This window comes from Oncorhynchus keta, chromosome 30 (genome assembly GCF_023373465.1).
Source record: "Oncorhynchus keta strain PuntledgeMale-10-30-2019 chromosome 30, Oket_V2, whole genome shotgun sequence".
Taxonomy (NCBI): domain Eukaryota; kingdom Metazoa; phylum Chordata; class Actinopteri; order Salmoniformes; family Salmonidae; genus Oncorhynchus; species Oncorhynchus keta.
The window spans coordinates 22829830-22901009 of NC_068450.1; the positions used below are offsets into that span (position 1 = coordinate 22829830).

At 43.4% G+C, this 71180-nt stretch overlaps 4 protein-coding genes across 12 annotated transcripts; 3 read left to right on the forward strand and 1 right to left on the reverse strand.

Annotated features, from left to right (window-relative positions):
• The first annotated feature begins 7077 nt into the window (after positions 1-7077).
• On the forward strand, positions 7078-10773 carry tmem129 (transmembrane protein 129, E3 ubiquitin protein ligase). 2 transcript variants are annotated; one of them, XM_035744035.2, is made up of 5 exons: positions 7078-7622; positions 7830-7919; positions 8174-8648; positions 8870-9029; positions 9623-10773. In XM_035744035.2, exons 1-5 carry the CDS (start codon positions 7607-7609, stop codon positions 9869-9871), a joined length of 990 nt encoding a protein of 329 aa, XP_035599928.1. In that variant the 5' UTR covers positions 7078-7606; the 3' UTR covers positions 9872-10773. The 2 variants fall into 2 exon arrangements, with proteins under 2 accessions (XP_035599928.1, XP_035599927.1); XM_035744034.1 differs by lacking the exon at positions 7078-7622 and having other exon boundaries at positions 7629-7919.
• A 1484-nt stretch (positions 10774-12257) lies between these two features.
• On the forward strand, positions 12258-15817 carry slbp (stem-loop binding protein). Of its 2 annotated transcripts, none has more exons than XM_035744037.1 (8): positions 12258-12532; positions 13315-13443; positions 13897-14001; positions 14091-14147; positions 14357-14491; positions 14581-14730; positions 15025-15136; positions 15307-15817. In XM_035744037.1, exons 1-8 carry the CDS (start codon positions 12474-12476, stop codon positions 15373-15375), a joined length of 816 nt encoding a protein of 271 aa, XP_035599930.1. In that variant the 5' UTR covers positions 12258-12473; the 3' UTR covers positions 15376-15817. The 2 variants fall into 2 exon arrangements, with proteins under 2 accessions (XP_035599930.1, XP_035599929.1); XM_035744036.1 differs by having other exon boundaries at positions 12260-12532; positions 14085-14147.
• Positions 15818-15961: 144 nt separating this feature from the next.
• On the forward strand, positions 15962-43567 carry ccdc142 (coiled-coil domain containing 142). 4 transcript variants are annotated; one of them, XR_008087371.1, is made up of 15 exons: positions 15962-16452; positions 16920-17057; positions 17190-17251; positions 17362-17416; positions 17548-19146; positions 19226-19312; positions 19464-19628; positions 19832-19995; positions 20277-20393; positions 20518-20632; positions 20780-20957; positions 21265-21476; positions 21654-21911; positions 41487-41628; positions 43422-43567. XR_008087371.1 is itself a non-coding variant. In XM_052488037.1 (14 exons), exons 2-13 carry the CDS (start codon positions 16970-16972, stop codon positions 21902-21904), a joined length of 3093 nt encoding a protein of 1030 aa, XP_052343997.1. In that variant the 5' UTR covers positions 15962-16452; positions 16920-16969; the 3' UTR covers positions 21905-21911; positions 41487-43567. The 4 variants fall into 4 exon arrangements, 3 of the variants coding, with proteins under 3 accessions (XP_052343997.1, XP_052343998.1, XP_035599924.1); XM_052488037.1 differs by having other exon boundaries at positions 41487-43567; XM_052488038.1 differs by lacking the exon at positions 41487-41628.
• On the reverse strand, positions 22144-29630 carry LOC118363315 (aldehyde dehydrogenase, dimeric NADP-preferring-like). 4 transcript variants are annotated; one of them, XM_052488044.1, is made up of 10 exons: positions 29564-29630; positions 26048-26237; positions 24979-25210; positions 24564-24649; positions 24252-24460; positions 24036-24153; positions 23530-23671; positions 23162-23328; positions 22966-23065; positions 22144-22842 (listed from the first exon to the last, which is right to left on the reverse strand). In XM_052488044.1, the coding sequence occupies exons 2-10, from the start codon at positions 26201-26203 to the stop codon at positions 22568-22570; spliced, it is 1485 nt and encodes a 494-aa protein (XP_052344004.1). In that variant the 5' UTR covers positions 26204-26237; positions 29564-29630; the 3' UTR covers positions 22144-22567. The 4 variants fall into 4 exon arrangements, with proteins under 4 accessions (XP_052344004.1, XP_052344002.1, XP_052344003.1 ...); XM_052488042.1 differs by lacking the exon at positions 29564-29630 and adding an exon at positions 27606-27767; XM_052488043.1 differs by lacking the exon at positions 29564-29630 and adding an exon at positions 27282-27528.
• Positions 43568-71180: the final 27613 nt, after the last annotated feature.

Below are 71180 nucleotides of genomic sequence, written 5' to 3' on the forward strand. Positions count from 1 at the left end.
CTGTGGTCTTTAGGCGTGCCGGTGTCCTGTCTGACCTTTCGATAGTTTGTTGGTTTGTATGTCAAAGCTGGGCAACAATGTTGCTACTAATTCATGCGATCCATAACCGGCACGGTCCCAAACGATAACAACCACGACCTAGAACTGTCACACCGATGATTGAGTTAAATACTTTATAAACTACACACGGTGAAAATAAACCAAATTTCTGCAGCATAGCACACACAATCAAACTGTAGCGCCAACCAAGAGCTCCTCCCCAAAGAGCTGAAAAAGCTGTCTTTATTTCCTCCTTCCTTACTGCTGATGCTCTCTTAAAGTTGCAGCGCACGGTGAAGGCTCCGTGCAGGATTTCGCCACACTCCTCCCCCCATGAAAAAACAAAGCCTGTAGAAACAGAGAGGATGTAGGCTTTGTTCATGTTCCTGCTACACAAATCCAGGGAAGTCCTCATCATTAGAGTCATCCACGAAGAGGTCCTGCAGGTGTTGCTTTTGCCTGCGATCCAGCTCTTCTGCCGTAGGGTAGCTTTAGGTCAACAACATGCACTGTCCTGACATCTTCCCCAATGTCCTCCAAACAGACCAAGTAATTCACTGGTCCCAACTGCTGCACTACACGGTATGGACCTTTCCATCTCAAAGCTAGCTTGGCAGTAAACTTCTTAGACACCTTTGACAGATGATGTGACATGTGGCATCAAACGCTGGGCAGTCAAGTGAAACATTCAAACTTTGCAAGACTCTGTCCTGACCTTTTAGTGGTCTTCCCAGGTGGAGTTCGGCGGGAGTGACCCCAGAAGTCTCCTGCACGGCAGAGTTCAGTGCAAAGCGAAATTCCGGAAGATGCTGATCCCACCTTGTGTGCTGATCCCCCACGAATAAAGCAATCATCACGTTCAGGGTTCGGTTTACCCTCTCGGTCAGGTTGGTCTGAGGATGGTAGGCTGTGGTCAGCTTGGCAATTACACCCCAGTAGGTACAGAGCTCTTTGTAGATTCCTGATATGAACTGCGGACCTCGGTCAGAGAGGATTTGGTCTGGAATCCCGAATCTGGTAAAGGCCTCCCTTCGCAGAATTAGAGCAATGGCTGGTGCAGTGACTTTGCGGAGGGGAAACCACTCCACCCAGTGTGTGTTGTAGTCCACTACCACCAATAAAAATTAATTCTGGGTCCCCTGGCTGGGAGGAAAAGGTCCCATAAGGTCAATTCCCAACATTTAATTTGGATGGTTCACCACGGTCTTCTGCATTTTCCCGGCAGGTCTGCCATTGTCTGGTTTGTATTTCTGGCAGACTTCACACTGCTGTACAAACTTCCGGGTATCAACCCACATGCCTGGCCAGTAAACCACCTCTTGTATTCTTCGATAACTCTTAAAAACTCCAAGATGGCCACTCATGGGATTAGCATGATAAACTTGGATTATCTGGTCACTCAATGTAGAGGGAATGAAGACACGATAATGGGTGCTGCGTATTCCATCTCCTCTTGGAGTTTTTTGATACACTTTATCCTGAATTATGCTATACTTATCATTGAAGCAACTCTTGGAGTCTTCTTCAGACAGACTCTTGTGAATCGCCATGATGGCAGCATCCTTCTGCTGTGCTCTCTGTACACTCTCATCATCCAGAGGAAAGGAATCATCCAGACATTTAGCGGTAGTATAAGTACTGCACAAGGGAGGACAAACATTGGCAGTCTCTGTAATCCGAGAAAGGGCATCTGGTACAACGTTCAGTTTTCCTTTGCGATACTCAATGATGAAGTCAAACTTCTGCAGTCTGATAGATCAGCGAATAACACGGCTGTTGGTCTTGCCTGATGCCAGAACCCACTGCAGAGCAGCGTGGTCTGTGACAACGGTGAAGATCTTCACCTCCAAGTAGTAGCTCCATTTCTCCAAAGCCCAGACCACAGCGAGGCACTCCCTTTCATTCGTTGAATAATTCCTCTCGGCTGAATTAAGGGTGCGACTTGCATAAGATAGACCTTCTTCTGTTCCAAGTCCTGTTTGTTTAGCCAAGACTGCTCCAAGTCCTGTTTGACTTGCATCCGTGTACACAATGAAATGAACATTCAGGTTAGGATGTCCAAGCACTGGAGAAGTAATAAGACTGTTTTTGAGTGCTTCAAATGTACAGGGGTCCATTGGAATTTCACAACTTTCTTCTTAAGGTGGTTGAGGGGTTCGGCGACCTTTGAGAAGTCAGGCACAAACCTGTGGTACCATCCAGCCATACCCAGAAACCGCTGAAGGGATGTGGGAATTGGGAATTCCTGCACGGCTGCAACTTAATACCTTAAGCATTAACCACATGACCAAGGAACTTCAGTTCTGGCAGACAGAAACAACACTTCAAGTTCAAGGTCAAACCTGCAGCCTTTAGTCTGTCGAAGACGGACTGTATGTCTTGCAGATGATCCGCGACAGAGGAGGAGTAGATTATGATGTCATCCAGATACACAAGACCATTTCTACCCCTCAAATCTCCCAGGACAGTCTCCATCAACCTTTGGAAGGTTGCTGGAGCATTATTCAAACCAAAAGGCATGACTTTGAAGGAGTACAAACCAGCAGGGGTGACAAAGGCAGTCTTGTCCTGACTAGCGGGATCCATTGACAGCTGCCAATAGCCACTGTTCAGATCCAGATTACTAAAGATGGATGCTCCTGCCAGAGATTCCAGTATGTCATTTATTTTTGGTAGAGGGGAAGCATTGCTTTCTGTTATGGCATTCGGCTTCCTGTAGTCCACACAGAATCGATATCCACCATCTTTCTTAGGAATCAGGACAACCGGAGAAGCCCATCCGGAAAAAGAAGGTTCCACAATTCCATTCTCCAACATGCTTTTGAGCTGTTCATTGAAAATTGCCAGTTTGGTAGGGGACAGCCTGTAGGGACGCTGCTTAATGGGGACCTCATGCCGGGTATAGATTTTGTTTGAATACGGTTGTACGGCCGAGTGTAAGAGTACAGACCTCACTGTTCATGTCCAACATCTGGGAGAGCTAACACCTTTCATCATCCGACAGACATGCCTGTTCCACCGCTTGTTTGATGTAGAAATCAGCATCAGGTTTGCTTTTGCTCTAGGATAGAAGGGAGGGTACGGCGGTAATCAGGGTGATAGTTGGGTTCTCGGACTTCACTGGTGGAACATGTTTTTGTCTTTGTCTCTTTATATTTTCTCTGTCTCTGACTTGAACTTGTCCGGACTCTGCATAATGTAACAGGCTCCAGCCTGAAATCAGTGCATTACCAGGTTGAAATGGGAATAGTCCGAGTGCAGCCGATAGGAGGGTTTGGACATAGAGATGGTCAGTCCATTGAAGAACAGGAAATATAGTCCAAGGACTACAGCAAATGCAAGGCTTGAATCTGCAAGAATAGTCACAGGAAGGTTAATAGTCTCACCATGCAGTTTTATTATTATACCAATCCAGCCCATGGGGGTGGTAGGTTCTCCATTGGCCAAGTACAATGGTCCCTCCTCCCATGTTCGTAGCTCCTCATGAGGTAATGCCATGTTCTGCCACAGGGCCTCTTGCATCAGGGTGTAAGATGCCCCTGTGTCGATTATGACCTCTCCAGTTCCTAACAGTCAGAGGAACCAATAGTTGTTGCAGAATAGGAATAAGACCGCTAGTTGTGCTGTCTAAAGGCTTCATGGTGGGCATTAAAGCTGACCCAATTGTATGCAAGCCACCATGCCTGTCTAGACTTTCAGTCTTCTGTCCTTTCTGAGCTTTTCCTGAATCCTGATGCTAGACATAGAGGGGGCAAGAATCTGGAGGATGTTGGACTTTACACCTCCAACATATAACTGGACTTTTGTCCTGGATCTTGGGTACAAATATCTGAGATGGTTTAGCCCCAGGAGAGTTATAGGTATACTGGGATGAGGGAAGGTGGTTCTTCCAGTCCTTCTCAAACTGAGTCCCAAGACGCACCAGATCATCCACGTTCTGCACACATTCTCGAAGTTGACTAGCAAGGCGGGGAACCATGTTCTTAAGAAGGAGTTTTACCATCTCCTGCTCAGTAATGTCAGCCTTCCATCTCCTACATAGAACTTGATAGGAGAAGGCAAAGTCCCGTATTGGCTCTGCTTCACCCTGGACTCTGTTACGAACACGTTCTGCCAGTTCATCCCCATAGTCCTCTGAGAGGAAGGATAAGAGGAATATTTTTTTAAACTCCTCCCAGGTTAACACATGTTTACGGGCTATCTCCCACCAGTCTCTTGCTGTACCATAGAGAACACTGCGGAGGGTGGCAAGAACCTCCAAGTCAGTAAGGGGCCGGATAGAAAGAAAATCATTACACTTAGATAAGAAAAACAGTGGATCAACATCATCTTCTGGGCTGCCAAAAGTGGGGAAAATAAGTTTTATAGGGAGGGAGCGCTCTAGAGGAGACATGACAGTGGCAGCGGGAGTTCTATTGTTTAACAGTATCTTCAGAGGGGCTTTTGTAGTGCTACCTGTTTCTATTCCCTTACTGGCCAAGCCAGTGTCAGAGGTAAAACCTAAGGGAGGTGCAGAAGATTTGTCCAGAAGGGAAAGTACTGTATTACCTCCTGGTGCAGCTCTTCCATTTGAAGGTCTGTGGCCTTCTGTGCTTTCCCCATCTCATTAACGGTGTCCTTTTGACTCTGTTCAATCAAAAATCGTAGTTCCCCTGTGAGAGAGTTCTTCATGTCCTCCATAACTTCCTTCAGATAAGAACATACTCCCTTCACAACAGAGGCTGACTCCTCTGCTCTCTGTGTTTGTTCCTCCTCAAGAAAGATCATGACTTGATGATGATTAGTTTCCATTTGTGTTTTGAACCGGTGCAGTTTTCCTTGAATATCCTGCTTCAGAGAATCTTGTAAATATTTCTGTCTCTGAACAATTTGTTTTCCTCCATTTGACAGGGAAGGTAGAGGGTAAGCATCCAACCTCCACTGCACATCTGTTTGATGAGCCTCCGCACATTCACTAAATTTGCGAATGGCATTCTCCTGCATTGTCAAACTATGATTGGTGTGTGTCCATTGATGTTCCATTTGTCCAGTGATCACAGAGACACCTCTCCCATTCTCTCTGGACAGGGTAACAGGAAGGGTTTGAGGGGAGGGTTAAGGTGGAGATGTTATAGGTGAGCCGGAAGCCTGGGAATTAGGGTCAGTGCTATCCAACTCCATTAGTCCATCGAGTCCTTCCACAATGAAAGAATCCTGACCATGATTACATCAGGTGTATCGGTGTCCTGTCTGACCGTTCGATGGTTTGTATGTCAAAGCTTCGCAACAATGTTGCTACTAATCCATGCGATCCATAACCGGCGCAGTCCCAAACGATAACAACCACGACCTAGAACTGTCACACCGATGATTGAGTTAAATACTTTATAAACTACATACGCTGAAAATAAACCAAATTTCTGCAGCATAGCACACACAATCAAACTGTCGCGCCAACCAAGAGCTCCTCCCCAAAGAGCTGAAAAAGCTGTCTTTATTTCCTCATTCCTTACTGCTGATGCTCTCTTAAAGTGGCAGCGCACGGTGAAGGCTCCGTGCAGGATTTCGCCACAACGTGGTTGGGAAATTGACTTGAGAACAAACTATTCAAAAAGCAGCTGATTGGATTACAAATTCGAAAGAATCCATTTGATATATCCAAACTGGTGGAGAGAGTGCTGAGTAAAGTGAAGGCTGTGAGGATCACGAGAGGCGGGCTTGTTTAGATTTTTTTGTTCTTCTGCGGATCAGAGGGAGCGTGTTGCCTCTCACCCGGTTTGATGTGTCCTGTGTGCCTCTTCGGAACAGGGCATCCCTCAAGGGGGTAATATCTTGCAGTCATGAAAAATATTCCTGGAATGAATGATGCTCGTCGGATGAATCATGTGGTTGATGAAGAAAAAGTGTAGACTATCTGTTCTTGTGGTTTTTTAATATGGAGTCTCTCCTTACTCAAGTGCATTTGGGATATATAAACTACCAAGCCAGAACATGTTCCAAGACCATCATTGTAAAGCTTTTGGATATGTTTCAAGTGTTTGCAGAATGGAGAAACCGAGATGTTCAAGTTTAGGAAAAGATCATATCATGTGTTTTAAAAGTGATGAAAATGTGACATGTTGCAATTGTGGTGGTAACCATGAAGCCATGTCTTTGGAATGCCCAACAAGGGTGAAAGAGAATGAGGTTTCCAAAGTCAGGGCTGTTCAGAGCATTTCATATGCAGCTCCTGTTAAAAGGGTTGAGGATTCAAATGGTTCTCCTGAAGAGTCCATGGTGGTGGATAGGCCTTCACTGAAGGCTGCAGGGGTTGCACTTCAACAGCAGGACCCAGATATGTTCAAGGTTAAGCAGGTGGACTTTGTGGTATTTATAGCTATGTTGATTAATGGCACTCCCAAGGTGGAGAGACAGTCCAGGAAAATAGATATTGTGGATGTGGCGGAACGGTTCCTGGCTCTAAAAGAGTTTTCAGCGGAGGAGTTGCATGGAGTATTGTCAAAAGCCGTACCACCCTCTCAGGTCATAGAGCCCGAGAAGAAAGATATGGAGATTTGAAGGAAGGAAGAAGTAGGGGTTTTTGTGTTGTCAATTTGTTTTTTTGTTTTATTTTGGGTTGATTAAGTTAGGTTTCCCTATCACATATGTGATATATATATTTTTTTTAACCCAGTACAGCTTTTTGGTTTGTAGTGTGCCATAAAAAGCACAGAAGAAGTTTGTTGCGAAACCCAGGCTGCCGTCCAAACTCATGGTTGTCAGCGCTAAACCCTCAGCCCTTGAATAATGTTTTACATCATCACGTTTGAGTGTACCTTAAATGTCCCTTGCCCAAGCAATTAAAAAAAATGAAACATTTATTTAACTAGGTAAGTCAGTTAAGGACAAATTCTTATTTACAATGACAGCCTACCCCGGGCCAATTGTGCGCTGCCCTATGGGACTCCCAATCACAGCCGGATGTGATGCAGCCTGGATTCAAACCAGGGACTGCAGCGACGCCTCTTGCACTGAGATGCAGTGCCTTAGACCACTGCACCACTGTGGAGCCCTTAGAGCAAGGGAGAGTGATGATCAGAGAGGCAAAGTCCTTGGTGGAAATCTTGGAAGTTGAGCTTAAAAACAACCAACTTAAAGCTATGAATGTACCTAGCAAGCTAACGAAGCTAGCTTGCACTCGTGTCAGACAACTAGCTACAGTTACCCATAGCTGGCTAGATAGTTTTTTTAGTTTGGTCGTTTATTCCAATACATTTTAGTATTCCTAAAAGCTAGTTACGTTGATTAAATGTGACACTTCGCGGCCACTGGAGTATGACGCTTAACTACCGTTTGCATTGAATTGTGGGTCATTGATTTGATTTGATATCAACCATAAGTAGTCTACATTCGTCACTCGCTCCCTTGATCTAAATCGAGGGCAGAGGGGGCAAAGTAGTGAATTGGACCTTCATTTTAGATGGAAATCAAACTGCATCCGGTTTCAACGGGGATTCCCATAAATTAAAGGGAAGAAATAACTTGTTTGGACTGCAGCACCCGACTTTTATTTTGAAAATGCAGGGGATAGCGAAAGTCGTGGCACAGGATGTTGTCATTTTTTGGTCTGTTTTTTTCCTATTCAGTTCTAGCTAGCTAATGTGTTAATAAAATTAGCTAGACAGTTAGCTTAACTAGATACGAATACATTGTTAACATGGATCGGCCAGAAGTAACGTTTTCTTTAGCCTACATAGTATTAGCGTTTTGCTTTGTATTCACACCAAATGAATTTCGATCAGCTGGTTTCACCGTGCAAAATCTGTTTTCAGGATGGCTTGGAAGTGAAGATATTGGTTTCATCCAGTATCATGTGAGGAGAACGAGCGTCACTTTACTAGTTCATTCAACTTTGCCACTTGGTAAGTCACTTAGCTAGCAGCTAACTAGCTGCCAGGGGCCTAGTGAAAAATAGCTATTGACATGCAATACCCACATTGATCACTGTCCTGTCAAGTGATCATTCATACTAACTGATTGTATTGTTGTTGTTTTTTACTATAGTATAGCTAGTCTCTATTATCTGTGATAATTCTGCCTAGCTAGTAGCTAGCCACATCATTCAAACGTCAAGTTTATAGACATTTGAGCAAACTTTCTGTTCCGTATCCAACAGGGTACTACATGGGAATGTGCATAGCTGCCCCAGAAAAGTATCTGGCCTATGTTCACTTAATAAGTGATGGCTGGAGGGCTTTCTTCACATTGTCACTGGCTCTTCAGCTCTTTAGCTGGGTGCTCGTCATCTACTGGTCTCTGCACAAATGGGGAAATCATCCAATATCGCAGAACCTTAAAGCCCATGCATTGCCCCAGTCTGGCTGGGGGGCAGTTGCCTCCTCTGTCAACACAGAATTTCGCCGCATTGACAAGTTTGCAACGGGTGCCCCTGGTGCAAGGGTTCTCATCACTGACACCTGGATCATGAAGGTCACTACCTATTATGTACATATTGCACTGCAGCAAGACACTCACTTGACAGTCACAGACTCAAGGCAACACCAGCTCTCCCCTGACTCAGCCACTCCTGTTCAGATCCTGACACTCCGGGTCGCTAGCATCAACCCCAGCGTCAAGCCCTTTGACATAAGGTACAGTAGCTAACACGAGCTATAGGCTAAGCTTGCTGTTGTCTTGTCAGCTCATTTGAGAAGTAAACCGTAAATACCAACCCCTTTCAAAACCTTAAATAGAACTACCATATTTATTTCCCATTGTAACACCTGTTTAATGCAAATATAGTTTTTCTGATGCATAATGCTGTTGTACTATGTATGTGAAATATTCAGTTCTGAATTATGCACCTGCGTAGGCTCAATTCAACAGAATATGCAGAACTGCGAGAGAAGCTGCATGCACCAATCAGGAACGCTGCCAACGTGGTCATTCACCAGACTATGAGTGACCTCTTCTTGGAAACATTCAAATCCCAGGTGGAAATGAATCAAGTCTACCAGCTGACAAGCGGACAGGTGCCCCCATGTTATATTGTCTATGGGTGAACCATTTAATGTATTCAACATTAAAGGTAGACTCAGCGATATGATGCAGAAAGTAAACGACACAGCGTGAAGTGAACCTGTGCACATACTGTGTGTGGTAGCCTAGTGTTTAGGGCGCTGGGCCAGTTACCGAAATGTTGCTAGATCGTATCCCCGAGCTGACATGGTAAACATCTGTTGTTCTGCTCTTGAGCAAGGCAGTTAACCCACTGTTCCTTGGGCGTCGAAGACGTGGATGTCGATTAAGGCAGCCCCCCACACCTCTCTGATTCAGAGGTTGGGTTAAATGTGGAAGACACATTTCAGTTGAAGGCATTGTTGTACAACTGACTTGGTATCCCCCTTTGACTGTGAGCGCAAAGCGCTCACCTCAATCTCCAGTGTTAATAATAATAATAATAATAATAATAATAGTGTTGCTCGTGACAACATAATTTTGCTGAGTCTACCTTTAAATTAATTCTCCCAACATGCTTGATAAATGGTCATGAAAAAATGTGTTCTGCTCAGTGTAGTAGAAACTAGAAATATCATGCCCAATATTTCTCTGCCTCTGTTCTTAGGAGCTGGAGTCCTGCATTGGTTGCATGCAGGTGCCCGCCAACACCAAACTGTTACGGCTATGCCAGGAGGAGGGTGAAGGAGAGTGCCAGCAGTGCTACTGTAGACCCATGTGGTGTCTCACCTGTATGGGCAAATGGTTTGCCAGCCGCCAGGACCAGCAGAAACCTGAGACCTGGTTGGGCAACAGAGTGCCTTGCCCCACTTGTAGGGCCAAGTTCTGCATCCTGGATGTCTGCGTTGTCCCCTGATCACTCAATACAGTTTTCCTCTCAGTCAATTCTAAAGATATGCATAGGAATCTGCTGGTGGTTTGGTGCATCAGATAGCCCTTGTGATTACTTTTCTAATTGTGCCTTGTCTCTATTGCATCATTAGTGCCATTACTCTGCTATGGGAAACCTTGGCATATTCTAGTTTTTTTCTAACTTTGCTCTTCATGATTTTGATTTGATCAAATATTTTTCCCTGCACAATATGGCTACAACATCAACTTTAAAGCTGGGGAGATTGCTAAGTAGAGGTTAAATTTAGTCTCAGCAAAATGATGTTTCCATGAGCAGCACCGAAGATATTGCGATGAGCGAGATGCAAGACTCGCACAGTATCTGTGCATGTGCACGTGTTCGTGTCACACTGTTAGAGTGGTAGGTACGAACCAAAACAGCTGAGAAGTTTAGCCTCTTGAGTCAATGCCTGTAGTTGTTGTTGAAATCAACCCACTACGCTGTTTACTTTGTGCACCTACGTCATATCGCTGAGTCACTTACGCCTAAACGTTTGTCTGCCCCTTGAATTACCTTGTGTGGTTTTCAACATCTTCCAGTTGAACGTTCTGATGAGACTCAAATGGGGCAAAATGTAGTAGGCTCTGGACAGTGTTGCACAACATATCTTTACTCTGTTTTACTGTCTCTTTTTCAAGGGTGCTGTAATGGAAACATTTTGTTCATCTCTGTGTGAAAGAGTGATAACTCTTTCATCGGTCTGTTATGCAATTACGGAACTTTGTCAAGTAAGGCTATGAAAATATAATTAATGAAGTAGTCAGTTGATGACATGGGGAAAACTGATGTGGTACATGGTTTTTAAAATTGCCATATACTTAATTTCACAATTATGTTACCTTTATTAAAATATAGCTACCCTCTAATTTGTTTTGTTTGTTGCTGAATGTCCACTGCTTGATACCACATTTCGATGAGGATTTGTCAACAGAAAATGAACTAACCTGACCTGGGAACAAAAAGGTTAAGAATTGTTGTGAGAATTGCCACATAACATGTTTTTAACAATACCGAGAATGGATGAGGAAATTACTGAACTTCATTGATCAATGGGCCTAGTGATCCACCATGACTGTCTTGGGCGCCTCTTTGTGGCAATCAACAGTAGTGGCGCATTCACTGGGAACTTGGGGACAAATCATGACGTCAGGGATATTCAAGTCAGAAAGACGGAGTACTAGAAAGATGCCGGAGTTTCCGATTTGGATGAATATTCTAAATAATTTTCTCAGTTGTTGCTCGTTTTTTTTTTTTAGTTTCTAGTTGTCTTGAACGCACTGAAGTTGGAAGTGACAGATTTCCGTAATCCCAGTTGTTTTGAACGCGGCAACATTCGTTGCAACAAACGAGCTCAAACTGGGAAAATTATTTTTAACCAAGAGAATGATAGAGCCCTCTAGCGGACAAAATGCTGTTATCAGCATGGGCAGCGCCATTGGGGCTTCCACAATTTTAATGTAGTCAACAGGGCGAGACGTCCAACTTCATTGGCTGATCTTTCCTGGTGACCCTGCTGGAGTCATGTCCAATCGGGTCATCAGGAGGGATCAGCCAATCGTACAGAACACTTGTTTCTACTCATTGGCGCTGCCCATGCTGTCCCAGATGCAAAGATGATTCCGCATTCACGTGGTAGTCGGATCTAGAAAACTGAAATGTATGCATAAGTATCTAATTACCAATTAAGTGGGAGTTTCATGTCTAAAACTCTGGCATTTCTGTAGACCTCTAACTTTCTGACCATAAGGTCACTGACATGATTTGACCCCATTTTTTCAGAGGTCCCAGTTGTCTTGAATGCATCAGACAGTTGGGCCGATGCGGTTTCTGCATTATGATGTATTAACGACACTTCAACATTCTTAGACATGTTATGCCGCGACATTTCCGACTTGCTGATTTGTTGAACGCAGCACGTATAAAACTACTACCAGTTAAAAATTTGGAAATGGAGTTTCCTAGTATAGCACATTGACGTGGCGTTAGCTGCACATTTTAACAGAACATGGGGAATATATTATAAAATTTGTAAAAATGCTATAAAACGGATTGTCTAGAATGAGCATTATGACGCAGTTACATGACACTACAACATTCTATGGCAGCCATGTTAGCTCACCATTACACGAGGAATATTTAAACAATGCTATGTAACAGAATGTATAGGGCGCCTCTTTGTATGTTTGTATAATATTCTAAAAGTTTGCCTAGCTCCCTAAATATATGCCTCTATAACTAAACCACCACTGTTCCATCTGTGGTTTTGTAAACAAGCGCGTCAAATCCCTCCCCTTCTGTCACGTGACAACAACGGGCATGTTCGTTTGTACATGGCACGGTGCCCCGGAACAGCAGAGGTTGTGAAATTAGACAATTCCATTGGTCCTTAACCGATATCTCTACACTCCTGGGGCACCGGGCCATGCGAAATGAATTCTTCAATTGTTGACTGACGTCAGGGAAGCGCCATTCCTTAGCTTTGGCGCGTTCACATCAAAATCAAAAGAGCTCTGCTTTAAGGGAAGTAGCTTACAAGCCCTTCGTTCCTCTGTAAATTTAGAAAAAAATGTCTTTTCGCCACAAATCCAGACGCACCAATGCTGAATATAACGGAGATGAAAATAGGTGAGTTGTCATGAGTTTGTAAGTAATTTAGCGACAAAAATCTATTTAAAAATATATTTTCGCTTTCTCTCGCGCTAGTCTTCTCCCGCGAAATCCGGAATTGTTGCTGGTCTGGTTAGCTAGCTGGCTAATTGTTTCTAGGTACGCTTTTCCAGCTAAATGTATGTTTCATATCGTGTTATAAGTATGTGAGCATTTATTGCATTGCTGGCTTATGCATTCTTGACTAGTTTTGCTACCAACAGTAACGTAGCGTTTGCTAGACACCTAACTTTTATCTTGATCAGGTGTTAGCTAGCTAAGTTTACTGCTGGATAGCTAATCAGCTAACAATAGCGTGCTAACTTGCCTTAACTAGTTACAGTAGCTAAATAGAAAGTGCAAATAATTTGTTTATCTAACGTTAGCTAGCCAGCCAACTTTATAACAACCAATTTACCTTAAAATGTAGCTAGCTAAAATGCAACATCTAACTAGCTACTAACGTTAGCTTGCTTGCGAGCTAGCTATAGTAACGTTGGTTGACTAGCAAAACATTTCGCGCTCATGCATCCTATGGCGCCGAAGCAGCTATTGTACTGTGCTTGAAATATCTCATAAATAGTCAACTAGTGTACCTACTAGTGTCTCCACTGAGTCTGTAGTGATTGACAATAATCAACTAAATCAAAGGGAACAAGGCATTTTTAGTACTGTTTTAATGTTAAGTTATTCGGAAAAATGATGTTCCTGACAATGGCATGATCTTTCAGTATTGTTGATCCATATATCATTGTTTCTAGGAATAGGGGCCCTTCAAGGTGGTCCAACTGCCGGAAACGGGGAGCTGATGGCAGTATGAGATCAAATGGGGACTTGGACTCAACCGGTACCAGTGATCTGAAGATGAATGCTAACCATAGACCTGTTAGGTAAGATACGATTCAGACTGCTCACTTGGGAGTTATCAAACCAATATTTTAGGTAGATTTTCTGTTGAGCCCTTTTTTGTGTCCCAAATGGCACCCAATTCCCTACATTGTGCACTACTTTGACCAGAGCCCTATGGTTTCTTTATAGTGCACTTTATAGGGACAAGCAATTTGGGATGTAGACCTTGACAACCATAAATTAAGTGGACTGCCCTGTGACACGTAAATGAGGGAAGCGTTTGAGAACAATGGCTTGGTTGACAGATGGTTGCTAAATGCAAATGTGCCCCATGTATGTCACCCTGAATAATGCTGTTAAAAATAAACAATTAAAATGTATGGTGTTTCATGTTTTTTTCACACCATCAGCCATCTCCAACTTAAGGTGTTTTGAGACATCTTCTGGAGAGGAATCTCATAATAACTGAACTGTACATTTCATTGCTCTTTCAGTTTTACCACTCCTGAAAGTGAAGGTCCAGTTCCAAGATGCGCGGATTGGGGGAGTGAAGTGGAGACTGACGAAAGGCGCTCAAGTGTTCGTCGGGATATGCAGCGGTCAGCAGTCACTGCAGAGTTTCCCCTTTTAGTTAAATGTGCTTGTAAAAGCTTTCAATTGATTATGGTATTGTTTCTTTTAGTTACAGGCGAAGGATACTAACATCAGATTTTGGTCCAAGGGAACGAAAGAACTCTTCTGGGAGGTATGTTTGAAAATGAATGTCTCATACTGTGTTTTGCATGAGAGCCTGGTCCCAGATTTTTGTGCTCTTGCCAACTCCATTGCTCGCTCATTGTCAAGCCAAACAAACAATGTGCGTGACAAGGAGTTGGCATGATGGCACAAACAGACTGGCACTCAGGGTACATCCATTCATTGCATTTCATTCATTAATCTGTTTCCTGTCTTCAGCTCAGAGTCCAGAGACTCTCCTGTCCCCGGTGAGGTCATGGAGGAGGACGAGGAAGTCCTGATGAGGAGGCAGAAACAGATCACCTACGGGAAGAACACACTCGCCTATGATCGATACATCAAGGAAGTACCCAAGTGAGTAAAATAGTGTTGGTTTTCATTCAGCTACCACCCTAATAGATCAAAGTTAATATTAACCCATTTGTTTTCCATTGTTTTGCCAGGCACTTGAGGCAGCCGGGAGTTCATCCTAAGACTCCCAACAAGTTTAAGAAGTACAGCCGGCGCTCATGGGACCAGCAGATTAAGCTGTGGAAGGTGAAGATTCACGCGTGGGATCCCCCAGCCCTGGAAGGCAGTGAGCTGCAGGCCATGTAAGCCCCTCAAATATCCTGGCATTTAAAACCATCAAGCAAAGAAAATGTATGTATGTATGTGTTTTTATGACATTGAACTTTATACTCCCTTTGATATAGTCCTTCAATTGTAAGCAGAAGTTGTTCTCCTGAAATTGGATTTGGGAAATATGTTAAAGCCATCCTGTAGAAAAAATGTATCTACCTAGTCTCAGGGAAAATCCTTCATGAGAGGACACCTTTGTGCCAGATGGCTTACTCAAACCAAGTTTGTTTGTAATACAGTTGTTCTTTGTTTCATGTATCATTTAGAGAGGAGGTTGACTTGGATGATGTCATGGATATTGAGCTGGACTTCCCTGAGCTGGATTCAGACTTGAGCGCACAGCCTCTTAAAGTCAGCAATGCCTCTTCATCTCAACCGGTATGTTCTTTAACCAGTCTTGGCATGTTTGAAGACAACTATTGGTCCATGTTCAAAAGCCATTTTGGGAAGCACTGTTGGACTCTTACCAAACACAATTGGAGTGACTTTGTGCTGCATTTTTTCAGTATAAAACTAATCTGATTTTTTTTTTTTTTTTAATGTTCTAGGACTCCTGCCAAGGGACTCCCAGCAAGATGATGAAAATAGATGCATCAGTTGATCTTGACATGGCCTAACTGTTGTGCATTGAAAGACAATCCATGGCGATCACCCTAGCTGGAAAAAAATTATTGAATGCTTAATTAAAATTCCAGGATAAATTCATGATTAAATTCAAGTCAGTGACCTGAGTTGTATATAGTTAAAATTTTCTTATGTTGTGCTGTGGATGCTTGCATTTTATAATTGTTAATGACTTTATGTTAAGAAAATAAATGTATTGTGAGTAGTTGGGAGTGTAAATTTGACTGTTTAGACAGGCAGTCAAAAAAGACAGGCTCTGAAAAAGATCTGATGTGGTAGGTAAAAATGACCAATTGGAAAGAAATATCAGAATCTGGAAGGCCTGTGTAAATTGTTTTGAAATACAATGTTGTACTATATTTTGAAGGGTTATGTTGGCATTGAGATTTTTATAGGCAGTTTTTAAAAAATAAATGAAGTTATGCGTCAAGGTTATTTTACTCTATGATCAGTTTTCTGTATATGCATTCTCAGCGTTCTGCCTAGCTGTAGCTGCGAAATGTATATGTTCTTAGCTAGTTTTTCATAGTACATTAATGCTTATGACTTAGTGATTATCGGAAGCATGGATGAGCAATAGATCTATGTGAACGAGCGCCATAGCTCCGCCCCGTATTAACCAAGGACGCTCTCTTTTCATTGGCTGTTTGTATCTCATGATGGTTAGCTAGTTTTGAGCTAGCAATGCTATTCGTGGATCAAACCCGCTACTTTCGTGAGCACTAGGATTAAAACTCAAAATAGGATTGGCTAAATTGCTAACAGTTGACTGCTGTAATCCTCACAGCAAGTGTTGATGTGAAACACGGAAGTATTCAAGTACAAATGTGATGTTTGTTTTATTACCTTTAACGGTAGCTAGCAACAATGGATGCTAATTTCTTCAATTTGGCCATCGCTTGCTAACTAGAAAATATTTGCTAGCAAGAGTGGCAAGCAACGTGGAGTAAAAAGCAATGTTGACAAATGAACTTGCCAACGCTAGGTGTCAAGAAGAGGAAGCATAGACTTACTAGCCAGCTAAATGGGGTTCTCTTACTGGGCCTTTACCTCGGATACTGATTTCACAGGTATTGTGTTATTGCGGTTTTATTATGGCAGTAAGTAGCCTATACTTTTCAGATTGCCAACGCGTAGCTACCATGTTAGGGAGTGTGTCACTGTGATAGAGTTGTTATGAATCTCACTATAGAGTTTGGCAATGACAAGCAAGTGTGAAATCGTTTTCAAATAGACACCTGTATTAGTTATGTGAACGGTGGCTATCGTTGCCTTTCTATACGATAGTCCACTATCAGCGATCGCACAGATGGAGTATTTGGTGGCGACAGCTTGTCAAGGAATACTATCAGAAAACATCAGCAGGCGAGCTTGACCTAATCGCTAAAGTTTTAGAGCTAGACGTAACCTGAATACGAAATGTAAAGAGGGTGATCATGTTACCTTGAGTAACGTTAAAGCTCAGTGCTGTTTCCTGGAAATGTGTTCATTTATTCTGACTATGAGGGCATTTAATTAATAACGTTGTTTCCAACAGCAATGTGAGCCATTTTGGGAAAGACCCCTGAATGCTGCGTCCTGTTTGATATGGCTCAGATTTTATGCACCTACCAGGTGACCCAGAATGGGACCGCTCTGGAAATAGAGGGGCAGGGAGGTTGGGACAAGGCAGGAGGTAACCACCTCTGTTCCCTAACGTCTACACTGACATTGTTATTGTGAATACGTAGTTTATTGTTACTTCGTGTTCTGTTTCAGAATAGGAACACTGTTGCGTGGTGTGATACTACTCTTTGTCTTCATCCAGATAAAACAGAGACATCCCCTGTGAATGAGAACCCAGAACCCTTTTCTTCTGAAGAGGAACAGGTAAGTGACTGACATTCTCAATGAAATATTTTGTGGTATGCTTACGTCAATGTAAAAAACATTAAGTTATGGTTTTATTATTGACCATTCTCTGAACCATCTTATTTCAGAAGAGACTAAATGCTTTGTCAGATGATGACTTTCTTTCAAAGGACAAGCTTGATGGTATGGGCAACACCTTCTTTGTTACTGTTTTGATAGTTAACACCTGAGCTATGTAAATAGAAACAAATTAATAAGAGGACAATGCTGTTTGTGTGGCATTACAGTGGCACTATACTCCTTGTCATCTTCAGCTTCTTGGTCCCAGAGTTGCCCCTTCACCAAGTCTCTGCAGAAGGCGGAGGCCCTGCTGAGGACTCGCTTCAACCCCAGCCTGAGGTGGCTACTGAGGCAGAAAAGTGATGATATGTGGGAATTTGAGAACCGGGATACCTTTGTAGCGTGCCAGAACCTCACCTCTCAGTCGTCTAGCAGGCTGCAGCGGCTAGACCAGGGCATGCTGGGTCTCAGTCCACAGTGCCAAGTGTTGCGGGGGCCACGGACAGGCCAGCTGCAGAGTTGCGTCAGGGGCCTCGCTACAGAGGGCAGTTTCTACCACCACCCTCCAGCCGCTACCCTCAGCCAGCACTATGGGCAGCTGCAGTACCTACTGGAACAGCGGGCTCAGCTCCTTTTCCTCCATGAGTATGCCCGGCGCACCAGAGTCACCACTGTGTACGTTGACAAACTGACTAGCCTGCTGGAGCGGGAGCTAGGTTTGTTGATGGACAGGAGTCGAATCCTGGAGCGACCAAACTCTGCCTGGAGCTTTGGGATGGGAGGCCTGTGCCAGGAACTACGTATCCACATGAGCCATTGGGATGCTCTATGTGCCAAAGCCCAGTCTGACGTCTGGCTGAGAACTGTTCTGTTCCAGAGGACAGAGACCCTTGCTGTCATGCGGCGGACGCTGAGAGTGCTGGGACTGCAGGCCCTGGTTCTGATGGAACGTTGTATCTATACAGCCCTCTCCGCTCTGGCCTCAGCTCAGCTGGCCAGGGTGCCTAGAGATGCCTTAGAAGACCTGCTGGCTGGGGCAGAGGTCTTTAACCAGGTACTGGAGGAGCAGAGATTCCAGCATAGAGGCTCGCGGTGGAGAACTCAGACCCTGCAGCTGGCTGACTGGCCTGGGCTGTCTAGTAGGCAGCCCACCCGGAGGGGTAGCCTTCCTGCACCGTTCCCAGTGGTTGAACTGATGAGGATACTGGCAGAGCACAGGGGGCAGATCGCAGCAGAGCAGCTGTACCAATGGGCTTCCCAACAGAGCTTCCTCCACTCCCAGGCCCTGCACACTGGAGCCCCAGCCCCTACGTGGGAGAAATTAGAACTGTTATTCCCGCTGCTTTTCCCTCTACACCCCTCAGAGCCCAGTCCTGATGGGCTCACACTGGAGAACCTCCATGGGCCCTCTTCAGATGAATCCAGGTTGGGAAAACCCTGTTCTTGGTCCTCTGATCTCCCCTTTATAGCCTTCATCCGTCAGGACCGAAAGTCTCTAGAGATTCTCTTCCAGGCCCTGGTGTCCTCCACAGACCTGATGGCTCCACACATCCCCAACAGACCCAGGCCGGAGTGTACCAACACCCCAGAACATTCTCCCAGGTGCTTTGAGGGAGAGTCTTCACCCAAAGATGAGGCCAGGCAGGAGATAAAGAGACCCAAGTCAGTCCAGTCTGGGGCCTGTGTGGAGCTCTTTGGTCATTACAGGACAATGCTGTGGAGGGGGTTTGGCAAAGCCGTCATTCAGCGCTTCCACCAGCCACCAAAGAGAGACCCTTTGGGCAGTGTTAACCAGTGGAACGACCAGATGGTTTTCCAGCTTGTGATGTGGCTCAACCATGGCTGTAGAGGAGGTAACAAATGCTGCCTGTTTTTAATCAGTTGATGTGTGACTGTGACACTTTCAATAAATAATAGTTGAATGCCTTGCAGAGCTCGTCCCTGAAGAGTGTAGAGGAGTGGTTGATGACTTCATCTTACAGCTCCTGTCCAACACTGCTTTTAGGCACTGGGATGAGGGTCAGTTTCTGTGTTTAAAACATCCTTAATACACTGTAATTTGACATCCATCTGCATCATGTAGTTATAGTAATATAACAACACAATGTTTTTGGTTTCTGTTAAGGTATTACCTCTAATCTTTGTGTGTGTGTTTCTTTCTCTCTTGCAGTGATGTGTGCGTCACTGGGCTCAGGACTGAAAGATAAATGTCTTCCAGGAGTTGAGCGTGAGAACTGCATGGTGATGACATGTACCATGGAGAGACTCCTGCAGCTGTCCCCTCCACTCCTCACAGTGCTGCAGTGTCTTCAAACTTCAGCCCACCTGGTCCAAGGTAACCCCTATATCAGCCCACCTGGTCCAGGGTAACCCCTATATCAGCCCACCTGGTCCAAGTTAACCCCCATATCCATATGATTTAAACTGCTTATTAATCTGGAAATCACCTCCAAATATCCATTTGTAATTCTCCTTCTCTACCTCTTAAACATTCTACCAGGCCACACGGTAGTCATCTTGCTTTTCATCCTTCATCAGGTGACAGTAATGCTCGGACTATGAGGTCCCTTCACATAGGATCGCTGAGCAGAGTGGTGGCATCTGTCCGATCCTCTACCTTCTGGGTCATGAGAAAGGCCTACCAGTTCCTTTCCTCCTGGTCCCTCAACAAGTTCCTGCTTGTCACCCTAGGAGACCTCAAGGTGAGGATTCACTCTGACATGCTTCCCAAATGACTTCCTATATAGTGCACTACTTTGAACTAGAGCTCTGGTCTAAAGCAGTGCACTATATAGGGAATACGGTGACATTTGGGGGACACATCTTCTATTTCCCTATTGAATGTATGTTGGCCTTGCTTCAGGTGGTCTCCATCTTTCTTCTTGTCTTTAGTGAGAAATCCTATGTTGACATTGAGGGATGCACTTACATAAGTGTGTTCTGTGCTTTAAGGTTCTTACATAAGTGTGTTCTGTGCTTTAAGGTTCTGAGAGCATCAGTGGCGAGGCTACTGCAGCATGTGGAGGCCCTGAGTGTGAATGAAAATCATCTCCTCAAGCTGCTGGCTGCACAGCTTACTCAGAGTGTCACAGATCTACAGGTGAGGGACAATATAATGTTTGATCTATCAATTTCTAGACCAATGTTCCACCTGTCATCTCTTATAACCGATTTGAATTTATTACTCAAATAAACTCAGTTCTATTATGTCTGCATTGTTGAAGGTATTCTCTGAACTGGTGCTCAGAATCTTCTCCAAGGACTGTAAGAGGATGTCTGAGGAGATCTTTTTGCAGACCATGCCCTCAGCAAAGCACTGGAGAGTGAACTATAAAACAGGTAAATTACAGACTGATGGAACTGAAATATCCTATATTCTAAACATAAGAAACATGTCCACTATTTGAGTTTTTTTTCTGTTGTACTTTGTGTATGGAGCCAATATAATTGATGCTTGTTTTTTCCTTCATCTTATTGTATCTGTAGAGTTCCCCAGCAGCCCTAGTGATTACGCTACTACTGCAGCTCAGAGTGTAATAGGACAGGTACTGGAGGGGGTGCAGCCCCTGCCTGAGGAGGCTCGGATCCCCGCCCTGACAGAGGCCATGACAGCCTTCATGGAGGCCTGGATGGAGCACATCCTCAAGCAGAAGATCAAGTTCAGGTATGTTTACAGTATTCCCTGATTTTAGATAAGTAAATACAACCGTGCTGAATACCATAGAAATTCAATTACTAGAATGGGCATAGAATCTCTGACTTGGGAAGCCCATACTAGTGATTCTATTTCTGTGATTATACTGATTATCATTACTGTTATCTCCTAACATGGCACTAGTAAGGGGAGTGATAGACACACCCATTCACCAACCTTTCTGTTCCTCTCTCTCTCTCTCTCTCTCTCTCTCTCTCTCTCTCTCTCTCTCTCTCTCTCTCTCTCTCTCTTTCTCTTTCTCTCTCTCTCTCTGCAGTATCCAGGGGGCTCTACAGCTGAAGCAAGACTTTGACTTGATCCGGAACCTGATACGCTCTGAAGAATACAGCCTGTCAGAGGAGATCCACCAGAGGCTGCTCTCCCTCCGGGTCTTCCACCAGGTGGACAACGCCATCGTGTGCCTGCTGCAGCAGCCCATGGCCAAGCCCTACATGCCTTCGCGGGGCTGGGAGCCCTTCAGACGCTGCTGTAAGTGTCCACCAGGGGGGGTGCCTTCATCATTGATAACATGATTTTTAGTTGAATCCCACTATAGTGGAATTATAAAAGTAAGCCACACAGGCAAGTCAGACGTACCACAACACTTTACAGCAATGTATTTGGCCTGTTTCTCCTGTTGACAATCTTGTAATTTCTACCCGTCAGGTCCAAGTAGTGCCAATATGGTGGACCAATCGTCTAGCAGTCTGAATAATTTTGAGAGCATGGACCTCCAGTCTGCATGTCAACAGGCCCTGGCCCAGGCAGAGGGCTCTATGAGCCCTGAGCTGCTGGCCTCCACCCCGCAGGAGTCCTACCTGGCCGTGGCACAGCAAGAGTGGCTGGACCTGCGCATACACAATGGAAACCGCTGGAAGCTCCCTGGGCTGCAGTGCCTGACAAGGTCAGAGCCCTAACCCTCAGGTATTCTATGTAGAAACTCATTCCTCCTCCAGTCCAGACACTGGAAATTAACAGCCTTTTGGCCTAAAGGCTGTCCTACAAGGCTGCTCATCTGGAAGCCATTTTGCTCTTTGAATTAATCAATGTGTTAATGCGCTAGGGCCAGTTTACTAGATTATGAAGTTACTAGGAACATTTGGATGTTACATTTCCTAGGACTTCATCTGAACAAATCAAAGCCATGTCAATAGACTAGTATTGAAGTTATTTATGTTATCATTAACGACAAAAGGTACAAAGCAATAACGTTACTGAAAAGTTTTTTTGTTTCTTTTCAAAACAACATTTCAAATATTGTGTGTATCCATGGCATGTGCATATAATTTAACATATTTTTGTAAATCTGTGCTAATGAACTAATGGAAAGTAAATATTTGTTTTTCATCTCTGGCTCCTGAGGGGTTTGTTTTGTTTACTTTTTAACTACAGAAAAGGAAACATCAGGTCATAAAATAGATAATCATGGTTGATCTATAGATCGTAAACCCTCTCATAGTAAGATTACAGAATTATCGACATAATACATTGATGATACATTACAATATAGCAACTTCAAGAAGTGCATTTGATGCAAAAAACAATTTCCAGTTGATGAGTTGCAGTAGTGAGAACCTGGGCTACCTGGCACCCATGACTACAATTACAATCAGGGCGACAAGGAGACCACAGGCTAAGATGGTGGCCAAAACTGCCCACACGAAGGTGGATTTGGATTGGTCACACAGGGAGCTCCTCAAGGCCTGTCTGGCCCTGCGTGCCCGTGAGCGGTCCTGGGGTGGGTACCTGGCCATGTTAATGCATTCCATGCCCAAGGACTTGATCAGGCACGCCCGGTGGTGGCTGAGCTCGTCGAAGGTGTGTTTCCCGTGGTACCTGCCCATTCCACTTTGACCTGTACGGAGTCAGAGTTCAGAGAGCAGCAAGTGAGGTCATTATAAGATAGGATATTAGACTAGGAAAATTCACCAATGTGCTAGCCAAAACTATTAAAATACTTGTTGGTTATCGGTCTTACCTACGCCGCCAAAAGGAAGGGAGTTGAGCACGTAGTGCATTATGACATCATTGACTACCACCCCGCCGCTGCTGGTCTCGGCAATCATTCGCTTTATCACCTCATTGGCAAAAAGTGAAAGAAGAATAATATAGTCTGCGTGATCCTCTATACTCTCCTAATATGGAGTCCTATTGTTTCAACGGTAGTAGCTTACCTTCTTGTCAGAGGAAAAAACATACAGCGCTAAGGGCTTCTCTTTCCCGTTGATGAAGCGAATTGCATCACCCACATCACCAACAGTCACTATGGGCAACAGAGGTCCGAAGATCTCCTCCTGCATAAGTCTGGTGTGAGGAGACACGTCCGTTACCACTGTGGGAGCTGGAGCATCAGATGGGGGGGGGAAAGTCATTGTTATTGACAGATTCACAGGGACGGTACAGTCAGTTACATCGGCACATCACAGCACTGACAAAAGTTCATCCCAGAATTGATTCAATATGGATTTGTATACCCATTGCATAAATAAAGAAGCTTGGCAAGAGTCCAGCCAATCATCTCCCACATAAGGATTCTCCCTACCAATATAACACTGTGATGGGTCGCTCTCTCCCCCTAGTGTCACACTGCATCCCTCCAGCAGACCCATCACTCGACTAAAGTGGCGCAGGTTGATGATGCGACCGTAGTCTGGGGAAGATTTGGGGTCCGGGCCGTAGAACTCCTGGAATTAACAAAAGGCAAGGATTAGATGCTGTCTAAAACGAGGATGAGATGCTGTCTAAAACGAGGATTAGATGCTGTCTAAAACGAGGATTAGATGCTGTCTAAAACATGGATTAGATGCTGTCTAAAACATGAATTAGGTGCTGTCTAAAATGAGGATTAGATGCTGTCTAAAACAAGGATTAGATGCTGTCTAAAACGAGGATGAGATGCTGTCTAAAACGAGGATTAGATGCTGTCTAAAACAAGGATTAGATGCTGTCTCAAACCATACGCACAGTGTAATAGACAGATATAGAACCCTGATATATTGTCCATGGTAATAGACTACTCTGCTGTGGGAAGACCGATATGGAACAGACCTGTAGTGTATTCCGTATGCCCTCCACCACTTTGTTCTGAATGCTGGGCTCACACAGGATGTAGTCAGGGGCAATGCATGTCTGCCCAACGTTGAAAAACTTTCCCCATGTGATTCGGCTATAAAAACAAACACATGACGTATCAAGACATGTCTATATGAGCCATGTGACTATGGATAAAATGGGTTGCTGAGCAACGGTGCAAGTAGCTGTTACCGGCAGGCCATGATGAGGTCACAGTCCTTGTCGATGTAACAGGGGCTCTTGCCCCCCAGCTCCAGGGTTACAGGGGTCAGGTGTTTGGCTGCGGCCTCCATCACCACTTTCCCCACTGTGCTGTTCCCAGTGTAGAAGATGTGGTCAAAACGCTGCCTCAGCAACTCCTGGGTCTCTGGAACTCCACCTGTCACCACAGGATATAACTCCTGTCAGGGAAAATAACCCAACATTATAGTGATAGTTTACCCCAAAACCACACATTTAGATGTTTTATTTTATTACTGATACAAAGTTAGCAAAATGTAAGACCTTGTCCAGATATTGAGGGAGCAGTGCTTTGAGGAGACTGGCTGAGTGCTCACTCAACTCAGAGGGTTTCACCACTGCTGCATTCCCTGTAGAGGAAGAATTAACAGTGTGTGAGAGGGTTGCTGAGATAAAGTTAGAAAACTAAATAAGCATCCATTACAGGATCAATGAGTTAGCCAGGTAACTTGATTAAATATTGGTATATACATGGTCTAGTTCACTCAACAACCAAAACACTTAGAGATGTGTTACCTTTATTAATGAGCCAGCAAATAAGTGGTTATATCTGGTTGTTTATCAACGTTAGGTCGCTCATAGGTGACTCATTGATCCTGCTTTGTAGTATACCCCTCTGCTCCCCTTGTAGTGGGAACATTTGAAGGAATTGAATTCAACTAGGGTCTGGGGTATATACCAGCTGCGATGGCCCCAATCAGGGGCTGCAGAGTGAGGGCCCAGGGGTAGTTCCATGCCCCGATGATGAGCACCACTCCCAGGGGTTCAGGCAGGATGTACACCTGGTCTGTTAAGGTCATGATGTTCTTCTCCACATGGCGAGGGGCAGCCCACTGAGACAGCTTCCCCAACGCCAGGCTGATCTCATTCTCCAGGCCAATCAGCTCGGAGAGGGCTGTGTCATACTGGCTCTGTAAAACGACAGGGCAGTGATGTCTGTCTCTATCGAGGCTATATGGATCGTTATTATTTACTTATCAACACACTCTGTGCCTAAACATGCTGGATTAATCATTCAAATGTGGTAGGTGGTTGGACTTGACTAATATGGTAAGGGGTATCTCCCTCTTTTCTCCTTCACAGTTATGAAAACTCAGACATTCACTTGGTTACTTTTATGATTTGTGAAGCATCTATATAGGTCTTATAAATGCATTACGATTTATGAAGGCTTTATTACATCTAAAAAGCTTGGTGTATATATATATGCCCTTTGTTGATACATTTGAGTGTACAAAACATTAAGAATACTTGCTCTTTCCATGGCATAGACTAACCAGTTGAAAGCTATGATCCCTTATTGATGCCACTTGTTAAAATCGCTTCAATCAGTGTATAGGAAATGGAGACAGGTTAAAGAAGGATTTTTAAGCCTTGAGACAATTGAGACATGGGTTGTATATGTGTGCCATTCCGAGGGTGAATGGGCAAAACAAAAGAATTAAGTGCCATTGAACGGGTTATGGTAGTAGGTGCCAAGCGCACCATTTTGGTCAAGAACTGCAATGCTGCTGGGTTTTTCACACTCAACAGTTTCCCGTGTGTATCAAGAATGGTCCATCACCCAAAGGACATTGAGCCAACTTGGCACAACTGTAGGAAGCATTGGAGTCAACATGGGCCAGCATCCCTGTGGAATGCTTTTGACACCTTGCAACTAAATATTAGGAAGGTGTTCTTAATGTTTTGTACACTCAGTGTATGTCTATTTATCAACAACAAAAAATCAATGACTTTCAAACTCTCACCCTGTTGAGGTCCTGCTTGAGTGCTATGGCAATCTCTCCTTGTCTTTCTGTGATCAGCTTCTGAAGGGACTTCAACTGTTGAACTCTGAACTTTAGGGGCTTGGACCTCCCTGTGAGAAAAGCGTCCCTGGCAAAGTCCACAGTCTGCTTCTCCATGTCTACGACTATCTATCACAAACACACCTGTAGCCTGCAACCATAATCACAATGAGAAATACACTAAAATATGCACACCTACAGCAGTAGACCTAATCCTTTCAGTTTGAAAATGTACTAAAATATACACACCTACAGCAGTAGACCTAATCCTTTCAGTTTGAAAATGTACTAAAATATACACACCTACAGCAGTAGACCTAATCCTTTCAGTTTGAAAATGTACTAAAATATACACACCTACAGCAGTAGACCTAATCCTTTCAGTTTGAAAATGTACTAAAATATACACACCTACAGCAGTAGACCTAATCCTTTCAGTTTGAAAATGTACTAAAATATTCACACCTACAGCAGTAGACCTAATCCTTTCAGTTTGAAAATGTACTAAAATATGCACACCTACAGCAGTAGACCTAATCCTTTCAGTTTGAAAATGTACTAAAATATGCACACCTACAGCAGTAGACCTAATCCTTTCAGTTTGAAAATGTACTAAAATATGCACACCTACAGCAGTGGACCTAATCCTTTTAGTTTGAAAATGTACTAAAATATACTAAATTTACTGTGATATTCCTGACCAACTAGTCAAATCGAACTTTATTAAAACTGCATTTCAACATCGTAATAATGCTATTTTTCTGATAGGCAGAGGATTGAAAATTGAGCATTACATAGGGTAAAGTGCAATACTTACAGGTGAATGAAAGCAGTAGCCTACACAAATCCTAATGTTGCCTGTCACCAACACCCATAAATATAGAGTCTGTACATTTAAAAAAAAATCAAGTCTATTCACTGTTCGTTGAGTACTATAAGGGTTTCTGCATATCTATTGAGAGGAAGTTGTTATATAGGCTACCCAGGGTCATATAAAATCATGACCTAGTTCTAGTGAATACTAAATCAAATAAAATGTTATTAGTTACATGCGCTGAATACAACAGGTGTAGGTAGATCTTACAGTAAAATGTTTACTTACAAGCCCCTAACCAACAATACCGTTGGGGAAAAAAACAAGTAATTAAAGAGCAGCAGTAAAATAACAATAGCGAGACTATATACAGCTGGGTACCTTTATGGAGTCAATGTGCGGGGGCACCGGTTAGTTGAGGTAATATGTGAGTCACAAAAGAGCAGACCTCTACTCAAGCCTCCGGCTCACCGGACACTGACTCTGATCCCCCCGACCTAGCCAAGGTAATGGCGGCGATCATTAAGTCTGAACAGACTGTGCTGGCTAAGGTGGAGTCACTATCCACTAACCTATCCGCACAAATAGACATTCTCGCCACCGAGGTCAACACAAAGATGGACTCTGTTAAAGACGACTTGGCGAAACATGACACCTGTCTGAATAGCTTGGAAGGAGGTGCAATGTAAATGTAAAAATACTTACTTCGACAAAGTGGTGACACTGGAAGAGCAAATCACCCGGACTGGCTGCCTTAAGCAATCTTTGGGAGGTCCAACTCATTCCGTTGCATATTTGCTGACAGTACATTTAGTTCTGATTCATTTCCAGAAAATGATATATAGTCCATCTCTGCTTCCGTGAAGTCTTATCACTTATGCAGATTCTTATTAACCAGGGGAGGGGGAAGGTACACATCATTTCACTTTTCAACAGTCATTTGTTCATGTACAAGACTTGTGTGAAGATACATTTTTTTAATTTAAATGTTAATTCATTAACTTTTATTTTATTTTACTCTTGAAAACCTTAATTGCACAATATCAAAACACCCTGTACGGTATAAGGTTTGTGATTGGACTTTGCTACAAATATGGACAAGTTATAAAAATAATGACCAAGTTCTAGTGTATAATAACCTGACACTTCTATGGAAGCTTCTTCCTGATACCTACCTCACTGACGTAACTTTGGGTGTCACCATGGACAATTGCCAGTTCTTTTAATCACTTGACTTAACAGAGGCAGCCTGTTAGTTTAATCATTACCTCAGCTCTCTAAACATTTGCACGTGCCATTGGGGGCATCAGTACCACTATAAGAATCTGGCCTTGCTGGACAATCCCAACATCATCCCAGGAACCAGTGCTGGTCCTCGGACCAGAGGTTGAGAAACTCTGAGCTGGACTTTCTGTAGTCTCTTCAAAGCAGCTGTGAAGAGACTAGACTGGCTGCCTTAAGCAATCTTTGGGACGTCCAACTCATTCTGTTGCATATTTGCTGACAGTACATTTCGTTCTGATTTATTGACAGACAATTCTATATAGTCCCATCCCTGCTTCCATCAAATCAAATGTATTTATTAAGCCCTTCTTACATCAGCTGATGTCACAAAGTGCTGTACCGAAACCCAGCCTAAAACTCCAAACAGCAAACAATGCAGGTGTAGAAGCATTAACATTGCTTCCATGAAGTCTTATCACTTCTGCAGACTCAGATTAAGCAGGGGAGGTGGAAGGTAACCATCTTTATTAATTGGTGTTCTAGTCCAACATACCACGGTAAATTTGTTTTCAGTTTGGATATTGGTTTGATATTTGGAATTTGCTAATCAATACCTCTTCGACAGAAGGTCCTAGGATGATTAGGGTGATATATCTAGAATCAGATGATGCTAGAGAGCAAGGTACAGCCTTTTTTCCCTTCTCTGTTCCGTTTTCAAAAAATGACTTTATATTGGTTTCAATGGGAGAATATTATGCATGGGTGGCTAAGGGACTGTCTTAAAAGTGCAATCAGCCAAACCTGGTGTTTACAGAAAAACTGTGTTTTTTTTGTCTCAATTAATCGATCTAGAGATCTTAAAACAACTTTGTTTTCCCCCACAACGATACCATTTAAACATGTTAACCTGTTTATATTTCATGGATTTTATTTGAAAATATGAACTCAAAAAGCATAAATGGGAAGTGGCGCTGGTAAGCAGCAACATGTGAAGATGCGTTTTCTTGGTGCTCCTGTCCAGGGCGAACAATTTACTATTAATACTTGACCAACATCTCCCCTACTGTGTTAATTTTGTAATATTTAATTTGGAATCAAATCCAATTTACTAATTTGGCAATATTTTTTGACATTTTTGTCCTTTTCATTGTGAAATGCCGAAACAACCACGGCCACGAGTTACAAAAGATCAGGCCTCTACTGAAGCCTCGGGCTCACCGGACACTGACTCTGATCCCCCCGACCTAGCCAAGGTAATGGCGGTGATCATTAAGTCTGAACAGACTGTGCTGGCTAAGGTGGAGTCACTATCCACTGACCTATCCGCACAAATAGACATTCTCGCCACCGAGGTCAACACAAAGATGGACTCTGTTAAAGACGACTTGGCGAAACATGACACCTGTCTGAATAGCTTGGAAGGAGGTGCAAATACTTACTTCGACAAAGTGGTGACACTGGAAGAGCAAATCACCCGGACTGGCTGCCTTAAGCAATCTTTGGGAGGTTCAACTCATTCCGTTGCATATTTGCTGACAGTACATTTAGTTCTGATTCATTTCCAGAAAATGATATATAGTCCATCCCTGCTTCCGTGAAGTCTTATCACTTATGCAGATTCTTATTAACCAGGGGAGGGGGAAGGTACACATCATTTCACTTTTCAACAGTCATTTGTTCATGTACAATACTTATTTGAAGATGCATTTTTTATTTAAATGTTAATTCATTAACTTTTTATTTCACTTTTGAAAACCTTAATTGCACAATATCAAAACACCCTGTACTGTATGAGGTGAACATGCTACGTGATTGAACTTTACTACAAATATGGCAAAGTTATAAAAATAATGACCAAGTTCTAGTGTATAATAACCTGACACTTCTATGGAAGCTTCTTCCTGATACCTACCTCACTGACGTAACTTTGGGTGTCACCATGGACAATTGCCAGTTCTTTTAATCACTTGACATATCAGAGGCAGCCTGTTAGTTTAATCATTACCTCAGCTCTCTAAACATTTGCATGTGCCATTGGGGGCATCAGTACCACTATAAGAATCTGGCCTTGCTGGAAAAACCACAACATCATCACAGGAACCAGTGCTGGTCCTCGGACCAGAGGTTGAGAAACTCTGTGCTGGACTGTCTTTAGTCTCTTTAAAACAGCTGTGAAGAGACTGGACTGGCTGCCTTAAGCAATCTTTGGGAGGTCCAACTCATCTGTTGTATATTTGCTGACATTACATTTCATTCTGATTTATTGACAGACAATTCTATATAGTCCATCCCTGCTTCCATCAAATCATATGTATTTATAAAGCCCTTCTTACATCAGCTGATGTCACAAAGTGGCGTACAGAAACCCAGCCTAAAACCCCAAACAGCAAACAATGCAGGTGTAGAAGCATAAACATTGCTTCCGTGAAGTCTTATCACTTCTGCAGACTCAGATTAAGCAGGGGAGGGGGAAGGTAACAATCTTTATTAATTGGTGTTCTAGTCCAACATACCACGGTAAATTTGTTTTCAGTTTGGATATTGGTTTGATATTTGGAGTTTGCTAATCAATACCTCTTCGACAGAAGGTCCTAGGATGATTAGGGTGATATATCTAGAATCAGATGATGCTAGAGAGCAAGGTACAGCCTTTTTCCCTTCTCTGTTCCGTTTTCAAAAAATGACTTTATATTGGTTTCAATGGGAGAATATTATGCATGGGCGGCTAAGGGTCTGTCTTAAAAGTGCAATCAGCCAAACCTGGTGTTTACAGATTTTTTTTTGTTGTCTCAATTAAATGATCTAGAGATCTTAAAACAACTTGGCTTTTCCCCACAACAATTCCATTTAAACATGTTAACCAGTTTATATTTCATGGATTTTATATGAAAATATGAACTCAAAAAGCATAAATGGGAAGCGGTGCTGGTGAGCAGCAACATGTGAAGATGCGTTTTCTCAGTGCTCCTGTCCAGGGTGAACAATTTACTATTAATACTTGACCAACATCTCCCCTACCATGTTAATTTTGTAACATTTATTTTGGAATCAAACCCAATTTACTAATTTGGCAATTTTTTCTGACATTTTTGGCCTTTTCATTGTGAAATGTCGAAACAACCACGGCCACGAGTCACAAAAGAGCAGGCCTCTACTGAAGCCTTGGGCTCACTGGACACTGACTCTGATCCCCCCCGACCTAGCCAAGGTAATGGCGGCGATCATTAAGTCTGAACAGACTGTGCTGGCTAAGGTGGAGTCACTATCCACTGACCTATCCGCACAAATAGACATTCTCGCCACCGAGGTCAACATAAAGATGGACTCTGTTAAAGACGACTTGGCGAAACATGACACCTGTCTGAATAGCTTGGAAGGAGGTGCAAATACTTACTCCGACAAAGTGGTGACACTGGAAGAGCAAATCACTCGGCTTTCATCAGATGTCGTCAAACTGACTTCCAAGGTCGAAGACCTTGAGAAATGACAGCGCCCAGGGAACGGTCACATTTTTGGCCTGAGAGAGGAACTCGAGACCGTAAGCAGATTGCAGCTCTCCATACCCTCTCCATAGCTAAATTGCAAAAGGAAATTCCAGACCTTGATTACACCCCCACCCTTGACCGTGCGCACAGAAGCCTACAGTCTGCACTGAAGAATGGGGAGCTGCCCAGACCCATCATAGTTCAATTCCACTACCTTCAGAAGGAGGATGTCTCCCGAGTGGCTCCCATCTCCTACGACGGCCAGAATATTCACATTTACCTGGACTACACGGCGACAGTCATGAAGAAGAGGTCAGCTTTCAACGAGGTGTGGGGGCTCCTACACTGCTGTCTGGGCACCAAGTTCAGCATTCTTTATCCAGCTGTACTGAAGATCACTATTCCTCCGGTGAGCAGAAGACATTCTTAGACCCAACCAGGGCCGAAGAATACATTGTCGCGCACCGATATCCACAGGAGGACAGGCAACATATGACAAACTAGCCATTGTAGGCCCAAACTCTGCACCTGCGCTAGCCATGTTAACGTGACAAAGGACCAACTACTGAACTCATATCTTGATTAGAAACGTGTCTCCACCCTGCTGCCGAAAAGGACAATTATTCTTCCAGTAACTTAATGTTGAACAATGATGGTATTTATAGAGTGACATGTTCTCACAAGGACAATATAGTTTGAATAGTATTTTATTTACATTACATGGAACAATTAGCTTTTACCAACTCGCTGCATCTTACAGCCTCGGTGCTAATAAGCCTTGTCGCTACCTAGCCACGGAGCTCTCTTTCCATGCCTTAATACTGTGAGCATGTTTAATACGTGTTCCCAAAGGAACACGTGTATTATTCTTTACTATTTGACTGGTTGGTCCGCCTTGGTGCTTAGTGGCAGCTGGCACGAGAGCTGAGGTTGTATCGCCGAGCGAACACTGCAGGACGGGTATTAATTACCAAGCGTTTGCCTGTCATTTTTTCGATGTTCTGGCTTGTTAGGATGTTCAATTGAGGGCTACATTTATACAAATGTTGAATTATACTGGGTTTGTTTTCCTATTTACTTATTTAAATGTTTTTTTAAATAAATATTTGATTTCTTTAGCCATCACAAGTGGATACTGTTGGTGGGGAGAACATACAGTATACCTCATTTTTTATATATTGTTTTACTGTCCTTCAAATATGCATATTGCATAAGATACATTAGAGAACTAAGGTGGTTCCCTCCTGAATCCCTTCCCTATGTGTAAACTTGATTATGTTCGCCCTGGATAGAGTACTAGTGAAGTTTGGTTTAACATGGTAGTATTTTGCTCTAGTCTAGGAGAGGTAGATGCAGCTTTCCAACAGGGAGAATGCCAGCATAGGGATCCAAGGTTTTCTTCTGGGTATTTTGTTGTTTTTAGCTGTTTTTTTGTTTGTTTTTTATTTTCTTTATATTTTATTAATCTGACCTTTCAGCACACTGGCCATGTGATATTCATTTCTAATTACTATGACTATGCCTAATTCACATACTCTGGGTTCTACTTGCTTTATCAACTGGAACTTAAAAGGAATTAACCATATGGTCAAGCATAGCTGAGTGTTTGCTCATTTTAAGTCTGGACATAGTTTTTCTCCAAGAGACCCACCTCCGATCCAGTGATCATGATATACTAAAGAGAGGATGGATAGACCAAATATTTCACTCCAACTTTGGTGTTAAAGCCAGAGGGGTAGCCATCCATATCAGAAAAGGCACCATTTTTGTCTCCTCCAAAGTCATTTCAGATACTAATGTCATATATTATAGTGATGGGAAAATTGTTTGGCACACAGGTTATTCTGGCTAACTTCTATGGTCCTAATTGGGATGACACTAAGTTTTTCTCTGACCTCATGGTAACACTTCCCGACCTTATCTCTCATCACTTGAAACTGAGCCAAGATTTCAATTGTGTATTGCATCCAAGTCTAGACAGATCTAGACCGAAGCCCAACCATGTAATTTCAAAATCAGGCGCAATAATCAACTCATTTCTAGAATCCTATAATTTGTCTGATCCATGGAGGAGGAGCAATCGCACTGCTAAACAATACTCCTTTTTTTCTCCAGTCCACCACTCATACTCAATCATTGACTTTTTTCCTGCTGGACAATATCATTCTTCCTTTTGTTACTAATAACCAATATCACAGCATCTTTATCTCAGACCATAGCCCTGTCCAGCTAGATATCCGCTTTTCGGACAGTAATATGTCACAATGCGCGTGGCAACTTGACCCACTACTTCTATCCTGTAGTGCTTTAAAAAAATACATATCATAGGGCGGCTCACAATTGGCCCAGCATCGTCCGGGTTAAGGAGGGTTTGGCCGGCAGGTATATCCTTGTCTCATTGCGCACTAGCGACTCCTGTGGCAGTGCACGCTGACCAGGTCGCCAGGTGTACGGTGTTTCCTCCGACACAGTGGTGCAGCTGGCTTCCGGGTTGGATGTGCATTGTGTCAAGAAGCAGTGCGGCTTGTTTGGGTTGTGTTTCGGAGACACACATGGCTTTCGACCTTCGCCTCTCCCGAGTCCGTACAGGAGTTGCAGCGATGAGAAATAGAAAAAATACATATCAACTAATATTGATGTTTTTTTACAGATCAACTGCACCCTGACGCATCTCACTCTAGTGTGGGGGAGTCATTCAAAGCATATCTAAGGAGGCCAAATTATTTCATACACAGCACAGCATATGATAACAAACCGCGCACTAAACGCTTATCGGAGCTATCTCAACTCATTCCAGATGTGGACAACAGATATGCCTCTTTTCTAACTCCTGAACTCTACAAAGAGAGACTGTTACACCAATCGGAATTGGACCATCTCTACACTAAACAAACAAAGCAGCTTTTGTTTAAGTCGAGGCAGACATTTTATGAACACGGAGAGAAAGCTGGCAAGTTATCTCACCAGCTTCAACAATCCGCTGCCAGCAGCACCATACCTGAAATCTGTGTTGCAGCTGATTCAACTTCAACCAATCCCAAAGAAATCAACAATCATTTTAAGCAATTCTACTCTACTCTTTACACTTCAGAGGCTCTTCATGACACATCTCGTATGCATGCATTTCTAGACAATCTGCACATCCCCTGTCTCAATTCAGAACAAACCAACATGGATGCCTCAATAAGTGGTGATGAAGCTACTCTGGCAATCCAGTCCATGCAAAGCTCCTGGGCCTGATGGCTTCCCTAATGAATTTTATAATGAATTATCCTCTAAACTATCCCCTATACTTAGCTCAATGTACAATGAAATCCTTTCTAGTCAGAAACGACCATAGACACTTACCCAGGTGACTATTTGTTAAGATGGAGCTGAAGAGGATGCTCCAAACAAACTGTGCTATTTTGTTTGTTCTTTTACATTATTTTGTACATAATGTTGCTGTTACCGTCTCTTATGACTGAAAATAACTTCTGGACATCAGAACAGCGACTACTCACCACGAACTGGAAGAAGCTTTTACCTTTCACGAGTCAGACGAGAAGGATGTACCACTTTCCTGGGAACAGGCCTAAATTCCCTTCATTTGCATAAAGAAAAGGCGGGGGAAAAGGGGGTGCAGGTCGGGCTGCCTTCTGAGAATCCGTAAGCGAGCGAGTAAACTCCCACTGCCAGCCGTCCTACTGTCTAAAGTGCAATCATTGGAAAATACAATTTTGGCCTACGATTAAGATTATCCTACCAACGGGACATTTAAAACTATAATATCTTATGTTTCACCGAGTCGTGGCTGAACGTCGACACGGATAATATAGAGCTGGCGGGATTTTCCATGCACCAGCTATGTCTGGTAAGACAGCTACGTCTGGTAAGACGAGGGGTGGTGGTATCTATAACAAATAGACACACTATCTACCAAGAGCATCTATATTATTCATAGCCATCTATTTACCACCACAGACGGATGCTGGCACTAAGACCACACTCAACCAACTCTATAAGGCCATAAGCAAACAAGAAAATCCTCATCCAGAAGCGGCGCTCCAAGTGGCCGGGGACTTTAATGCAGGCAAACTTAAATCAGTTTTACCACATTTTTACCAGCATGTGCAACCAGATGAAAAAAATTCTAGACCGCCTATACTCCGCACACACAGATGCATACAAAGCTCTCCCCCGCCCTCCATTTGGCAAATCTGACCATAATTATATCCTCCTGATTCCTGCTTACAAGCAAAAACTAAAGCAGGAAGTACCAGTGACCCACTCAATACGGAAGTGGTCAGATGACACGGATGCTATGCTACAGGACTGTTTTGCTAGCACAGACTGGAATATGTTCCGGGATTCATCCAATGTCATTGAGGAGTATATCACCTCATTCATCGGCTTCATCAATAAGTGCATCGACGACGTCGTCCCCACAGTGACTGTACGTACATATCCTAACCAGAAGCCATGGATTACAGGCAACATCCGCATCGAGCTAAAGGCTAGAGCTGCCGCTTTCAAGGAGCGGGACACTAATCCGTACACTTATAAGAAATCCCGCTATGGCCTCAGACGAACCATCAAACAAGCAAAGTGTCAATACAGGGTCAAGTTTGAATCCTACTACACCGGCTCTGATGCTCGTCGGATGTGGCATGGCTCGATTACTATTACGGACAACAAAGGGAAACCCAGACGTGAGCTGCCCAGTGATGCGAGCCTACCAGATGAGCTAAATGCCTTTTATGCTTGCCTACACTGAAGGCAAGTGTTGTGTCTTTGGCTATGCCGGATTAAGTGATATGATCATTTCTCCGTAATTAATATTACCTGATTGAGCTAATCATGAAAATGTAATTAACTAGAGAGTCGGGCACCACGGAGGAATATTTATAGAGCTGTTATCTTCCGAATAAACTCTTAAAGACCTAGTAATATTTTACATCAATAGCAGTCAATATTAATCGTCATCTTAATTCAGTCTCATCTGAAAGTTGTAAATTATTGGTTATCTGCATGAACCCTGGCTAACAAGTTGAATCAGCAATACAAATGTGGGTTTAATTATTTATTTGCTAAATACCTAACTAATTACACAGAATTACACATACACATCATTAAAACATAATTTGATTACAAATTACGTCATAAAGGAAAACGTCCCTAGCGGGCGGAACAGATATGACAGCTTGTTACACAAAAGAAAAGGGGCTGGGTTTGAGTGAAAGAGCGGGAAGACTGAGGAACAAAGGGCAAAGCTGTGCTATCGTAAATACAGTATCTTATGCATTCTAACTTACCGCCCATTTGGAAAAGGAAAATGCAATAAATATTTACTCTGAGCTGTGCTTCGGTAGCTTGGTGGTAGATGGAAAGCCGTGTTGCCCAACCGAGTCCTTTGTCCTTTGAAGAATGTCTCTGCTGGTAAATTGGATACGTTGTAGTAACGTTGTTGTTTGGTAGATGGGATACTCTGTCTGTTCCTTCCTAACCTGAGTTTGTAGCTGCTGTTGCTAACTCAATGGCTAGGAGGTATCACTTCTGTAGTGAATAAGAATTCAAAGTTCATACCATTCGCAACCAAAGCTCACGCTGATGTTGGCTTCGTTCTGTAGTTATTATCTGAACGATTCTGACATCGGACCGTCGTCCTCACATCCTCGGAACAGGAGGCTATATTGTCGTCAAGGCTTTATATAGGAAGGGAGAGGAGGGCGTGTTTGAAAAGTTTTATAGCTCATGTCCCTTCACAGGGGTGGGCTTCTGATTGAGCAGAGCCCTCCCTACCTTATGAAAACCCAAATCTCACATTTTAGAAGCTAAAATCACATTTCATCCCATCACAAATTATTTCATATTCAAACATTTAAATTGAACGACAATTCCATGTGAATCCAATAACTCTAATGTGTAGACTTTCCAGTGTAGAATTTATGTAATCGTATCATTGATGAGAATGTCTCAGATGACAACCAAACTGACATCATATTCATTAAGTACCACCGCATATGTTCAATTGGTCGGATTACCAGAATGTAGTTCATTTTCCCCCACCTTCTGATGTTCCCAGAATCTCTATGTTAACCAAAGGTTTTGCAAATGTAACATCAGTAGGGTAGAGAGAGGAAAAAGGGGGGAAGAGGTATTTATGACTCTCTAAAACTACCCCCAGGCCAACGTCATAACACAAGCAACACTGAAGCATGCACGAGAGCACTAGCTGTTTTGGATGACTGTGTGATAACGTTCTCGGTAGCCGATGTGAGCATTCACAAAGCCGAGGGGCCAGACGGATTACCAGGATGTATATTCAAAGTATGAGCGGACCAACTGGCAAGTGTCTTCACTGACATTTTCAACCTTTCCCTGACCGAGTCTGTAATACCTACATGTTTCAAGCAGACCACCATAGTCCCTGTGCCCAAGAAAGCGAAGGTAACTTGATTACCGCCCCGTAGCACTCACCTAGGTAGCCATGAATTGCTTTGAAAGGCTGTTCATGGCTCATGTCAACAGTATCCTCCTAGACATCCTTGACCCACTCCAATTTGCATACCGCCCCACCAGAGCCATAGATGATGCCATCTCAATCACACTCCACACTGCCCTTTCCTACCTGGACAAAAGGAAGATCTATGTGAGAATGCTGTTCATTGACTACAGCTCAGCATTCAACACCATAGTGCCCACGAAGCTCATCACTAAGCTAAAGACCCTGGGACTAAATACCCCCCTCTGCAACTGGATCCTGGACTTCCTGACGGGCCGCCCCCAGGTGGTAAGGGTAGGCATCAACACGTCTGCCACGCTGATCCTCAACACTGGGGCCCCTCAGGGGTGTGTACTTAGTCCCCTCCTGTACTCCCTGTTCACCCACGACTGTGTGGCCAAACATGACTCCAACGCCATCATTACGTTTGCTGACGACACAACAGTGGAGGGCCTGATCACCTACAACGATGAGACAGCCTATAGAGAGGAGGTCAGAGAACTGTCAGTGTGGTGCCAGGACAACAACCTCTCCCTCAATGTGAGTAAGACAAAGGAGCTGATCGTGGATTACAGGGGGGGCTGTAGTGTAGCTGGTCGAGAGTTTCAAGTTATTTGGTGTCCACATCGTGAAGAGGGCATGACAAAATCTATTCCCCCTCAGGATACTGAAAAGATTTGGCATGAGTCCCCAGATCCTCAAAGAGTTCTACATCTGCACCATCGAGAGCATCCTGACTGGTTGCATCACCGCCTGGCTGCTCGGCATCTGACCATAAGACGCTACAGAGGGTAATGCGTATGGCCCAGTACATCACTGGGGCCAAGCTTCCTGCCATCCAGGAGCTATATAATAGGTGGTATAATAGACTCCAGTCACCCAAGTCATAGACTGTTTTCTCTGCTACCGCACGGCAAGCGGTGCCGGAGTACCAAGTCTTGGACCTAAAGTCTCCTTAACAGCTTCTACCCCCAAGCCATAAGACTGCTGAACAATTAATCAAATGCCCCCCCTCCTCCATTTGTTTTGTATTCTGCTGCTACTCGCTGTTTGTTATCTATGCATAGTCACTTCACCCCTACCTACATGTACAACTTACCTCAACTAACCTGTACCCCCGCACACTGACCTGTATATAGTCTCGTTATTGTTATTTTATTGTGTTACTTTTTATTATTGTTTACTTGAGATTATTTGGTAAATATTTTCTTAACTCTTCTTGAACTGCACTGTTGGTTAAGGGTTTGTAAGTAAGCATTTCACGGTAAAGTCTAAACATGTATTCGGCTCATGTGACAAAGAAAGTTGGATTAGATTTGGGTTTTGCTTAAAAAGGACAAGAATCACCTAGACTATGGCTCATACCGCCCTATAAGCTTTTTATGCTGTGATTGTAAAATTCTCTCTGACGTCCTCTCATGCCGTTTAGAGACAGTAGTGCCTAATATAATTAACTCTGATCAAAGCGGATTTATCTCAGGTAGGCAATCTTCATATCATATGCGCCGGCTATTTCATGTTCTTTATTCTGCCCACTCAACTCAACAGCCAGAAAGAAGTTGTCATCTCTCTTGATGCTGAAAAGGTTTTCGACCGGGTTGAGTGTGGATATCTATTTACAGTACGAGAGAGATTTGGGTTTGGCCCATAATTCCTTTCCTGAATTAATATCTTGTACTCGTCCTTAGTGGCTTCTGTTCGCACCAACAATGTTACCTCCAGCTACTTCCCTCTCCACAGGGGGGCAGGCAAGGTTGTTGTCTATCCCCTTTCCTATTTGATATGGCTATTGAGCCTCTTGCTATTTCCCAGCGGGCGGAGGAGAGGATTAAGGGAATACTAAGGGGCGACATAACTCACAAGGTGTCCTTATATGCAGACAATCTTCTTTTATACATATCTAACCATGTGGAGTCTACCCTATCTCTTGGACATGCTACAAGGGTTTGGGACATTCTCTGGTTATTAGTGAAACCTAAAAAAAACTGTGCTCCTCCACATTAAACAGTTGGCAGAAGGAATTGGGTATGCCAACTTCCCATTTAAGGTGGCGTATCAGGTCTTTCAGGTGGTTGTCTCTTCCCATTTCACTAGCAGGTCACATTAATTCTGTTAAGATGACTGTACTACCTAGGTTTTTGTACTTATTCCCATTTTTCTGCCAAGGTCGATGTTCAAACAACTGGACAGCTACATTTCCAACTTCATTTGGAATAAGTCAAATTCATGAATGAGAAATGTATATCTAGAGAGACCAAAGCCCGCTGGGCCTTCCCATTTTTTTACACTACTACTGGCCAGCAAATACAGTTGAAGTCGGAAGTTTACATACACCTTAGCCAAATACTTTTAAACTCAGTTTTTCACAATTCCGGACATTTAATCCATGTAAAAATTCCTTGTTTTAGGTCAGTTATGAGCACCACTTTATTTTGACAATGTGAAATGGCAGAATAATAGTAGAGAAAATGATTTATTTCAGCTTTTTTTTCTTTCATCACATTCCCAGTGGGTCAGAAGTTTACACACACTCAATTAGTATTTGGTAGCATTGCCTTTAAATAGTTTAACTCGGGTAGCCTTCCACACGCTTCCCACAATAAATTGGGTGCATTTTGGCCCATTCCTCCTGACAGAGCTGTTGTAACTGAGTCAGGTATGTAGGCCTCCTTGCTCGCACACGCTTTTTCAGTTCTGCCCACAAATTTTCTCCAATACCTTGACTTTGTTCTCCTTAAGCCATTTTGCCACAACTTTGGAAGTATGCTTGGGGTCATTGTCCATTTGGAAGACTTTTTGCGACCAAACTTTAACTTCCTGACTGATGTCTTGAGATTTTGCTTCAATAAATCCACGTACTTTTCCTTTCTCATGAAGCCATCTATTTTGTGAAGTGCACCTGTATCTCCTGCAGCAAAGCACCCCCACAACATGTTGCTGCCACCCCCGTGCTTCACAGTTGGGATGGTGTTCTTTGGCTTGCAAGCCTCCCCATTTTTCCTCCAAAAATAACGATGGTCATTATGGCCAAACAGTTCTATTTTTGTTTCATCAGACCAGAGGACATTTCTCCAAAAAGTATGATATTTGTCCCCATGTGCAGTTGCTACCGTCGTCTGGCTTTTTTATAGCGGTTTTGGAGCAGTGGCTTCCTTGCTGAGCGGCCTTTAAGGTTATGTCGATATAGGACTCGTTTTACTGTGGATGTAGATAATTTTGTACCTGTTTCCTCCAGCATCTTCACAAGGTCCTTTGCTGTTGTTCTGGGATTGACTTGCACTTTTCGCACCAAAGTATGTTAATCTCTAGGAGACAGAACGCATCTCCTTCCTGAGCGGTATGACGGCTACGTGGTCCCATGATGTTTATACTTGTGTACTATTGTTTGTACAGATGAACGTGGTACCTTCAGGGGTTTGGAAATTGCTCCCAAGGATGAACCAGACTTGTGGAGGTCTACAATTTTTTTCTGAGATCTTGGCTGATTTCTTTTGATTTTCCTATGATGTCAAGAAAAGAGGCACTGAGTTTGAAGGTAAGCCTTGAAATACATCCACAGGTACACCTCCAAATGACTCAAATTATGTCAATTAGCCTATCAGAAGCTTCTAAAGCCATGACATATTTTTATGGAATTTTTCAAGCTGTTTAAATGCACAGTCAGCTTAGTGTATGTACATTTCTGACCCACTGGAATTGTGATACAGTGAATTATAAGTGAAATAATCTGTCTGTAAACAATTGTTGGAAAAATGACTTGTCATGCACAAAATAGATGTCCTAACCGACTTGCCAAAACTGTAGTTTGTTAACAAGACATTTGTGGAGTGGTTGAAAAATGAGTTTTAATGACTCCATCCTAAGTGTATGTAAACTTCCAAATTCAACTGTATATCTAAATGTGTTTATTGGGTTTCCACATTTGAAAACAAGGATGGTCCATCTTGGGCCATTATGGAGCTACAGTCAAGCCTTCCAACTTCTCCTGTCTCGCTCCTGTGCTCCCCACTGCCCATGAACCTTGGCACCCATGTTTTGAATTCCATTGTCAAGAACTCCCTTAAAATCTGGTCCCAATTCCGGAATCACTTTAGCCTTAAACAAGCAAGTGGCTTCTTTCCATTGACATCTAATCATCTCTTCCTAGCGTCACAGATTGACACGGCATTCCAGTTCTGGCATAGGAACGGCCTGGTGTTTTCTTGTGACCTATTTGTTGACAACACATTCGTCTCATTCGATACTCTGAGGGTTGACCATAATATTCCCAATAAACACTTTTTTAGATATCTGCAAACTCACAGCTTTGCTAAAAAACATTTCCCTTAATTTCCACTCGAGCCCACTAAGTGTCTAGTCGTGAGGTGCTTAGATCTTAAAGATCTTAACCCGTATCTGAAGGGCACAATCTCCAGATTATACAACATAATAAAGAACATTAATCCACCTTCCTTGGCAAATGCTAAATCTGTGTGGGAGCAAGACATGGGTGTTCACTACCATTTTTTAGGTCCTTCCCCTAGACCAGATTGCTACCACACATCAGGCAAATGTGAGAGCAGAAATAGGCCTATGATCGTTCTCATTCATACGCAACCTACTGTAGCATACTGCAGCCTACTGTAGCCTACTGAAACCTACTGAAGCCTACTGTAACCTACTGTAAGCTACTGTAGCCTACAGTAGCCTACTGTAACCTACTGTAGCCTACTGTGATCTACTGTAACCTACTGAAGCCTACTGTAAACTACTGTAATCTACTGCAGGGTACTGTAGCCTACTATAGCCTACTGTAACCCACTGTAATCTACTATAGCCTACTATAGCCTTCTGTAATCTACTGTAGCCTACTGTAGTCTACTTGCATGACCCGAAGAGCTAAAATCACTTGTAGCAAAGTCACTTATGTCCCTAATCCATGATACACCAATAAGAATTCCCATTTGAAAGTTCCCTGATTATAAATGAATATTTAATGTCATAATTATCATTTTTAAATGTTTACGATTCACATATGCTAGAGATCTATAGACAAGTGTGATGTGTTCCCTGACCTCTATTATCAAAGCAAATTACTTTATCAAAATTCCTCCCCTTTTTAAAAAGATTTCTCCTATTACAGCTGTGGTTATTAATACACCTGCAAATAAAATATCCTATAGCTTCCAGTCCAAATGTCATATACATCTAAAACTCCATGGATAGATTTCCCCACTGTATATTTGGCCAAGTACTGTCTGTTAATCCTGTTGACCAAATATAGGTCACCTGTGTCTGTGTCGAAGATGTTGTTGAGTTCAATTTAATATCTACTTTGACCTCTTTCAGGTAACCTCAAGATGCTTGACTCACTACAGCTGCTTTTAAAGAAGTTCCCAGTTGTTTGTGTTCTGCATTCCAAATGTACTGCACTTTTGAATGTCTCTTTGGACATATCTAATAGTGTCTAATAATAAAGACAGCAATGTAAAGCATGCATCTGTTTGAAGGTTATTGTGTGTGTGTGTGGTGCAGTTTCTCTCGATGTCCACTATTCTCCATCTCACATCAGGCCTTGTGGGTGTCTGATGGTGTCTCAAGAGTGTCTGATGGTGTCTCGAGGGTGTTTGATGGTGTCTGAGGCTCCAGACCCCCAGAAAAAAGTATCCATAACTGTTATAGGGGTCTTACCGTCCTCCCTCAGCTAACCTTTGTACACCCGAGGAGTTAATTAGTTTGTCTTCTTTTATTAAATCAGAAGTTATTATCCTGAGTGACCTAAACTATGATTGAGAAATGTAGGCTTCAGACAATCTAAAAGACATGTGTAATGATCTAAACCTCACCCAGCTTGTGACTAAGCCTACAGGACCCAACCCTAAAGATCCTTCAAAGTCAATTCTGATTGATCTTATTTTAACGAATACTGATAAATATGTTTCTACTGGTGTCTTCGCACAAGACATTATGGACTATTGCCCAGTTGTTTGTGTTAGAGATGTGAGACTACAAAAATCCAAGACTCATGCCATTAGAAAGAGGAACTTTAAAAACTTTAGTGAACAGGTTTTTTATTTTATTTGATTTTTTACAATTTTTTCCGCACCGAAGATATCATTCACTAATAGAGGGTTAGTAAATGCCCAGTGCACTACTTTTGTGAAAAAAATGTGAACTAAATGTATTTGAGTGTTTACCAGCATTTGTAATTTGAGTCTGTTAATTATACACACACACACAAGCATGAACCTTTCACCCAGAAACAGGCTCCAAACAGAACAACAGCCTTTCCCCTGGTGTGCAGGATATAACACTTTGCTCTGTCTCTAGTTAAGCTAAGAGGAACCAGTTAGTTTCTGGCAGCTCTTGGCTGAGCGCCCAGACATCATGGGGTCATGCTACACACACAGAACAGTTAAAACAGGCCTGTACTAATGCACACACACTTTTCTATCTTACATGATTTAGTTTATTTGACAATCTCAAGACCAATGCCTAGGCTTAAAGAATGATATTTTAGTACACAGGTATTAGTCAGGTTTAACAGAAAATGCCCTCACATTCCCCACTTAAGAAACTATGTTTATTCTAAACGTTCAGTTAAACCCTTACAGCGTTAAAAATAATCATACAAACAATAAACTTAAAATATAAGAAAGAGCAATAAAACCCCTCTAGTGCTCGGTACTGCCATACATGGTAAATAACCTAAATAACCCATACATGGTAAATAACCGAAATAACCCATACATGGTAAATAACCGAAATAACCCATACATGGTAAATAACCTAAATAGCCCATACATGGTAAATAACCCAAATAACCCATACATGGTAAATAACCTAAATAATAACCCATACATGGCAAATAACCTAAATAACCCATACATAGTAAATAACCTGCATAACCCATACATGGTAAATAACCTAAATACCCATACATGGTAAATAACCCATACATTGTAAATAACCTAAATAACCCATACACGGTAAATACCCTAAATAACCCACACATGGTAAATAACCCATACATGGTAAATAGCCTAAATAACCCATACACGGTAAATAACCTAAATAACCCACACATGGTAAATAACCCATACATGGTAAATAACCTAAATAACCCATACGCGGTAAATAACCTAAATAGCCCATACATGGTAAATAACCATGCATGGTAAATAACCTAAATAACCCATACATGGTAAATAACCTAAATAGCCCATACACGGTAAATAACCTAAATAACCCATACATGGTAAATAGCCTAAATAACCCATACATGGTAAATAACCCAAATACCCCATACATGGCAAATAACCTAAATAGCCCATACATGGTAAATAACATAAATAATAACCCATACATAGCAAATAACCTAAATAACCCATACATGGTAAATAGCCTAAATAACCCATACATGGTAAATAACCTAAATACCCGTACATGGTAAATAACCCATACATGATAAATAACAGAAATAACCCATACATGGTAAATAACCTAAATAACCCATACATGGTAAATAACCTTAATAACCCATACATGGTAAATAACCTAAATAGCCCATACACGGTAAATAACCTAAATAACCCATACATGGTAAATAGCCTAAATAACTCATACATGGTAAATAACCCAAATACCCCATACATGGCAAATAACCTAAATAGCCCATACATGGTAAATAACCTAAATAACCCATACATGGTAAATAGCCTAAATAACTCATACATGGTAAATAACCCAAATACCCCATACATGGCAAATAACCTACATAACCCATACATGGTAAATAGCCTAAATAACCCATACATGGTAAATAACCTAAATACCCGTACATGGTAAATAACCCATACATGATAAATAACAGAAATAACCCATACACGGTAAATAACCTAAATAACCCATACATGGTAAATAACCTTAATAACCCATACATGGTAAATAACCATGCATGGTAAATAACCTAAATAACCCATACATGGTAAATAACCTAAATAGCCCATACACGGTAAATAACCTAAATAACCCATACATGGTAAATAGCCTAAATAACCCATACATGGTAAATAACCCAAATACCCCATACATGGCAAATAACCTAAATAGCCCATACATGGTAAATAACATAAATAATAACCCATACATGGCAAATAACCTAAATAACCCATACATGGTAAATAGCCTAAATAACCCATACATGGTAAATAACCTAAGTGTATTTGGTCCTAGAGCTGTACTAACCCATACCCGTACATGGTAAATAACCCATACATGATAAATAACAGAAATAACCCATACACGGTAAATAACCTAAATAACCCATACATGGTAAATAACCTTGATAACCCATACATGGTAAATAACCATGCATGGTAAATAACCTAAATAACCCATACATGGTAAATAACCTAAATAGCCCATACACGGTAAATAACCTAAATAACCAATACATGGTAAATAGCCTAAATAACCCATACATGGTAAATAACCCAAATACCCCATACATGGCAAATAACCTAAATAGCCCATACATGGTAAATAACATAAATAATAACCCATACATGGCAAATAACCTAAATAACCCATACATGGTAAATAGCCTAAATAACCCATACATGGTACATAACCTAAATACCCATACATGGTAAATAACCCATACATGGTAAATAACCTAAATAACCCATACACTGTAAATAACCTAAATAACCCATACACGGTAAATAACCTGAATAGCCCATACATGGTAAATAACCTAAATAACCTGTACATGGTAAATAACCTAAATAACCCATACATGGTAAATAATCTAAATAACCCATACATGGTAAATAATCTAAATAGCCCATACATGGTAAATAACCAAAATATCCATACATGGGAAATAACCTAAATAACCCATACATGGTAAATAATCTAACTAACCCATACACGGTAAATTATCCCTTTCTGCCATCAGCACAATCTTCTCTACATCAAATAGTATTTACACACAAGTTTCATTAAAACACACAGGACAATCGTCAAGTTGGCACCTGGCACAATGATAAGGGTCAGCATGGTGGAAATGACTGACTCTGGGACCACGTCTTCCCTTTGAACAACATCTGCAGTTGCCCCTCTTAGTACAACGTTTACAGACCAAATGGGCCATCAGGTCAATTTGAGCCTTGTGCTCAGGGTTTGGACCATTATCATACTCATACTAGCCTGGAATTGGGAATGGGTCAGGGAAATCAGACACATAATAACGACACAATTACCAGAAAATAGCCTCAGCGTTCATCCAAGTGTTTCTTTCCAAAGATTTCACATGTGCAAAGGGGATTTAGCAGTCAACGACTTGAATGAGCGCAGTTGCACTTGGCCAAATCAATTCCTGTCATTAATTCAGTAATTATACATTTACTCTGACATGTCGCGACCCACCATTAACAGGTCCGGGTCGCGACCCATACATTAACAGGTCCGGGTCGCGACCCATACATTAACAAAGGCTGACCTAGATGGGCAGAGAGTTCATGCAGAAGGAGAAGGCATTAAGTGTCCCAACTGTCCCGATGCATTTTAACATCGGTGGGGCCTGAATGAAGGTGGCCAAAGAGATCCTGGACAAAGGTGAGATTGTCTATCACTTTCAAAAGATCTGACAATGTAAAGCTGAAGGATTGTAGCCTAGTCTACATCATACACTTCTCCTTGTGTCACTACCATGTGATGGGATATAAGGTGCTACAGTACATTGTCCTGGTTCCACTTTATGGAATATTACTAGTGTTTGATAGCACTATTGTTTTACCTAACATGTTTGTTAGCTAATTCTCAAGGTCTATGTTTGAATTTAAGTATATACAGTACCGGTCGAAAGATTGGACACACATACCCATTCAAGGGTTTTTCTTTATTTTTACTATTTTCTACATTGTAGAATAATAATGAAGACATTAAAACTATGAAATAACACATATGGAATCATGTACTAACCAAAAAAGATCAAAATATATTTTATATTTGAGATTCTTCAAAGTAGCCACCCTTTGCCTTGATGACAGCTTTGCAGTCAATGAAAATGTTGTAAAAGCGTTCCAGTGAAAATGGTTAACTTTGTTAAAGCAAGGCCCCTGAACTCTTGTGTATTTTCTGCACTATGCAATGATATGGGCAGCGACCATGTAACGCCTTTACAGTATACAGAAGTACGCTGGTTATTAAAGGGCAAAGTTTTTGAGCTTAAAGATTTCTTTACTGTCCATAATTTTCTCTTGTTTGACCGCTTGCATGATGACAAGTTTCTCACACAACTGGTCTATCTGGGTGATGTTTTTTCTCACCTGAATGATCTGAATCTAGGATTACAGGGACTCTTCACAACTATATTCAATGTGCGGGACAAAATTGAGGCTATGATTAAGAAGTTGGAGCTCTTCTCTGTCTGCATTAACAAGGTCAACACACAGGTATTTCACTCATTGTATGATTTTTTGTGTGCAAATGAACTCAAGCTTACAGACAATGTCAAATGTGATAAATGTGATATAGCGTAGCGCCTGAGTGAGTTGGGTGCGCAATTACACAGGTACTTTCCCGAAACGGATGACACAAACAACTGGATTCGTTATCCCTTTCATGCCCAGTCCAGTTACTGATATCTGAACAAGAGACCCTCATCAAAATTACTGATATCTGAACAAGAGACCCTCATCAAAATTGCAACAAAAGCGGTTCTGTGAATTTAATTTAATCAGAAGCCACTGACAGATTTTTGGATTGGGCTGCGCTTAGAGTATCCTGCCTTGGCAAATCACACTTTTAAGATACTGATGCCCTTTGCAACCATGTACCTATGTGAGAGTGGATTCTTGGCCCTCACTAGCATGAAAACTAAATACAGGCACAGACTGTGTGTGGAAAATGATTTAAGACTGAGACTCTCTCCAATACAACCTAACATTGCAGAGTTATGTGCATCCTTTCAAGCACACTCTTCTCATTAACCTGTGGTGAGTTATTCACAATTTTCGATGAACAAATAAGGTTTTATATGTAAGATGGTTAAATAAAGAGCAAAATTATTGATTATTATTATTTGTGCCCTGGTCCTATAAGAGCTCTTTGTCACTTCTCACAAGCCGGGTTGTGACAATTTTTTTTTATTATGTTTAATAAATGTATCGTATAGTGTGTGTGTGTGTGGCAGGCTTACAATGGTGGCAAAAAACAACATTTGAGAATGAGCTGACCCTGGTGCTAGAGGGGGTACGCAGCTGGAGGTTGAATGTTTGAAGGGGTACGGGACTATAAAAAGTTTGGGAACCACTGTCGTTGTCTAAACCACTGCTGTCATCCTTACCGCCAAGCATTTATTCAAGTTGGATAATCTTTGGATGCCGACAGCAGTCGCACTATTGGAAGACATAGCTTGGACTGAAGCCTACAAAAGCCTATTCTTGCTCTTTTCCCGTGATTGATCAAACACATTTGGTGTGTCATCATAGTGGTCTCTGACTTGTGGTCAGACTCGCTCAGGTGGAACAAACTTAAACTTGTGCCTTTTTTCAATGCTGATTTGAATGTTATTGAGAAAATGAAGTGTCCCAAATCATCCTTTCTGTATTTAATAGTAATCCTCTAATATTCTAGTTTTTCAAAAGTATCTGTAATCTGATTACAATATTTTGCTAGAAACGTAACTGTTTACAGTTACCGTTTTTTGTAATCTCTTACGTGTAATGGATTACATGTAATCTCTTACTCCCCAACCTTGCTCGCACCCCTGCACATCGACTCGATACTGGTATCCAAGGTACACTACACTGAGTGTACAAAACACAAGGAACACTTCCTAATAATTTTGAGTTGCACCTCCTTTTGCCCCCAGTACAGCCTCAATTAATTGGGGAATGGACTCTATAAGGTGTCGAAAGCGTTACACAGGGATGCTGGCCCATGTTGACTCCTATGCTTCCCACAGTTGTGTCAAGTTGGCTGGATGTCATTTGGGTGGTGGACCATTCTTGATACACATGGGAAACTGTTGAGTGTGAAAAACCCAACAGCATTGCAGTTCTTGACTCAAACCGGTGTGCCTTACACCTACTACCATACCCCATTCAAAGACACTTAAATATTTTGTCTTGCCCATTCAACCTCTGAATGGTACACATACACAATCCATGTCTCAATTGTCTCATGGCTTACAAATCCTTCTTTAACCTGTCTCCTCCCCTTCATCTACACTGATTGAATTCGATTTAACAAGTGACATCAATAAGGGATCATAGCTTTCACCTGGATTCACCTGGTAAGTCTGTCATAGAAAGAGCAGGTATTCTTAATGTTTTGTACACGGTGTGTATATAGCCAACGCCTCATTACTCATTGTATCTATTATTACTTTTATTATTGCTTGTTATTACTTTTTCTATTTTTATTTCACTGTTATTCTACACTTGTTGTTTACGAAGCACGTGACAAATACAATTTGATTTGAATCTCTTCCAGACACCAAGACATGCTTCAAACTTAACATTGTCATGTTTTAAAGAAGCCCTGGGTAAAGACAATTGTAGCAACCTTAACCCAATAACTAGCGACCTCATCAAGGGGTTTGGAACCCCCGGGTATGCTACAGTATAGGCTTATTAACACCCATAGATTTTAAATAAATAAGAATATGACTGAAAAATGCTTCATGGGCATAGTTCAACTGTCACACCCCACCGTAACCCAAATAGAAGCTTGTTTTTTTACCATATAGCTTCAAATAAATAGAATGGTGAACTCATGGATGGTTAGTCATTGCATCCATCTTTGTTCATGAATTTAAGAGTGTTTATATTTCTCCACCACTATCCCTCAACTGTTTAACAAAACGGAGGTGGGGTAACCACTTTGTGCTTGCTGTTTGAATTGCAGATTGCCCCTTTAAACTAGACTACAGGAAATAAAACCACAGAGACCTAGAGTGGTCCTCCAGCTCAGTTGGTACAGCATGGTGCTTAGCTCTTGCAATGCCACGATAGTGGGTTTGAGTCCCGGGACCACACATATGGATGTAAGTTGCTATGCATAAAAGCATTTGCCAAGTGTAATATATTATTATGATATATTAGCATGATTTGTACAAGGGGTGGAATTTTCTTCTGGATATAATTATCAAATTGAAAACAAATTTAGATGACCTGGACATTTGTAAACAGTAGGCTATAATCAGCAATGGTTGGTTTATTTAGTGTGTTTTTTTGTTGCTTTTTTACTATTTCTTTATTTTCAAATAGGAGGCATCCACTTGGTTAAACAAATACTCTGTTGCCAACAAAAATACATTATTACCCCTCTGATGACACCTAGTGGACAGAAAAAGCAGCTCCAGAACCACTACTAACATAATGACAACCTATCTGAAGACAGGCTATTCCTTTTACAGACATGCCCAATATGAGCAAAGCGCCTTGTCATGAGTAATTAGGCTACGTATAACAATGTCTGACCCAATCATTTCTGGGTGGGTTAGGCCTAGGCTGTAGCTTAATGCAGGCGCAAGGATGGAGGTTCTTTGGCAGCTGAGAGCAGTGATGATCTGGCATCATAGGGCAGCTGAGTGCAGTGATGATCTGGCATCATAGGGCAGCTGAATGCAGTGATGATCTGGCATTATAGGGCAGCTGAGAGCAGTGATGATCTGGCATCATAGGGCAGCTGAGTGCAGTGATGATCTGGCATCATAGGGCAGCTGAATGCAGTGATGATCTGGCATCATAGGGCAGTTGAGTGCAGTGATGATCTGGCATCATAGGGCAGCTGGATGCAGTGATGATCTGGCATCATAGGGCAGCTGAGTGCAGTGATGATCTGGCATCATAGGGCAGCTGAGTGCAGTGATGATCTGGCATCATAGGGCAGATGAGTGCAGTGATGATCTGGCATCATAGGGCAGCTGAGTGCAGTGATGATCTGGCATCATAGGGCAGCTGAGTGCAGTGATGATCTGGCATCATAGGGCAGCTGAGTGCAGTGATGATCTGGCATCATAGGGCAGCTGAGTGCAGTGATGATCTGGCATCATAGGGCAGCTGAATGCAGTGATGATCTGGCATCATAGGGCAGTTGAGTGCAGTGATGATCTGGCATCATAGGGCAGCTGGATGCAGTGATGATCTGGCATCATAGGGCAGCTGAGTGCAGTGATGATCTGGCATCATAGGGCAGATGAGTGCAGTGATGATCTGGCATCATAGGGCAGCTGAGTGCAGTGATGATCTGGCATCATAGGGCAGCTGAGTGCAGTGATGATCTGGCATCATAGGGCAGCTGAGTGCAGTGATGATCTGGCATCATAGGGCAGCTGAGTGCAGTGATGATCTGGCATCATAGGGCAGCTGAGTGTAGTGATGATCTGGCATCATAGGGCAGCTGAATGCAGTGATGATCTGGCATCATAGGGCAGCTGAGTGCAGTGATGATCTGGCATCATAGGGCAGCTGGATGCAGTGATGATCTGGCATCATAGGGCAGCTGAGTGCAGTGATGATCTGGCATCATAGGGCAGATGAGTGCAGTGATGATCTGGCATCATAGGGCAGATGAGTGCAGTGATGATCTGGCATCATAGGGCAGCTGAGTGCAGTGATGATCTGGCATCATAGGGCAGCTGAGTGCAGTGATGATCTGGCATCATAGGGCAGCTGAGTGCAGTGATGATCTGGCATCATAGGGCAGCTGAGTGCAGTGATGATCTGGCATCATAGGGCAGCTGAGTGCAGTGATGATCTGGCATCATAGGGCAGCTGAGTGCAGTGATGATCTGGCATCATAGGGCAGCTGAGTGCAGTGATGATCTGGCATCATAGGGCAGCTGAGTGCAGTGATGATCTGGCATCATAGGGCAGCTGAGTGCAGTGATGATCTGGCATCATAGGGCAGCTGAGTGCAGTGATGATCTGGCATCATAGGGCAGCTGAGTGCAGTGATGATCTGGCATCATAGGGCAGCTGAAAAAAGAGTGTGGAAGGAAGTGTGATTTAAAAACAAATGTAAAACATAGGATACTTTCCAGAAATCCACTCTGACATAAATGAGCTGTGATGCTCTAAATAATCCATTTTGACAGATATAGAAAGCTAACATGCAAGCATATGCTACATCACAATCTCTAATGTAGGCCTACGGTAAGTTATGTAAATAGCAAAGTATAATAACAGCATATAGCACATCACCCCAATTACAACAATTGCAGTTACAGTGCAGGAGTTCAACTAGGATTCGTAGGCTATCCAGTGCTCTACGTGCAGTAATTTGCAGTTCAACTGTTCTGTTTTAGCAGATCTAACATAATTACACTGGATAAAAACAGGTTGTTTGGATGCTGGCTGATAGCAGTAATTCACAATAATTCCTGCATAATGACTGTTGGGCAAGCCTTCCCTAGGAGGAAGAGCAGCTCTGTCTTGTCGAGGTTGAGCTTGAGGTGGTGGGCCGACATCTAACCAGAGATATTTTCCAGACACACAGAGATGTGTGTCACAACATGGGTGTCAGAAAGGGGGAAGGAGAAAAGTAGTTGAGTGGCAGATGCGAGGGTCTAGCTCCGAGCTGTGGGGGACACCAGTAGTGAGAGTATGTGGTGCAGATACAGATCCTCTCCACGTCACCTGGTAGCAGCGGCCTGCCAGGCAAGATGCAACCCAAGAGTGTGCAAAGCCTGAGACGCCCTGAGAAGGGCTAGAGGAGGATCTGATGGTTTATGGTGTCGAAGGCAGTTGATGGATCTAGGAGGATGAGAACAGAGGAGAGAGAGTCAGCTTTGGCAGTGCAGTGAGCCTCTATGACACAGAGAAGAGCAATCTTGGTTGAGTGACCCGTCTTGAATTCTGACTGGTTAGGGTCAAGAAGAACGTTCTGAGAGAGATAGCGAGAGAGTTGGTCACAGACAGCACGCTCAAGTGTTTTGGAAAGAAAAGAAAGAAAGGATACTGGTCTGTAGCTTTTGATGTCAGACGGGTCAAGTGTTGGTTTCTTGAGGAGGGGAGCGACAATTTCGAAGTCAGAGGGGACGCAGACAGTGGTCATGGATGAGTTGATGAGGGAAATGAGGAATGGGAGAGGGTCTCCAGAGATGGTCTGGAGGAGGGGAAGGGGTCGAGCGTCAGGTTGTCGGGTGGCCGGACCTCACTAGTCGCAGGATTTCATCTGGAGAGAGACCATTATCTGTCTGGCATCTGTAAGCTTAAGCCTCACACACACAGACATTGATGCAGGGCTGTAGATGTAATCAATCTGTAGATGTAAAGAAATGTACAATATTCTGGTTATATTTTGAGAACCACATAATAATGTTCAGAATTGACTGGTGAATGTGAAACTGTTAAACTGCTGATGAATAACTTCAGTTGTCTTGTGTTTCTGTCTGCTCCTGGGCCAAGCAGACCTGAACACCATTACTATTTTATAGTGACTATTTCCATAATCTCTCAGTTCACTTGGTGACCATATGCAAAGTTGTAAATATTACCCTTCAATTACCTTTATGTTATGTAAATAACAGGGTCAAACACCATACAAAGGGGGCCGTGGTCTGGTCAGATTGACCCATAGCTAAGAACTAAGAATAAAAACGAGTTACTGACCTTTCCAAGGGCTCACCCTTGGCCCCAACACAGTCCTATACCGCACCTCTCTGCAACCAATAAATCCCCCTCCTTCACACGTCTCTGCTATGAATTCAAATTGACCATTAAACCGGAGTTGGGTTGCCTATGATTCATATTTTCAATATCAAACTCCCTATCTCCCTTACAGCTGTCTCTCTCTCTCTCTCTCTCTCTCTCTCTCTCTCTCTCTCTCTCTCTCTCTCTCTCTCTCTCTCTCTCTCACTCTCAGTTCAATTCATTTTCAATTTAAGGCCTTTATTGGCAAGGGAAACATACAGTTGAAGTCGGAAGTTTACATTCACTTAGGATGGAGTCATTAAAACTCATTTTCAACCACTCCACAAATTCCTTGTTCACAAACTATGGTTTTGGCAAGTCGGTTAGGACATCTACTTTGTGCATGACACAAGTCATTTTTCCAACAATTGGTTACAGACAAATTATTTAACTTAGAATTCACTGTATCACATTTCCAGTGGGTCAGAAGTTTACATACACTAAGTTGACTGTGCCTTTAAACAGCTTGGAAAATTCCAGAAGATGATGTCATGGCTTTAGAAGCTTCTGATAAGCTAATTAACATCATTTGAGTCAATTGGAGGTGTACCTGTGGATGTATTTCAAGGCCTACTTTCAAACTCACTGGCTCTTTGCTTGACATCATGGGAAAATCAAAAGAAATCAGCCAAGACCTCAGAAAAAAATTGTAGACCTCCACAAGTTGGGTTCATCCTTGGGAGCAATTTCCGAACACCTGAAGGTACCACGTTCATCTGTACAAACAATAGTACACAAGTATAAACACCATGGGACCACGCAGCCGTCATACCGCTCAGGAAGGAGACGCGTTCTGTCTCCTAGAGATGAACGTACTTTGGTGCGAAAAGTGCAAGTCAATCCCAGAACAACAGCAAAGGACCTTGTTAAGATGCTGGAGGAAACAGGTACAGAATTATCTATATTCACTGTAAAACGAGCGCTATAGCGACATAACCTGAAAGGCCGCTCAGCAAGGAAGAAGCCACTACTCCAAAACCGCCATAAAAAAGACAGACTACGGTTTGCAACTGCACATGAAGAACACCATCCCAACCGGTTTCAAATGTCATATTATGTCTATATACAGTGTTGTAACAATATGAAAATAGTTAAAGTACACAAAGGAAAATAAATAAACAGGTCACAAATCTTGCTGCCGTGATTGCGCACTGGCGTATTTCACCCAGTTTATCAAATTGGATTTGTTTTTGAATTCTCTCTCTCTCATACAGCTGTCTCTCCCTCCCTCTTACATCTCTCTCTCTCTGTCCCTCTCTCTTACAGCTCTCTGTCTCTCTCTCCCTCACAGCTGTCTCTCTCTCGCTCTGTCTCTCTCTCTCTGTCTCTCACCCAACCACCCACCTGGCTCTCTCTCCTTACAGCTGTCTCTCTCTCTCTCGCTCTGTCTCTCTCTCTCTGTCTCTCACTCACCCACCTGGCTCTCTCTCCTTACAGCTGTCTCTCTCTCTCGCTCTATCTCTCTCTCTGTGTCTCTCACCCACCCACCCGGCTCTCTCTCCTTACAGCTGTCTCTCTCGCTCTGTCTCTCTCTCTCTCTCACCCACCCACCCACCTGGCTCTCTCTCCTTACAGCTGTCTCTCTCTCTCTCTCTCTCTCTCTCTCTCTCTCTCTCTCTCTCTCTCTCTCTCTCTGTCTCTCACCCAACCACCCACCTGGCTCTCTCTCCTTACAGCTGTCTCTCTCTCTCGCTCTGTCTCTCTCTCTCTGTCTCTCACTCACCCACCTGGCTCTCTCTCCTTACAGCTGTCTCTCTCTCTCGCTCTATCTCTCTCTCTGTGTCTCTCACCCACCCACCCGGCTCTCTCTCCTTACAGCTGTCTCTCTCGCTCTGTCTCTCTCTCTGTCTCTCACCCACCCACCCACCTGGCTCTCTCTCCTTACAGCTGTCTCTCTCTCTCTCTCTCTCTCTCTCTCTCTCTCTCTCTCTCTCTCTCTCTCTCTCTCTCTCTCTCTCTCTCTCTCTCTCTCTCTCTCTCTCGCTCTGTCTCTCTCTCTCTGTCTCTCACCCACCCACCCACCTGGCTCTCTCTCCTTACAGCTGTCTCTCTCTCTCGCTCTATCTCTCTCTCTCTGTCTCTCACCCACCCACCCGGCTCTCTCTCCTTACAGCTGTCTCTCTCGCTCTGTCTCTCTCTCTGTCTCTCACCCACCCACCTGGCTCTCTCTCCTTACATCTGTCTCTCTCTCTTTCGCTCTGTCTCTCTCTCTCTGTCTCTCACCCACCCACCCACCTGGCTCTCTCTTCTTACAGCTGTCTCTCTCTCTCTCTCTCTCTCTGTCTCTCTCTCTCTGTCTCTCACCCACCCACCCGGCTCTCTCGCTCTGTCTCTCTCTCTCTGTCTCTCACCCACCCACCCACCTGTCTCTCTCTCCTTACAGCTGTCTCTCTCTCTCTCTCGCTCTGTCTCCCTCTCTCTGTCTCTCACCCACCCACCCACCTGGCTCTCTCTCCTTACAGCTGTCTCTCTGTCTCTCTCTCGCTCTGTCTCTCTCTGTCTCTCACCCACCCACCTGGCTCTCTCTCCTTACAGCTGTCTCTCTCTCTCTCTCTCTCTCTCTCTCTCTCTCTCTCTCTCTCTGTCTCTCACCCACCCACCCACCTGGCTCTCTCTCCTTACAGCTGTCTCTCTCTCTCTCGCTCTGTCTCTCTCTCTCTGTCTCTCACCCACCCACCCACCTGGCTCTCACTCCTTACAGCTGTCTCTCTCTCTCTCTCGCTCTGTCTCTCTCTCTCTGTCTCTCACCCACCCACCCACCTGGCTCTCTCTCCTTACAGCTGTCTCTCTCTCTCTCTCTCGCTCTGTCTCTCTCTCTCTGTCTCTCACCCACCCACCCACCTGGCTCTCTGTCCCTTACAGCTCAGCTGAGTTATGACCCAGGAGTGCACCTCACTGTTTGGTGGCGTGTAATTTGAATACAGATTAGCTGGCCCCAGTGTTCCAGTGCTTTGCCATTACCATTACTGGGGACAGTAATTTGACTAATGAACACACAGGTTATCGCAAGGTCATCACCTTCTCTGCTCATGTGGGGTGGGGTGGGGGGTGGAGGCGGCGGCTGTGGGCGGCCCACTTTTGGTGGCAGGGCGACGACGTCTTTCGATAGCATAATTAGTTCCTTTAATTAAGAGTTTAGACAGCTTATTGAATAAATCCTCTTGTAATTAAGCAGCCAATCTCCTATTCCGATCATTCATGAGTTGTTTCCCTCCCACTTCCTTTTTCCATTTCAATGTTTCCTAAATTCCTTCTCTTGTGCTGTAAGTGGTATACATTCTTCTGAGTGTTGCCTACCACCCATATCCTACTACCCACCCTACCACCCAGATCCTACTACCCACCCTACCACCCAGATCCTACTACCCACCCTACCACCCAGATCCTACTACCCACCCTACCACCCAGATCCTACTACCCACCCTACCACCCATATCCTACTACCCACCCTACCACCCAGATCCTACTACCCACCCTACCACCCAGATCCTACTACCCACCCTACCACCCAGATATCCTACTACCTACTACCCACCCTACCACCCAGATCCTACTACCCACCCTACCACCCAGATCCTACTACCCACCCTACCACCCAGATCCTACTACCCACCCTACCACCCATATCCTACTACCCACCCTACCACCCAGATCCTACTACCCACCCTACCACCCAGATCCTACTACCCACCCTACCACCCAGATCCTACTACCCACTCTACCACCCAAATCCTACTACCCACCCTACCACCCAGATCCTACTACCCACCCTACCACCCAGATCCTACTACCCACCCTACCACCCAGATCCTACTACCCACTCTACCACCCAGATCCTACTACCCACCCTACCACCCATATCCTACTACCCACCCTACCACCCAGATCCTACTACCCACCCTACCACCCAGATCCTACTACCCACCCTACCACCCAGATCCTACTACCCACCCTACCACCCAGATCCTACTACCCACCCTACCACCCAGATCCTACTACCCACCCTACCACCCAGATCCTACTACCCACCCTAACACCCAGATCCTACTACCCACCCTACCACCCAGATCCTACTACCCACCCTACCACCCAGATCCTACTACCCACCCTACCACCCAGATCCTACTACCCACCCTACCACCCAGATCCTACTACCCACCCTACCACCCAGATCCTACTACCCACGCTACCACCCAGATCCATGCTTTTGTTTACCTTTAGCACCCTACCTTTGCTTTATTTCCACCTAAACACAGAAAGTCAACACATTTGCTGATAATATTGTACTGCATTTTTGTGTCTAGATTGAATCGAATGTAGAGCCAAGTAGTGCAGAGTGTCTTGTTTTGGGCTATTAATACAACCCAAGCCTCTTAGGTTAGGTCTCTTCAGACTTCCTGTTGCTCAACCATAATGACATGTTGGCACGCTGCTGATAGTGAAGTAGGTCCAAATCTTCACAGGTAGTCATCATCTTATCAGCTCATGTTGTTAACAATACTGATCATAATGTCAAAAGGTTAAGGGAATCTGTCAAGAGAGACCTTGGCTGACTGCTTCAAATGGAACAACAGTATGCTTATAACATACGTATTGAGAGTGAAAGCCACCCAGATGCAGAGAGGTTTGTCACTCCCATCTGTCTGGTTCCCGGGGCCAATGCCGTGCGGCGCGGCCTGTTTAATGGATGCCCAGTCAACAGAGTCCTCCTCCATTTCTTCACAACCTCACTCCACCAGGTATATCTTTCAGAATATTTTCTGCATTTTATTGCGATTAGCACACCTCCTGACTCCCGTGATCTTTTAATCCCCTGAGCCATTACTTCTGCAGTGTTGCTGAACCTCCCAGGTCTCCTATACTAGCTACCCCTCACCCTGCCTGCCTTCCTCCCCTCACGTCATTATTCACCCCCCTGCTCCGTTTGGATGGAGGTGGCTGTCTGGCTGATGTCCCAATGTATTTGTCACTTTCACACGAGGAGGTCAAAATGGCAGGCCTGTCTTTTTTTCAGCTTTTTCATTCTCTTTTAAGTAAAACATTAACATCTTCCATTCCTTTAGAGAAAAAATCATTAAAATATTTTAACAGTGGCAATCTAGGCATCTTTATCTTTTGATATCCTTTCTATCCTCCTCACCTACAGATAACAGCTTGTTATCTACTCCAAAATCCACCCCACATAATTAAATAGGAATGATCAACTGATAGTTATAAAAAAAAAAACCTTGGCATCCTTGAAGTGTCTGCCCTTCAGTGCCAGTGAGGTGAGCCGTCAGTCCCCGTGTGCTTGCTATGTGTTGTCTATCTGATGGTATGGTATTATGCTTTGGGTCAGACTGGACTCACCATTGACAATTCAGTTAGAGGACAAAATGACCATTATCAGTTGCCAAACTAATTGCTCATTAGAAATGGTGCCTGGAAAAGTACATTGTGTTGAGATTACTGCTGAGTCTATGATGAATCATTAGAAAGATGCAGCTGATTGACAGTTGATCTTCCATTGACAATTTATCAAGATTCTTGAAATTATGCGCTTAGTTGTCATTCATTGACTAACAACCAAACCATATGGGATGTTTGTACCTGAGGAACTCATTTGAAAATAAATGTGTGATTGTTATTGCAATAAAAATCATAATCACTTATCAATTTGGAATGATCAAAACACTGACCTCAAATGTATTTCTGCATAATTAAGATGATACACACAGCAAGTAACCTTAAACTATAGTCATTTAAACTCTTTTACAGAGGGTGACTTGTAGGCTACCTGAGGGAAGTTACTCACAGAGCAGCTTAAGATGAGGAGACCGTGCATTCATAAGAATTATGTCCCTTTTATTGCACACTGTAAAATGCACAGCTGATTTATCTAACAGTCCTCTCACTGCATCGGAAACTCATTTCAATCACAAATGGCAGAAGTTGATTTAAGAATTCATTCTTTAATGGGCTAGCCTTGGTCAAATTTAAACATATTCAATTAATCAGCAAAACATTCAATATGCCCTGTCTTAAACCCAGTTAAGCAAACAAAGGCCTTTTAATATACATTTTCCCAGAGATTTCTTTATTGATTTGGTGCAAAATGATTTGTGTGATACATTCTACTGGATCAATAAAGGGCGAATCAATATCTTATATAGAAAAATAATCCCATCAAAAATGAAGTGCCAAGGAACTGTAAAAGGCCAAACTTTTAACGTTTACAACTAGTGATGTCCTGAGGCATAGCTACTCAACTAGTAATGTCCTGAGGCATAGCACCTCAACTAGTGATGTCCTGAGGCATAGCTACTCAACTAGTAATGTCCTGAGGCATAGCACCTCAACTAGTGATGTCCTGAGGCATAGCTACTCAACTAGTGATGTCCTGAGGCATAGCTACTCAACTAGTGATGTCCTGAGGCATAGCACCTCAACTAGTGATGTCCTGAGGCATAGCACCTCAACTAGTGATGTCCTGAGGCATAGCTACTCAACTAGTAATGTCCTGAGGCATAGCACCTCAACTAGTGATGTCCTGAGGCATAGCTACTCAACTAGTGATGTCCTGAGGCATAGCACCTCAACTAGTGATGTCCTGAGGCATAGCACCTCAACTAGTGATGTCCTGAGGCATAGCACCTCAACTAGTGATGTCCTGAGGCATAGCACCTCAACTAGTAATGTCCTGAGACATAGCTACTCAACTAGTAATGTCCTGAGACATAGCACCTCAACTAGTAATGTCCTGAGACATAGCACCTCAACTAGTAATGTCCTGAGGCATAGCTACTCAACTCGTAATGTCCTGAGGCATAGCTACTCAACTAGTGATGTCCTGAGGCATAGCTACTCAACTAGTGATGTCCTGAGGCATAGCTACTTAACTAGTGATGTCCTGAGACATAGCTACTCAACTAGTGATGTCCTGAGGTATAGCACCTCAACTAGTGATGTCCTGAGGCATAGCACCTCAACTAGTAATGTCCTGAGGCATAGCACCTCAACTAGTGATGTCCTGAGGCATAGCACCTCAACTAGTAATGTCCTAAGGCATAGCACCTCAACTAGTGATGTCCTGAGGCATAGCACCTCAACTAGTAATGTCCTGAGACATAGCTACTCAACTAGTAATGTCCTGAGACATAGCACCTCAACTAGTAATGTGTCCTGAGACATAGCACCTCAACTAGTGATGTCCTGAGGCATAGCTAGCTCAACTCAACTAGTGATGTCCTGAGGCATAGCTACTCAACTAGTGATGTCCTGAGGCATAGCTACTCAACTAGTGATGTCCTGAGGCATAGCTACTTAACTAGTGATGTCCTGAGACATAGCTACTCAACTAGTGATGTCCTGAGGTATAACTACTCAACTAGTGATGTCCTGAGGCATAGCTACTCAAGTAGTGATGTCCTGAGGCATAGCACCTCAACTAGTGATGTCCTGAGGCATAGCACCTCAACTAGTGATGTCCTGAGGCATAGCTACTCAACTAGTAATGTCCTGAGGCATAGCACCTCAACTAGTGATGTCCTGAGGCATAGCACCTCAACTAGTGATGTCCTGAGACATAGCACCTCAACTAGTAATGTCCTGAGGCATAGCTACTCAACTAGTGATGTCCTGAGTCATAGCTACTCAACTAGTGATGTCCTGAGGCATAGCTACTCAACTAGTAATGTCCTGAGGCATAGCTACTCAACTAGCAATGTCCTGAGGCATAGCTACTCAACTAGTGATGTCCTGAGGCATAGCTACTCAACTAGTAATGTCCTGAGGCATAGCACCTCAACTAGTGATGTCCTGAGGCATAGCTACACAACTAGTAATGTCCTGAGGCATAGCTACTCAACTAGTAATGTCCTGAGGCATAGCTACTCAACTAGTAATGTCCTGAGGCATAGCACCTCAACTAGTAATGTCCTGAGGCATAGCACCTCAACTAGTGATGTCCTGAGGCATAGCACCTCAACTAGTGATGTCCTGAGGCATAGCTACTCAACTAGTAATGTCCTGAGGCATAGCACCTCAACTAGTGATGTCCTGAGGCATAGCACCTCAACTAGTGATGTCCTGAGGCATAGCACCTCAACTAGTGATGTCCTGAGGCATAGCACCTCAACTAGTGATGTCCTGAGGCATAGCTACTCAACTAGTGATGTCCTGAGGCATAGCTACTCAACTAGTGATGTCCTGAGGCATAGCTACTCAACTAGTGATGTCCTGAGGCATAGCTACTCAACTAGTGATGTCCTGAGGTATAACTACTCAACTAGTGATGTCCTGAGACATAGCTACTTAACTAGTGATGTCCTGAGGCATAGCTACTCAACTAGTGATGTCCTGAGGCATAGCTACTCAGTAGTGATGTCCTGAGGCATAGCACCTCAACTAGTGATGTCCTGAGGCATAGCACCTCAACTAGTGATGTCCTGAGGCATAGCTAACTCAACTAGTAATGTCCTGAGGCATAGCACCTCAACTAGTGATGTCCTGAGGCATAGCACCTCAACTAGTGATGTCCTGAGACATAGCACCTCAACTAGTAATGTCCTGAGGCATAGCTACTCAACTAGTGATGTCCTGAGTCATAGCTACTCAACTAGTGATGTCCTGAGGCATAGCTACTCAACTAGTAATGTCCTGAGGCATAGCTACTCAACTAGCAATGTCCTGAGGCATAGCTACTCAACTAGTGATGTCCTGAGGCATAGCTACTCAACTAGTAATGTCCTGAGGCATAGCACCTCAACTAGTGATGTCCTGAGGCATAGCTACACAACTAGTAATGTCCTGAGGCATAGCTACTCAACTAGTAATGTCCTGAGGCATAGCTACTCAACTAGTAATGTCCTGAGGCATAGCACCTCAACTAGTAATGTCCTGAGGCATAGCACCTCAACTAGTGATGTCCTGAGGCATAGCACCTCAACTAGTGATGTCACATAGCTCCTCAACTAGTGATGTCCTGAGGCATAGCTACTCAACTAGTAATGTCCTGAGGCATAGCACCTCAACTAGTGATGTCCTGAGGCATAGCACCTCAACTAGTGATGTCCTGAGGCATAGCACCTCAACTAGTGATGTCCTGAGGCATAGCACCTGAGGCATAGCCAACTAGTGATGTCCTGAGGCATAGCTACTCAACTAGTGATGTCCTGAGGCATAGCTACTCAACTAGTGATGTCCTGAGGCATAGCTACTCAACTAGTGATATCCTGAGGCATAGCTACTCAACTAGTGATGTCCTGAGACATAGCTACTTAACTAGTGATGTCCTGAGGCATAGCTACTCAACTAGTGATGTCCTGAGGCATAGCTACTCAACTAGTGATGTCCTGAGGCATAGCTACTTAACTAGTGATGTCCTGAGACATAGCTACTCAACTAGTGATGTCCTGAGGTATAACTACTCAACTAGTGATGTCCTGAGACATAGCTACTTAACTAGTGATGTCCTGAGGCATAGCTACTCAACTAGTGATGTCCTGAGGCATAGCACCTCAACTAGTGATGTCCTGAGGCATAGCACCTCAACTAGTGATGTCCTGAGGCGTAGCTACTCAACTAGTAATGTCCTGAGGCTTAGCACCTCAACTAGTAATGTCCTGAGGCATAGCACCTCAACTAGTGATGTCCTGAGACATAGCACCTCAACTAGTAATGTCCTGAGGCATAGCTACTCAACTAGTGATGTCCTGAGTCATAGCTACTCAACTAGTGATGTCCTGAGGCATAGCTACTCAACTAGTGATGTCCTGAGGCATAGCTACTCAACTAGTGATGTCCTGAGGCATAGCTACTCAACTAGTGATGTCCTGAGGCATAGTACCTGAGGCATAGCTACAACTCCTGAGGCATAGCTAGTGATGTCCTGAGGCATAGCTACTCAACTAGTGATGTCCTGAGGCATAGCTACTCAACTAGTGATGTCCTGAGGCATAGCTACTCAACTAGTGATGTCCTGAGGCATAGCTACTCAACTAGTGATGTCCTGAGGCATAGCTACCTCAACTAGTGATGTCCTGAGGCATAGCTACTCAACTAGTAATGTCCTGAGGCATAGCTACTCAACTAGTAATGTCCTGAGGCATAGCTACTCAACTAGTAATGTCCTGAGGCATAGCACCTCAACTAGTAATGTCCTGAGGCATAGCACCTCAACTAGTGATGTCCTGAGGCATAGCACCTCAACTAGTGATGTCCTGAGGCATAGCTACTCAACTAGTAATGTCCTGAGGCATAGAACCTCAACTAGTGATGTCCTGAGGCATAGCACCTCAACTAGTGATGTCCTGAGGCATAGCACCTCAACTAGTGATGTCCTGAGGCATAGCTACTCAACTAGTGATGTCCTGAGGCATAGCTACTCAACTAGTGATGTCCTGAGGCATAGCTACTCAACTAGTGATATCCTGAGGCATAGCTACTCAACTAGTGATGTCCTGAGACATAGCTACTTAACTAGTGATGTCCTGAGGCATAGATACTCAACTAGTGATGTCCTGAGGCATAACTACTCAACTAGTGATGTCCTGAGGCATAGCTACTCAACTAGTGATGTCCTGAGGCATAGCTGAGGCTAGCAACTAGTGATGTCCTGAGACATAGCTACTCAACTAGTGATGTCCTGAGGTAGAACTACTCAACTAGTGATGTCCTGAGACATAGCTACTTAACTAGTGATGTCCTGAGGCATAGCTACTCAACTAGTGATGTCCTGAGGCATAGCTACTCAAGTAGTGATGTCCTGAGGCATAGCACCTCAACTAGTGATGTCCTGAGGCATAGCACCTCAACTAGTGATGTCCTGAGGCATAGCTACTCTAGTGATGTCCTGAGGCATAGCTACTCATGTGATGTCCCTGAGGCATAGCTACTCAACTAGTGATGTCCTGAGGCATAGCTACTCAACTAGTGATGTCCTGTAATGTCCTGAGGCATAGCACCTCAACTAGTGAATCCCTGTGGCATAGCTACACAACTAGTAATGTCCTGAGGCATAGCACCTCAACTAGTAATGTCCTGAGGCATAGCACCTCATTTAGTGATGTCCTGAGGCATAGCACCTCAACTAGTGATGTCCTGAGGCATAGCTACTCAACTAGTAATGTCCTGAGGCATAGCACCTCAACTAGTGATGTCCTGAGGCATAGCACCTCAACTAGTGATGTCCTGAGGCATAGCACCTCAACTAGTGATGTCCTGAGGCATAGCACCTCAACTAGTGATGTCCTGAGGCATAGCTACTCAACTAGTGATGTCCTGAGGCATAGCTACTCAACTAGTGATGTCCTGAGGCATAGCTACTCAACTAGTGATATCCTGAGGCATAGCTACTCAACTAGTGATGTCCTGAGACATAGCTACTTAACTAGTGATGTCCTGAGGCATAGCTACTCAACTAGTGATGTCCTGAGGCATAACTACTCAACTAGTGATGTCCTGAGGCATAGCTACTCAACTAGTGATGTCCTGAGGCATAGCTACTTAACTAGTGATGTCCTGAGACATGAGACATAGCTACTCAACTAGTGATGTCCTGAGGTATAACTACTCAACTAGTGATGTCCTGAGACATAGCTGTCCTGAGACATAGCTAACTAGTGATGTCCTGAGGCATAGCTAATCAACTAGTGATGTCCTGAGGCATAGCTACTCAACTAGTGATATCCTGAGGCATAGCTACTCAACTAGTGATGTCCTGAGACATAGCTACTCAACTAACTGAGGCATGCATGTCCTGAGGCATAGCTACTCAACTAGTGATGTCCTGAGGCATAACTACTGAACTAGTGATGTCCTGAGACATAGCTACTCAACTAGTGATGTCCTGAGGTATAACTAGTGATGTCTCACCTCAACTAGTGATGTCCTGAGACATAGCTACTTAACTAGTGATGTCCTGAGGCATAGCTACTCAACTAGTGATGTCCTGAGGCATAGCTACTCAAGTAGTGATGTCCTGAGGCATAGCTACTTAACTAGTGATGTCCTGAGGTATAACTACTCAACTAGTGATGTCCTGAGACATAGCTACTTAACTAGTGATGTCCTGAGGCATAGCTACTCAACTAGTGATGTCCTGAGGCATAGCTACTCAAGTAGTGATGTCCTGAGACATAGCTACTCAACTAGTGATGTCCTGAGGTATAACTACTCAACTAGTGATGTCCTGAGACATAGCTACTTAACTAGTGATGTCCTGAGGCATAGCTACTCAACTAGTGATGTCCTGAGGCATAGCTACTCAAGTAGTGATGTCCTGAGGCATAGCACCTCAACTAGTGATGTCCTGAGGCATAGCTACTCAACTAGTGATGTCCTGAGGCATAGCTACTTAACTAGTGATGTCCTGAGACATAGCTACTCAACTAGTGATGTCCTGAGGTAGAACTACTCAACTAGTGAATCCCTGTGGCATAGCTACACAACTAGTAATGTCCTGAGGCATAGCACCTCAACTAGTAATGTCCTGAGGCATAGCACCTCATCTAGTGATGTCCTGAGGCTTATCACCTCAACTAGTCATGTCCTGAGGCATAGCTACTCAACTAGTAATGTCCTGAGGCATAGCACCTCAACTAGTGATGTCCTGAGGCATAGCACCTCAACTAGTGATGTCCTGAGGCATAGCACCTCAACTAGTGATGTCCTGAGGCATAGCACCTCAACTAGTTATGTCCTGAGGCATAGCTAGTGATGTCTCATAGCTCAACTAGTGATGTCCTGAGGCATAGCTACTCAACTAGTGATGTCCTGAGGCATAGCTACTCAACTAGTGATATCCTGAGGCATAGCTACTCAACTAGTGATGTCCTGAGACATAGCTACTTAACTAGTGATGTCCTGAGGCATAGCTACTCAACTAGTGATGTCCTGAGGCATAACTACTCAACTAGTGATGTCCTGAGGCATAGCTACTCAACTAGTGATGTCCTGAGGCATAGCTACTTAACTAGTGATGTCCTGAGACATGAGACATAGCTACTCAACTAGTGATGTCCTGAGGTATAACTACTCAACTAGTGATGTCCTGAGACATAGCTACTTAACTAGTGATGTCCTGAGGCATAGCTACTCAACTAGTGATGTCCTGAGGCATAGCTACTTAACTAGTGATATCCTGAGGTATAACTACTCAACTAGTGATGTCCTGAGACATAGCTACTTAACTAGTGATGTCCTGAGGCATAGCTACTCAACTAGTGATGTCCTGAGGCATAACTACTCAACTAGTGATGTCCTGAGACATAGCTACTCAACTAGTGATGTCCTGAGGCATAGCTACTCAACTAGTGATGTCCTGAGTCCTGACATAGCTACTTAACTAGTGATGTCCTGAGGCATAGCTACTCAACTAGTGATGTCCTGAGGCATAGCTCAACTCAACTAGTGATGTCCTGAGGCATAGCTCAACTAGTGATGTCCTGACTAGTGATGTCCTGAGACATAGCTACTCAACTAGTGATGTCCTGAGGTATAACTACTCAACTAGTGATGTCCTGAGACATACCTCAACTAGTGATGTCCTGAGGCATAGCACCTCAACTAGTGATGTCCTGAGGCATAGCTACTCAACTAGTGATGTCCTGAGGCATAGTGATGTCTAGTGATGTCCTGAGGCATAGCACCTCAACTAGTGATGTCCTGAGGCATAGCTACTCAACTAGTGATGTCCTGAGGCATAGCTACTTAACTAGTGATGTCATGAGACATAGCTACTCAACTAGTGATGTCCTGAGGTAGAACTACTCAACTAGTGATGTCCTGAGACATAGCTACTTAACTAGTGATGTCCTGAGGCATAGCTACTCAACTAGTGATGTCCTGAGGCATAGCTACTCAAGTAGTGATGTCCTGAGGCATAGCACCTCAACTAGTGATGTCCTGAGGCATAGCACCTCAACTAGTGATGTCCTGAGGCATAGCTACTCAACTCGTAATGCCCTGAGGCATAGCTACTCAACTAGTGATGTCCTGAGGCATAGCTACTCAACTCGTAATGTCCTGAGGCATAGCACCTCAACTAGTGAATCCCTGTGGCATAGCTACACAACTAGTAATGTCCTGAGGCATAGCACCTCAACTAGTAATGTCCTGAGGCATAGCACCTCATCTAGTGATGTCCTGAGGCTTATCACCTCAACTAGTCATGTCCTGAGGCATAGCTACTCAACTAGTAATGTCCTGAGGCATAGCACCTCAACTAGTGATGTCCTGAGGCATAGCACCTCAACTAGTGATGTCCTGAGGCATAGCACCTCAACTAGTGATGTCCTGAGGCATAGCACCTCAACTAGTGATGTCCTGAGGCATAGCTACTCAACTAGTGATGTCCTGAGGCATAGCTACTCAACTAGTGATGTCCTGAGGCATAGCTACTCAACTAGTGATATCCTGAGGCATAGCTACTCAACTAGTGATGTCCTGAGACATAGCTACTTAACTAGTGATGTCCTGAGGCATAGCTACTCAACTAGTGATGTCCTGAGGCATAGCTACTCAACTAGTGATGTCCTGAGGCATAGCTACTCAACTAGTGATGTCCTGAGGCATAGCTACTCAACTAGTGATGTCCTGAGGTATAACTACTCAACTAGTGATGTCCTGAGACATAGCTACTTAACTAGTGATGTCCTGAGGCATAGCTACTCAACTAGTGATGTCCTGAGGCATAGCTACTTAACTAGTGATATCCTGAGGTATAACTACTCAACTAGTGATGTCCTGAGACATAGCTACTTAACTAGTGATGTCCTGAGGCATAGCTACTCAACTAGTGATGTCCTGAGGCATAACTACTCAACTAGTGATGTCCTGAGACATAGCTACTCAACTAGTGATGTCCTGAGGTATAACTACTCAACTAGTGATGTCCTGAGACATAGCTACTTAACTAGTGATGTCCTGAGGCATAGCTACTCAACTAGTGATGTCCTGAGGCATAGCTACTCAAGTAGTGATGTCCTGAGGCATAGCTACTTAACTAGTGATGTCCTGAGACATAGCTACTCAACTAGTGATGTCCTGAGGTATAACTACTCAACTAGTGATGTCCTGAGACATAGCTACTTAACTAGTGATGTCCTGAGGCATAGCTACTCAACTAGTGATGTCCTGAGGCATAGCTACTCAAGTAGTGATGTCCTGAGGCATAGCACCTCAACTAGTGATGTCCTGAGACATAGCACCTCAACTAGTGTTGTCCTGAGGCATAGCTACTCAACTAGTGATGTCCTGAGGCATAGCACCTCAACTAGTGATGTCCTGAGACATAGCACCTCAACTAGTGATGTCCTGAGACATAGCACCTCAACTAGTGATGTCCTGAGACATAGCTACTCAACTAGTGATGTCCTGAGGCATAGCTACTCAAGTAGTGATGTCCTGAGGCATAGCACCTCAACTAGTGATGTCCTGAGGCATAGCTACTCAACTAGTGATGTCCTGAGGCATAGCTACTCAACTAGTGTTGTCCTGAGGCATAGCTACTCAACTAGTGATGTCCTGAGGCATAGCTACTCTGCTGATCTGCTGAAACGCAGGAGATCTTTACATAACAAACTTGTCCTTATTTCGACCACAGCAAATAATTATCTGCAAAATTGCGTAGAACTAAATATACATGAAAATGTACATATATGGCTCAATTTTCAAAGTTGATTGTGTGTGGATCGTGACAGCGACTGCTTCCATTTTCATAACTAGGAAAGAAGCTTAATGTGACTGCAGAAGTAGGCAGTCATTGTCTGACCTAGTGGAGAATCTGGAACTGTCCAAGATCCTGAAGGGCATCATCAAGCAAGGCATCTCTATACATGTCCTTCATAGGAGTGACTTTAAATGGTCTTGCCATATTGTTTCCATAAGAATAACTCCATCTTAAATCTTTCCAAATTGTAATATACTGGGGTAAAGGGAAAAGACTGGGAACATTGCAATGCAAATACTGTACATTCAATGACTTTTTAGATATTTAAACCAATGGCAGTATATGCACAACCTCAGAATTAGATTTAACCAAAGGGAGCCTTCCCCAACCAGCTGAAGTGCACTTGCTTGGCTGGCTACAGGAGGCTAAAGCAATGTCAACTCCAAGAGGATGATAAATTGCGTTTGTTTAAGACATCATTACATTGTACTTTTTTTTATGGAGGTCAGTATTTAATAACAGTTGAGGTTGATGGAGGAACGCAGGCGGCCTCACCGGACGTCCCTACTGGTCAGCGGGGGTGACGGGCCATGACTACAAACATGAGGATATTACAGAGGCTGGACTGCTCCGGGATGTTGTCGTAATCTCACACAATCTGCTGCCTGCTCTTGTGTGTAATATCCTGCTGAAAACTTTCACTGAGGGAGACCAGGGAGGGAGGGTGAAAAAGCCCCGGCACAAATCGGA

Excerpts from the sequence above, each read along its gene's own strand:
- ccdc142 (XM_052488037.1), top strand. The coding sequence starts at position 16,970 with ATGGCTCAGATTTTATGCACCTACCAGGTGACCCAGAATGGGACCGCT. Across the intron at positions 17,058-17,189 it reads AGGTTGGGACAAGGCAGGAG|ATAAAACAGAGACATCCCCT; the intron begins GTAACCACCTCT and ends GTCTTCATCCAG. Across the intron at positions 19,313-19,463 it reads TTTTAGGCACTGGGATGAGG|TGATGTGTGCGTCACTGGGC; the intron begins GTCAGTTTCTGT and ends TCTCTCTTGCAG.
- slbp (XM_035744036.1), top strand. The coding sequence starts at position 12,474 with ATGTCTTTTCGCCACAAATCCAGACGCACCAATGCTGAATATAACGGA. Across the intron at positions 14,002-14,084 it reads GTTCGTCGGGATATGCAGCG|TTACAGGCGAAGGATACTAA; the intron begins GTCAGCAGTCAC and ends TGTTTCTTTTAG. Across the intron at positions 14,731-15,024 it reads GGCAGTGAGCTGCAGGCCAT|AGAGGAGGTTGACTTGGATG; the intron begins GTAAGCCCCTCA and ends TGTATCATTTAG.
- tmem129 (XM_035744034.1), top strand. The coding sequence starts at position 7,715 with ATGGATCGGCCAGAAGTAACGTTTTCTTTAGCCTACATAGTATTAGCG. Across the intron at positions 8,649-8,869 it reads GTCAAGCCCTTTGACATAAG|GCTCAATTCAACAGAATATG; the intron begins GTACAGTAGCTA and ends GCACCTGCGTAG. Across the intron at positions 9,030-9,622 it reads ACCAGCTGACAAGCGGACAG|GAGCTGGAGTCCTGCATTGG; the intron begins GTGCCCCCATGT and ends CTCTGTTCTTAG.
- LOC118363315 (XM_052488044.1), bottom strand. The coding sequence starts at position 26,203 with ATGGAGAAGCAGACTGTGGACTTTGCCAGGGACGCTTTTCTCACAGGG. Across the intron at positions 25,211-26,047 it reads TCAAGCAGGACCTCAACAGG|AGCCAGTATGACACAGCCCT; the intron begins GTGAGAGTTTGA and ends GTCGTTTTACAG. Across the intron at positions 23,672-24,035 it reads GCATACGGAATACACTACAG|GAGTTCTACGGCCCGGACCC; the intron begins GTCTGTTCCATA and ends TGTTAATTCCAG.